This window comes from Artibeus jamaicensis, unplaced genomic scaffold (assembly GCF_021234435.1).
Source record: "Artibeus jamaicensis isolate MK-2021 breed Jamaican fruit bat unplaced genomic scaffold, CSHL_Jam_final contig_1526, whole genome shotgun sequence".
NCBI classification, from domain to species: Eukaryota; Metazoa; Chordata; class Mammalia; order Chiroptera; family Phyllostomidae; genus Artibeus; species Artibeus jamaicensis.
In genome coordinates this window covers 1262759-1316477 of record NW_026521297.1, presented here as the reverse complement: position 1 = coordinate 1316477, position 53719 = coordinate 1262759, and the positions used below count along the sequence as shown (strand labels likewise).

Here is a 53719-nt window from a genome sequence, read left to right as displayed (position 1 = left end):
GCCCAAGGACGGGACACCCAGTCCCCCCAGTGCCCCGACCTGGGGCATCCTCCATCACACCTGGTGTCTAATGGTGGTTTCCCCATCCACATGGCAAGGTGAGATGACTCATGTCCTTCAGTACTTCTATGGTTCGACTGGATGGGGTCCAATTACTTAGGTGAAAAATGTTAAATCTTCCCACTTGGACAGCGTCATACTCAGGCAGGTCTGGACTCTCATCATGGAGCAGGTCCAGCCGTGCCAGAGAATTTATCAGCCCCTCATCCCCTGTACTTTCAAAGCTCCCTCTACTGATACCGGGCTGAGTGGTTACCGCTTGCTGCCACTGGGAACTGGAAGTAGGGAAAGGACCTGGTGTGCACACCCAGGCGGCGATCCCATTAAGCTGTCACAGGCAGCTGGAAACAGGCCTGTGACACCTGAAGAATGCAGGTGGAGCAAAGAGCAGCCGACCCATCTAGCCAGCCAGCAGAGGGCAGGGCCCGGGGCACTGGGGAGTGCCCGACCTGCATACCTGACATTTTTGGAGCTCAGCTGAAATTCCTCTACAATCTTGCCTGTCCCAGGGAGGGGTTTCCTGCAGCCAGGTGGAAATCACACCCTGCCAGCAGGGAGAGTCAGCCTATTTAGCTGCTGGGCCACAGGAAGGCCAGTGGGGAAGCCTATGACAGGTGGAAATCCCAGTTTCCTTCTCTGTTTCACATTCCAGAAGCACAGATCTGCCAGCACCACCTGGGGGAATGTCTTCCTTGGGGTTTGTCCAGCAGTGCCTAACCCTGGGGCCTGCTCTCCCTTTGGGGGGGGGGCTGGGCCTGGGACTGATGGAGACCCCATGCCTGAGACCTGTAGAGGGGCCTCATGCCAGAGTCTTCCTCACACCCAGGGAACTGGGTAGAGAGAGTACAACCAAAGGGGTTTCAATATCTCTTATTTCCCATGAGAACCTGAGTGTCCCCTGATCTTTGGAAGATACAGCATCCCCAACTAGGCACCTGTCTGTGGCCCTGCCAGCACTGGTCTTAATATCACAGAGCTGCAAGTCCAGGAGAGGTGGCCGCCTGGCCCCTGACAGTGACCACTGAGACTGGGCAGTGCAAAAGAAGCTGCTCTAGGACTTTTATTGTTGTTAGTGGTGGTTTTGGGGGCCTAGAGACCCTGGCTGGATACAGGACAGCCCCTCAGGCAGGAATTTATAGGAATGTCAGGAGGAATGACACACGGCACAAATGTATATAAAATAAAGTTTACAATGCACACAGGAGAGAAGAATAGGGCCCCCCAAGGGGAAGGGCTCAGGGTTCACCCAGGGCGAAGTCAGGGGGAAGTGGGAGAGTCACAGCTTTCATTTAGGCCCAGAGCTGGAGCAGGTCTTGCTCTTTGTGGTTTGACCTTCCCTTAGGGGTGAGGGATGGAGCCCCAGGACTTTCCTAAGGGCTGGACAGCTGTAGTGCTGGACAGTTGTAGTGCTGAAGAGGCATGGGACCTGAAAGATGTCAATCAAACATCAGAAAGGTAGTCTTCCTCTTCATTACAGGATGTGGAAATGGGCTCTGTAACAGGTGTTTGTTTCCTTGGTTTCACGTCTCCATGGGTGAAATTCTGGCAGGTGCTCCCACTGTGACATCACTGCGTGAATCTTCAGCAGCCCTCATGATGGTCTGAGTAGTGATGCGTAGACTCGGTGGGCGTGGTCTTCGAATTGTTGGCATTTCTTCTGCGTGGCAATGATTTGTCTCTCAAGAGTTGATTCCTCATTATTTTTTACAAGAGTTTATTTGAGCCAAACTGACAACATAGGCCAGGGAGCAAAATCTCAAGTGTTTCCTGATTTCCTATTTTGACACACACACACCACTGCCAGGAAGAAAGAGGCCCTCATCCTCCTGGGGGGTGCAGAGTGAACCCACCCTTCCCACAGAGGCAACCAGTTCTCGAGTACAATTCACAAAATAAATTCAGTTCTTCGTGCGGTGTTCCTGGGAATCTACGCACATTTTGACCCTGTCCAAATATTCTGTACTTCTCAATGAAGTCTTTTTGGATTTGTTAAGTCCTTTTTAATGCCCTCCTTTTATTTTTATCCTTTATTAACAGCAATATTGCCTTAAGGCCTATTAGTAATGGGGCAAGAATATCTGTGGCAGAAAAGCTTGCAGCAAGATGTCTGTGGTGAAAATACCAGGCACGTTTTCTGGAACTTTGGGAAGAGGCAAAGGTGGGAGTGAAGCTGGCCCGTCTGTCCCCAAAGCCTCAAGTGGTCCAGTTAGAGGTTCTCAGTGTTCACACCTGTGGGGACCAGCCACTGCCCTCCAACCATCACAGCCTCCCAGAACCCCCTCGCTGTCCCCATCTGTCCTGATTTCCCTTTACTCTCCTGCCCAGAATCTGACTCAGCTGCTCTGGGAGAGCAGCAACAGGCTCAGGAGGATGGGCTGGGCCCGGGCTAGAAACTCCAAGTCTACTTGGCAAGGGAACTTGCTCCTCTCTCTCATCCTGACTCCCTGCTCTCACCCTCTTGGGGAAGAGACAGCCAGGCCAGGTGCCAAGTCGGTCCTCAGCCTCCCTAGAGGAGCTGGCAGGCTGTTTGAGAGCCTGGTGTTTCCAGCATCCTCATTCGTTGTCGATTCTCAACAACTGGAGGTCTGCATGTACTCTGATGACTGTGAAACGGTGTGAATATCTCTCTGTGTTTGGGATCTCTCTTTTTAGTTCTGCTGATGTTGCTGTGTGTACATTATTTTAAAGCTTTGTCATTGGAGCGTCGTGATTCAGGATGGGGGTATCTGCCTGTGGCCTGGGCCTCTCTTCATCCCTAATAAAGCCTTTGTCTGAAAGCCCCTCTGAGAGCAACAGAGCTCTGCCAGCCGTCTCTGGTTGGAGTCTGCATTTCTGTCGTTTTTTCATCTTTTCTATTTCAGTCTAAGTCTTTTGTTAAAAATGTGACTCTTATAAGAAGCATAATTTGTTTCCATATATTTAAAAACATATTTGATAACTTTTTAAGATTTATTTCTCTTTAGAGGTGAAGGGAAGGAGAGGGGGAGAGAAATATCAATGTATAGTTGCCTCTCATGTGTCCCCTGCTGGGAACTGGCCTGCAACCCAGGCATGTGCCCTGACTGGGAATCGAACCACGATCTGTTTGTTCATAGACCTGCACTCAATCCACCGAGCTACACCAGCTAGGGTGTTATTTGATAACATTTTTAGTCCACTCACGTTAATATAATACTGATATGTTTGGGTTTATATCTACCACCTCACTTTATCTTTTTTATTTAGCCCATCTGTTTCTTCCCTTATTTCTCCTTTCTTTCCTTCTTTGGGAATATCTAGCTTTCTCAACACTCCACTTTTGTCTTCTATTTAATTTCTTAATTATTCATCTCTTATTCTTTTCATGGTGGTCCTTTTAGAGATTACACCATGTAGCAGTATTTTAGCCAAGAACTAATTGTTACTTTGAACAGTTCCCAAGTATTGCTAGACCTTTAAAGTCCATTCACCACTTCCAGTTCTCACATTATTAGAGTTGTCATTCATTTGGTTGGACATAGACTTCACATTCCCCAGTCCATTAAAACTGCTACTCCGTGCCTTCGATGTTCACTGTGTCTGCTCCTGATGCTGTTCTGTGATGCTGTCTTCCCTCCCACCTGCGTTTCCTGTTTCATTCTCAGATTGCTTTTCCTTTGCCTGAAGACCCTCAGTTGGTTTTGCTGCAGTGCACATGTGCTAGGGCAGACCAGGCAGGGACCATGCACATCAATTATTTTGTTGTTTTTTAGGCCATGTTTATTTTGCCCTTTTTTGGAAGTATTTCTGCAGGTTATTTCTTCTATTTCAGCACACGAAAGGTGCCATTTCATTGTGTTTGGCCTTCCATCATTTCTTTTGAGAAGTAGGCACAACAATAAGGAAATAGAGTAGAGAAAGGGAATCCAAAGCCCTGGGTGGGAGCAGGAGGCTGTGCTGGGCACTGCTGGCTGGTTGTGTGGTGTCATCTCATGTGGGATAGGGTTGGTGCCAGACTCACCAAAATACCATGGGTCATGGAGTCTTCCCACATCCACAGGGTACCTGCCAGAACCCCTGAGGGCAGGAACTGGAGAAACTGAGATTCTGGAGAGGGCCCCCTGAGAGGCTCTGGGACTGGATCCCAGAGCAGTGAGTGACCTCCCTCTGCCTAGTTTCCTGATCTATAAAGCAGGGATCATGTGGTACCTACCTCTCGGGACTGATGTGAAACTCATAGGATTCAAGGTGCTTTGAATGGTACTTAGTGCATCATCAGTGACTAAATGTGTGATAAAGTCTCCACTCCCAGGAGAGGACAGAGAATGACAGGCCCCTCGAGTTTTATGAGGACTGTCACCCTGAAACTGGACCCCAGCCAAGAACCTCCCACCATTGTCGGGTGGAAGGGCACTTTCGCAGTTGGAAGTCAGATCTTGACAGTGACCACAATGGAGCCACGGTGCATGCCAGGCCCTTGGGATCAGCGGGAGGAAAGAGCCATGAACAGAGACATCACCCTCACCCTGATGTCAAAATAGTAGCTCGATGGTGTCTGAGTTGCTCCTGCTGGAGAACACACCCTGGCCTTTGGTGCTGACAAACAACCTCCTTATACGTTTCCCAGTATCACCGCCGAATGGTTAGAGAACTCAGGAATAGCAACGGCACTGGGCCAGGACTCATCAGCTCATTTGCTAGGAACCACTGACTTAAAGTCAAGTGTTCCTCCCAAAACAGACCAGTTCTTAATGACCTCAGTCACAGGTAATTCCCAGAGAGGCTGGAGGTGGGCTGGACTCTGGGGTCTAGTTGTCTTTATCAAAAAGTGGGGTGAGGCCAGGGTGCAACTGGGAAGGACAGTGCTCAGGGCAGGGTTGGGGCTGGAGTCTCTGAGGCAGAAGGAGCCTGGCTGGCCCTCCGGGGCCGGGAACTGGTCTCTCAGGTCAGCTGAGTCAGGCCGTGGGGCAGCATAGAGGAGGAAGATGAAGACGGGGTAGTGGACAGGGAATGGGGTTTCTCAGAGGCTGTGCTGGTGGGACAGGGGGGTCAGGACAGGGCTCCCTCGAACACTGAGTCATTAATCTAACACGATGTGGCTTTGAAGTCAGACAGCCCTGAATTTGAATCCTGTCCCTGTTCAAATCCCATCCTCCAGGCATGAAAAAGGCATTTACAGGCAGTGCCATCCACCTCTGAACAGTAAAGAGAACAACTGCTCATGATATGAGACACAAATGGCTTCAGCCCCATGACTCCCATTTCTCTCCAAATAGGCTGGCCTATCAGAGTCAACATGCTCCCTCCCTTGGCACCAGCAGGAAGTTCCAACCATGTAACCCATCTCAGCTCCAGGACCCTTCACCTTCATTCCAAGTTCTAGCCCAGAGCAAGGCCCCTCCCTGCACTTGGATCCCTGCAGATGGAGGGCGGGCCCTGCTGCTTGGGATTCCTGTGCCAACTCCTCTGTGCGTGACCAGCGTTTTTTCCATCTTGGTGCTGCCTGTTTGTCGCCCATCCCTCAGCTGTAATGACTCCTTGCCAGGGGCTGCCCAGCCTCCAGCAGATGCGAGACACCCAAACAAGAAGTTCCAATAACCAGCTGCCTCTTCACCCCCACTTCAGCTCTGCCCACTCTGGTTGTCACTGTCCAGGGACAAGTTGGCCATCTGTACTGGTCCTAGAGCTCTGTGAGGACCAGGACCAGCGCTGCCATGGCCATTGTCATGTGCCCTGGAATTGGGGACACTAGCTCTTCACCAAGAGGGTGTTCAGAATCTCAGGAAATGAGTATTCCCCCCAAACCCCATTTGCTGTATTCCCTTCCCTGGGTCCTAGGATTCAAGACCCTGGCAGGAGGCCCCAATGAAGGCTACACACCTGTCACAGATGACCTCTCTCCCAGCCCACCTCCTTCAGTCCCTGGCCCACCCATCAGAACATGCAGGGAGGCCCCGAACTCAGACACCCTGGAGGAGCCCTGCTGCAATGTCCCCACAGCTCCTACCCGGTGTCCACAGACCTACGCCTCCAGCACATGAAGCAGGACAGGAAATTGGCATTTCTTCCTGTCACCTGCTGCTTCACTGGCTTCCCCTTTTGTCCCAGGAGCAATAGACTGAATCTCTCTCCTGGCAGCAGGAAGTGGTGATTTCCATTGTCCATGTGTCCCCAGAAGGCCATGCCAGGTGAAAAGTAGGAACCTTGGGGAGCACCAACTGGGAGTGGAGAGGGTCAGGTATGCAGGGTGTCACTGAGGAGCAGGGCCTGGGACTCCCAGAGCCAGAGGGCCTGTCTGCATGGGCTGACGGGGGGAGGTCCCCAGTTACACTTCAGGGTTTCAGGCCTGGTCTCTTCTCCCTGCAACATTGGGACACCTAACCACTCCTTGCTTTTTCAAAGGAAGAGATGACAAGTTTTCTGACAGAGCTGGCCGTGTGACCTCACGCAGGGACTCCAGAGGGGCCTACAACAGGGTTGCAGACCTGGAAACTTAAAGCTTTAAAAGTCAGAGTGTATGCAGCAAGACCATAAATAAGTACCCAAGGACCAGAGTCAATCCACCTTCCCTGTGGATGGGGCCACCACAGTTAGAACCCAGGAAGGATGAACCAGGCAGGGACATTAGAATGACATGGTGTCCCATCCTTGGGCATGTGTCTTGGAAGTGGCCACATTATGTTCAAGTTCAGATGATCTCTGCTGTCATCACAACCAGAACTCAGCTCAGGTTTATGCAAAGAGAGCCTCGAACTCCTTCCTCCCACAGGGACATGGGGAGATAGATACAAGGCAGAGGCAGTGACACAGAAGAAAACAGGTGGGTGATGGCCTCGATCATTTCACCCCAAACCCTCTCAAGCCTATAGGTAGGATCGGAGTGGGGTGCAGAGCTGCCTGGACAAGAAAGAGGGGCCACAGACACACAGACAAATTGGAATTCATCAAAATTAAAAACTTTTACTTTATAAACAACCATCATGAAAGTGAAAAGACAACTCCCAGTATGAAAGAAAATACTAGCAAATCATATGCCTAATAAGAAAATTGTACTCAGAATACAAAAAACACTCTTACCAGTCAACAATAAAAAGCCAAAGAACCAAATAAAAAGTTGACAAAGGACTTCCGGCCAAGATGGAGACATACATAGGTAGACATACTGAGCCTCCTGGCACAACTAAAATAAAAACAACAATTTAGAAACAAAATAACAATCAGAACTGACAGAAAACTGAACTGTATGAAAGTCTGACAACCAAGGAGTTAACTCCTCTGTACACATTCATCCAGACCCGCAGGAGAGGCTGAGTGGCGAGGCGGAGAGGGGTCATAGCAAAAAGAGTGACGTCACGGGGCATGCAAGGGGCATGCAAGGCAGCAGCACATGGACCTTGGGCATGCAGGTGGCAGCTGGCAGACCCCGGGTGCAGGATGGCAAGCGGAGCATTTTGCATGGCCAGGTCCATGAAACCTTTTAAACACATTCAATGACAATGACAGAATCAACAGAGACGAATATTCCTGCAGATCCTGCAATCTGTGTACACACCAATCCTACAGTCTTTTTCTCAGAAATGTTTCTGGATGCACGCTGAGAAAATTCACATTCTGTCTAGTTGCCTCAGTGTCCTCCACCACCAGTCACAGCAGTGTTTCTCTTGCAATCAGTTTCCCTCACCTCTATGGTGCTACCACTTGACCATCCCCCATGGAATTGAAGACATTATGACCCATGACCTTTTGCAAGGCCTGGGCTAGGGACCCCTGCAAAAATATTGCCATCCTTTACAAGAAAAAAAATTCATGCTGCTCCCTGACATATTGAGGTTGTCATACCTACCCCTTCTTTGCAGTGATGTCAATGTCTCCTGAAACTCACAGCACTGAGGCTTCTCAGAACTAGAAAGACCAGTCTTGCCTAGGGGGATATGAGCAGGAATGCAAGTCTGATAAAAATCACTGAGTGGATTTCTGCACTAAAGTGTCCCCAAAGAGGCAGAGAAAGTTGAGACACATAAAAGTTCTTCACATCTGATGCTTGTGGGGCACGAAACTGCTTATAAACTTCACCACACAATAAATACAGCCCTCAAGATTAAAAAAGACTTGGGGAAAAGTCTCCTGTTATTTTACCAAGCCAAGGGAGATCATCTTGGCAGTTCCTACACTGGTGATTTGGACATTCAAAAATGATCACTGGTTATGTAAAAAAGTATGTCCTGCGAAAATGTAGTCCTCCTATAAGCTGACATCTGAATTCAGATGATATTTTGTGGGCCAAAATTGAGTCACGTCAATGCGCCAAGTACTGTGAGTGCAAAGAAAAAAAGACCTAAAAAGCTAGGCTACTCCTAATTTTCTCCAACAAATCACAGGGAAGTTACTTTTTCTGAGCACATCAACCATGATGAGTCGTGGAATCTCTTGGAACCTTATAGCTGGTATATGGGAAATAGAAATATACAGTGACACAGATGTAGAAAAACACCTAGGTAAATAAAGTGCAACATGGATACACATGCTTCACAAACGAAAGCTTGTCATGGGAACCACTTTACTGTTGATGTTTGGCTGTATGACATTTGACTCAGCCAAGGCTTCACAGAATTCCGTTATTCTTAACATGAAAGAAAAATCCTGTACGTGTCCTAACATCTACAACCTTCTGCACATTCACCATACTAATTAAGCCTTTCTCCTGTGTGAAATCTCTCATGATAGCGCAGGTGAACTTTACTGCAATAAGTATTCCCACATTGACTGCACTCATAAGGCTTTTCTCCTGTTTGAATACTCCGATGGTAACGTAGGCTAGCATGACTGCGGTAACATATCCCACATTTACTGCACTTATAAGGCTTTTCTCCTGTGTGAAATTTCTGATGATAAAGTAGGCCAGAGCTACTGCAGTAAGATTTCCCACATTCATTGCACTCATAAGGCCTTTCTCCAGTGTGAAGTCTCTGATGACAATTAAGGGAATTTTCGTGGGAGAAAAATTTCCCGCATTCACTGCACTCATAAGGCCTTTCCCCAGTGTGAAGTCTCTGATGACAATTGAGGGCATTCTTTCGGAAGAAAGATTTCCCACATTCACTGCACTCATAAGGCCTTTCTCCAGTGTGAAGTCTCTTATGACAATTGAGGGCATTCTTTCGGAAAAAAGACTTCCCACATTCGCTGCACTCATAAGGCCTTTCTCCAGTGTGAAGTCTCTGATGAGAACGAAGGTGATCACCTCTGGTAAAAGATTTCCCACATTCACTGCACGCATGAGGCCTGTCCCCTGTGTGAATTCTCTGATGATAATTGAGAAGAGTGCTATTCATAAAAGATTTCCCACATTCACTACATTTGTAAGACCTCTCTCCAGTGTGAATTTTCTCATGTAAATAAAGGTTACTTTTTGTTTTGAAAGACTTCCCACATACACTGCAAGGATGGGGCCTTTCTCCAGTGTGAACTGTCCGATGATCACGAAGATGAGCCAATATTTTAAATGATTTCCCACACTCACTACACTGCTTTGGCTTTTTTCCTGTGTGAACGGTCTGATGATAATGGAGACGAGTGCTGTTGATAAAAGATTTCCCACATTCACTACATTCATAAGACCTTTCTCTAGTGTGAGCTTGCTTGTGACGATAAAGGGTATATCTTCTTTTAAAAGACTTCCCACATACACTGCACTGATGGGGCCTTTCTACAGTGTGAACTGTCTGATGACGATGAAGTTGAGATAGTTTTGTAAAAGATTTTCCACATTCACTGCACTGACATGAATGTGGGAACTTCACATCATTTTCTGCACTGGGAACTCTCTGACAATAACAAAACCTACAAATTCTGGAGACATTTTTTCCATCATCATGGCACACAAAACACTGTCTTCCACTATGGACGCTCTTCTTTTGAACATACGCATGGTTGCAGCCAATGAATTTTGTACAGTCACTCAAAGTGAAATAATTTTCTCCTCTTTGAATAGTGTCTTCAGATGGTGAGATTTCATTTGGCCAGTCCCTGGTGAGAATAACCTCTTGTTGGAGATGGTCTGACTCAGTAAGGATGACCTGGCCATCCTCCCCACAGGTAAAAAGCTTCTGGGACACACTGACATTGCAGCCCCGTGCAAGGAGAAGCCTGTCCACACCTCTTCTCAAAGGCTTCTCTCTCACGTGGTACTCTTGGTGCTGGTGACACTTTGTACTGAAGTAAAATTGTTTTGCACATGCCCCACACTGCAATGATTTCTGGCTGGGTTGTGTTTCCTGCTCTTCGGTCAAGTGGAAAATGTATCTCAGCACTGGCCCACAACTCTCACATGGGTGGCTCTCCTGGGAAGACAAAGCCACCTTGGGATTCTCTGCCTGTACCACTCTTACAGAAACGTTTTGTTCAGTCAGTTTGTCCACATCCTCTGCTCCACAGCAGCAACCTGAACAAAAGGAAACACTGGTCAAGTATATGTTGACATTATAAGGAAGGAATATCCTCATCATAAATGGCCAGCTCTCACAGCTAGACATGATTCTATGAAGTCATTTTCAAGAGATGTGAGTTACACACTGAAGAAATGGCTGTTATACATTATTTGGCCAAAAGGCATGGCAGTGTTGGTGACCTCACTGAGGAAGAGACATGAGTGTAGGATGAAACACGAAGTACATAGTCAAGGTCTACTATTATTCTTCCACACATGGCTTGCTGTAGGATCTTTCCTGCTGGTGAGGTGAGGCTGTGTAGAACAATTTGAATGAGCTCAACCTAATCAAGATCAATTACACTAGAGCCTATGATGTTTAAGGTCAATGTAATGATATGTGTGCTCTCCAAAGGTCTATAAGCATAGACCAAAGTTAGAGTGAAGTAAAAAAATAAAATAAAACCTGTAATAGAAAGAATTGACGCCCTGGCTGGTGTGGGTCAATTCAATGAGTGCCACCTTGCAAACTGAAAGGTCACTCGTTCGATTCCTAGTCAGGGGACATGACTGCATTGCAGGCCAAGCCCCCAGTTAGGGGTATATGAGAGGCAACCGATCAATTTATCTCTCACATGTCCCATGTTCCCCCCTCTCTTTCTCCCTCCTTTCCCCTATATAAAAATAAATACAATCTTTAAGAAAAAAGAAATGGTTGTGGAACAAAGTTTACATAGGTGAAGATTACCTGTGGGCTGAAAATCTGAGTAGAAATGATAACTCAGAACTGATTCTTTGACACTTTGTCAACAATAAACAAGCATAGGTAGAATAGGGTGAGGAATGAGCAATGGTAACAAAATACTAATCAACAAAGTGGCTTCCTAGTTATGACTTTAGCAAAGCCCATGTGCCAAACCCTCTCCAACAGCCCTTCACCAAAATGTGACAGCCTCTGTGTCCACTCTGTGGATAGAACTGTGTTTCTCCTGGAATGCACAAATGCAATGTCCCCTTAAATCCCAGTGGAGCCATTACATGGAATACACATGATATAAATTCAAAGAGAAGAACTGAAGAGGTGGATGGGCAACATTGTGGTAGAACAACAAAGCACAAAAGACCACAGAGAAAAGGTCTATGTGAGTGACTTCAATAAGATGGACGAATATGAAATAAGAGAATTCTCCCTTCTTTCATAGCAAGTAAATGGTTATCCACAAAAATACATAAACAAACAAATGAATCATGGAGGAGGTGAATATAAATATAATTAAGACAAATAGAATATCAACCTTGAACAGATGGGTCAGTGGTTAGAACAGTGGTCCCCACCCGGGCCATGGAACTGTACCGGTGTGCAGACTATTAGGAAATGGACTGCAAGAGAAGCTCCACTGAACTAGGCCTCCTGTCTCCTCCTGGCCCCTTCTATAGTGGGTGAACAAGAAACTCACCTAAACTGCACCTCCCAGTTCTCCTCCCCTCAACCCCCTACACTCCCATGCCACCCACACCCATCTCCTGGCAAATAGGTTTCTGGTGCCAAAAAGATTGGAGACTGCTAAGTTAGTGCATCAACCCGCTAACCTAGGTTGTGAGATCGATCCTTGGTCAAGGCACATACAAGCAGCCACCAATGATTGCATAAGTAATTGGAAAAACAAAGTGATAATTTTTCCTCTTTCTTCCTTTCTTTTGTCTCTCTAAATTCAATAAACAAGCATTTATACATACAAACAAACACAAAAGACAAGCAGGAAAGCCATATGCAGGAAACATTGAAGAGCACAGAAAAGAAGACAGGGTAGATGGGTGACCAAACAAGTTTGAAAACAGCAAGGTCAAAATAAGGGTCAGAGTTCTATCAACTGCTGTGACTGTACTCAGGTTGGCCTTAGTGGACTGTTCTGTGAAAAACAAGAGAAATTTTTGTTTTAAAGAACCAGAGAAGGCCCTGTAACATCTACGAACTCCATATGGTTTACAAATCAGAGGACCCTATTGAGTTTCTCAGCTCGAAACCCAAAACACATCCCTTTGTCCACAACCTAGTCCAGGAAGAACCAAAAATTCAATGCCACCCAAAGACGTCAAAACCTTGACTGTCATTGAAAAGAAACGCTGCCAAAGCAACAGCTGACCTGCACATTTTTTTGTTATTCTGCCCTCAGCTCATGTAGCATCACAGAGACTAGGTTGGTGGTGTAGTGGCCTGCCCAGGAGGGGAGCTAGCCGGTATGTAATGGCAAATAGCCTGCCCAGGAGGGGTGCTAGCTGGTGAGTCAACAGGATTAGGGAGAGCAAGTAACTAAGTAACTGAGGAGTAAGAACAAAGAAATCCATATTAACTCCTATCAGCAGTTGCACTTTCTTGCTTCTGTAAGCTGCTTCGTGCTTTCGTGCCAGAAGTAAGGGTCCGAGTGAAAGACTGCCCCCCTCACTCTATATAAGCCATTACTCCCCACTGATTGGGGCCCAGAATTTGGAGACTGACTCCTCTGGGTCCTCACGCGTGAAAATAAACTTCCACTCTGTACCCCCGAAAGCGGCTGAGTTGTTTTCTGTAACAGTGGGACTTGTCTAAGACTGAGACACAACACCAACTCAGCCACCCTGCAATCTACATGAAAATGAATCTATCTGTCCAGCCAGAATTAGTCCATAAAATGGAAAGGAGTTACTGCTTCATCAAGTGCATAGAAATTAATAGAGGATTAAAAGAAATACTAAAAACAAGGACATGACCAACAGAACATAATAATTTCCCAATAATTGATAACACATGGCTTTCAATGTATAGCCTGATAAGGAATCCAAAATATTTACTTTAAAAAAGATCCATGAGCCACCAGAGAATACAAAGGGAACCAACTTAAAGAAACTGGCATGAGAACAATAGCAGAATACGGGGTATAAAGGAAAATTTAAATAATAAAATAGCACTGATTGGTGGGGTTCAGTGGATTGAGTGCTGGCCCGTGGACCAAAAGGTTGTCAGTTCAATTCCCAGTCAGGGCACATGCCTGGGTTGAGGGCCAGGTCCCCAGTGGGCGCCATGTGAGAAACATCTACACATTGATGTTTCTCTTCCTCTTTCTCTCTCCTGTGCCCTCTCTGAAAACAAATAAATATTTAATTGAAAAAAAGATAAAAAGAAATGAAGAGTCCTAACCAAGTGGCTCAGTCAGTTGGAGCACCATCCCGAACATCTAAAAGGTTGTGGGTTTGATTCCAGGTCAGAGTACACAAATAGGTTGCTGGTAGGGTCCCAGTTTGGGGTGTATATAATAGAAGGCAACCTAGCTATTTTCCTCTCACATCTATGATTCTCTCTCTCCCCCCCTTTTCCCCTCTCTCTCTAAAATCAATATAAATATCCTCAGGTCGGGATTAGAGAGGAAATAAAGAAATGAAGAAGGCAGTCAACTTTATAATAGGATCAAAAACAAAATATGCAGGATGAATTCAACGGCAAGGTGAAATGTCTGCACACTATAAGACAGTGATAAAAGAAAAGGAAGAAAAGTCAAATAAGTGCAAAGACAGCCACTGTTCTTGGATTTAAAATGTAATATTCTTAACATGTCTATATGACACAAATCAATCTACAGATAAAATGCAATTCTGGTGATAATTCCAATGGTATTTTACACACAAATAACAAAAGAATCTCGCGATGTATACGACTATCAAAAGACTGACTTCAGATAACAAAAGCAAATTTTGATCGCATCGCACTTCCTGACTTCAAAGTACAAGGCCACAGCAAACAAACTGTTATTAAAATGAACACAGACAAAAACAACACAACAGAAAACACAGAAATAAACACAGGCAGTGGTGTTCAACTAATCTGTGACAAAAAAACACAAGACATATGAGAAAGAAAAAATAGTATGCTTAGTAAATAGTGTTGGGGAAAATAGACATTCACATGTAAAACAAGAAAACGACACCACTGATAGAAATGAGCTCAATTTCATTAAAAATTCAGTGTTACTCCTAAAAATTAAAACTCCTTCACACCACCTAGAGAGGTTTTAGAGACTTGCTTTTGAAAAAAACCTATATAATTATTTTTAAAAGATTTTTACTTACTTTTATTCTCAAAAGAAGGGAAGACAGAAAGAAAGAGAGGGAGAGAAACACCAATTTGAGAAAGAAAAATCCATCTGCTGCCTCCCACACCCAAACAACTGGGACCCCGAATTGCAACCCAGGCATGTACCCTGACATCAAATCCAACAGGTGACCTTCCAGCTTGAAGGACTTAGCACCAGCAATCAGAGTGAAGATTTGTTTTTGAAACAGTCTTCTGAATGTGACAACCACCACCAGGCAAAAAAGCAAAGATAAACAATCTGGACTAAGACAAATGAAAAAGCTTCTTCACAGAACAGCACTTAACATAATGAAATGAAAAGGCAGCTCTGACCAGTGTGGCTCAGAGGGTTGGGCATCGTCCCTCGAAGCGAAAGGTGGACTGTTGGATTCTCTGTCAGGGTCTACAACGGGAGTGAGGGTTCAGTCCCTGATGGAGTCAGGAGAGGAGAAGGATCAGTATTTCTCTCTCACATCATTGTTTTTCTCCCTCCCTTCTCCTCTATCTAAAAATAAAAGTCAATATAATGTATTACTGCTACTACTACTAGTAATAACAAGAAAGAAAAAAGGTAAGTAGAACCTTTTTTCAGGATGGTAAAACATACTTGGACACCATATAAAAATATGGCTTGGAAATATTGGTGGTTCACATCAGAAAAAGTCACATAAATTTATGAAAGATGTTAACAAAGTAACACCTTGCTCTAAAAAACCACTCTACACAACTTAAATAAAAATAATTTATGCCCAAACAATGGTACCCGGCATTTCAGCCTGATGAAAAATGGGCAACAAAACACTTGCTGAATGCAGGCTTGCCATATTGAAATTATGAACATACTCTCTCTCTCTCTCTCTCTCTCTCTCTCTCTCTCTCTCACACACACACACACACACACACACACACACACAAAGCAATACCTGCAAAGCAAAATTAAACAAATGAGAAAACCTGTGTACTAGCAGGGGGAAAGTAATTAATATATAAAATGTACAAGGGATTGAAAAGACTCATTACCCAAAATTGTAGAGACAATTTTCCAAAATATGTACACACAAATGACAAACAAGATAGAACACACACTTTTTCTAACAACTCAAGGTGGTATTTATTAGTCTCCACGCAACACTACAAACCCCAGATCCTTCCCTGTGAGTTCTCTACAACAGGGACTGCTATTGCAGGGGCAGAAAAGAGTAGTGCAAACAAACCAGCCCTACCAAAGAAAGGAGCTGCTCAGAAAACCAGGAAATCGAGCAGTGCTTATAGTCCACGAATGAAAAGGGAGTACCCCCTAGAGAACAAGGGGCATAAGGAAATGCAATGCCTGGCCCACACCACTGGCAGAGTAAAGACATTACCCAGTGACGATTTAAGTTCAAAGTTCTCCAGCATCACATCCAGGTACAGGCATCTCTGACCTTCACTGAGGAGACGCCATTCTTCCCTGGAGAAGTACAGGGCAATGTCTGCAAAGGTCACACCAACCTGTCACAACGGAAACAAATGAATAAAGAGCTGTCTATCTGAGAATACCCGCCGCTCCCCGCCCCACCCCCACCCCAGCCAGGATATTACTTCTTACAAATCTTCCCCTCCCTGTATTTCGTTCAGGGCTCCCCAGGTCAGTGTGGACATCAGGCCCTAATGCCAATGCTCTCTCATCACGGTCCCATTAACTACTGTTAGCACGGTCAGCAACAGCAATGTGGTGAACCGCACACAAAGGTCATCGAAGCACTGGGCCACAAATACAGGCTCCCATCCTTCCTGCCACAGCCTCTCAGATCATGCCTATAAGAAACAGCCAAACATGAGCTTAGGATTCAGCCCCATATCCTCCCACCAGGGCCCACGATCTACAGCACGCACTTCCTCTAGGTGTGCACACCATTGTGCAAGGTCTGCCTCCTGCACGTCTTCACACCCCAGGTCCACGCCCTCAGTTCTGCCACCTTCCTGCTGCACACACCACGGGCATTTCTCCGGACTCATCCACGAACTAGGCTTACGGCAGCCAAAGAGTCCTTGAAATGTTCCAGCAGGATCCTGCACAACCCCAGTTTTCTGTTGGATCTCACAGCCCAGTAAAGACCCGAATTATTGGCTCTGAAGTCCACCCTGCCTCCTCTTTGCTTCAATAATCCTCACCGAGATCGGCGCGGGAGTCTCAGATACAAATAAGCCCTGTCCACTCTGCACTGTACTTGCTGTGTCCTCAGAAACCACAACCCTCCTCTCTCCGATGAGCCTTCGTCTCCGACCCACCCGCCAAGCTTGGGCTGCAGGGCGTCCGCACACGGGATGCGGGCTTCGCTGTGGTGAGGCGCTTGAGGTGGGTGGGGGGGTGTGAGGGGACACGCACTTACCTCAGCCGGGCGTCTCAGGGAGGCCGCCGACGCACTCTGGACTCTAGGCCCGGACACAGCGGTGGGAGAGGAGGCCGCCCCCGCCATGGCGACCCCGGTCTCGGCCCTGGCGCGGACCACCCGGGCATCATCATCTGCCTTTTTCCTCTCGGATGATCTTTGTAGACCGCGACTCTGGCTCCTTCCCCGCCTGGGCATCCTACCAGCACCCAGCGAACTGAACCTTCTGAACACGTAATTGACGGGAATCCGGCTGAAAGAATTTGCCCGCCACGAGGAGGACACCGGAAGTCCCGCCCCTGCAAGTGTGTTTCAAAGGAAATGACTTTCATTGCCCCGCCCCATTGGGTAGGCGGGGCTGTATTTCCTGCCCCTTATCCTGAGAACCAGGCTGGTGACCCTGTCTTTTCCTGCATTACTACAGTAGAAATGACTAAGACCCATCGCTAAAGGGGCTGGGAAATGCCAGGTCCCCACGAAGAACTCTTCTTGTATATGACTAAAGAAAGTCAATTTTTCCTGGTGAAGGGGCTGGAGTGCATGTTATTAAAACAAATTATCTGTGAGCCCAACACAGGAACTCATAATAAAAAAGGTATGCCTGCATTGCAGAGCATATTTACACAAATGACCTACTTACACCATCATATATGTATGTGACAAGTATAACACAAGGCTGTAGGACAAGACTTTGAAAGAAAAAAGACAATACATAATATAAACAGTAAATGGAATTCTATTGTTCATTTATAACTTGGACATCAATTTATCAGTTAAGATAATTTAAGTGAGAGAACTGAATTGTGACAGTGATTGGTGTCTTTGTTGATGTGTATATGCATTTGTATTTATCATAGTGAAAGAGAATTTGTTCTTTACTGACATTTAAGACTTGAGGTGAAATGATATCTCAGGCATTCTCAATGTTTCAGATTACAAACATATGTATACATAATACTTAGGGTAAAAATGTACATATTTATAATGAGAGTTGACCCATGTATAGTTCAGACACTTCAAAAATCACATGAACCATTATAAGTAACAAGTAATTATGGGTGTGCGTAAGTGCAATAGACATTAAATTTCATTATAATTAGGTAATAAATATTTCCTATTAAAAATTTCAGCATCTCTAGCTAGTGCGGCTCACCGGCTGAGTGCCAACCTGTGAACAAAAGGGTTGCTGGTTCCATTCCTAGTCAGGGCACATGCCTGGATTGAGAGCCAGGTCCCCAGTTGGGGATGTGCAACAGATAACCAGAGGCTGATGTTTCTCTTTCTCCCTCCCTTCGCCTCTCTCTAAAAATAAATAAATAATATCTTCCTTTTTTTCTTAAAGATTTTATTTATTTATTTTTAGAGAGAGGAGAAAGAGAGCGAGAAACATCAATGTGTGGTTGCTCCTTGTGTGCCTCCAACTGGGGACCTGGCCTGTAACCCAGGCATGTGCCCTGACTGGGAATCCAACTGGTGACCCTTTGTTTGGCGGGCCCATGCTCACTCCATTGAGCTACACCAGCCAGGGTAAAATAATCTCTCTTAAAAAAAGAACATTTCAGAGCATTTATGACACTGAAATAGAAACCACAATTTGAAATAATTGAACTAAGTAATGTACCAGAGTTGAGAAAAATCTAAAAACTTACCAGAAATTATAAAAGTCACTTGTACATGAATATAATCCCCAGCACCCTGGAAATGGCACAAAAATTGCAGGAGAGGCCTGACAGTGGTGACAAACTACTGGCATGGGAAGACTCTACAGTGTTTTCTTGTACATGAAACATCTTTCCCATTAAGTTGAATCCCTTTTCCCCTCCTTTAAATGTGTGTTCTTAAATTCCTCAGGATCCACATGCTTCTCACCCCAGAGTGCTGGTCAATTTATGTTTCCACATAACAGATCAGCTAACAATGTATTATTTCATGCAATATTTTCCTTTTGAATTGTTGGCTGCTCCTTCAATAAAGCTTTGGAACAACCCTAGTTGTGATCACATTTCTTTAATCACTACTGTATAACACATTCCTAGTTCAGCCTCTGAAGCAGTGAGATAATTAGTAAATGATTATGAAAGCAATGGAACATAATGCCATGGCTGTTTTCCACAATTCCAAGTTTGTCTCGTCACACCTTACTGTATCTTTCTCACCTTGCCTTTTCCCCTTAAAATTCTAATGACTACAAAGGATTCACACCTTAGAGAAATGAGACTTTCATGCTAGCCAAATTTCCAGCATAGCTATAGTTCAAGTAAACACTCCTATCTCTTAGAAGTCACTGTCCATTAATGACCACCCACCATTAATGAGGGGTGCCTGTTCTGGGAATAATTCTGCAGGCAGAGGTGGGAGTGGCCCAAATCTGGGCAGTTGCAGTCACATTCAGCACTGCGAATGCACACCTCAGCTCTTGACCTTCTCCATCAGGTTAGAAATAAAACATACCTTATACTCATTTTACAGACGAGAAAACTGAAGCCCAGAACCAGAAAAGGGGTCATTTTGGGAAGGAACAGGGAGAAGCTAGCAAAATTTCTGGGCTGGTGGAATTAGAAAACTGAGACCAAAAAAATTAAACAAGGCCCAATAGTTTGAGCAACCTATAGCCAGCTGGTAAGTCACAAGTACTTATCTCCCCTAACCAAGGACACAGAGGAAATGGTTTATGCCTCTCCTCCTTAACCAGAGAACACATGGTTTGAGTCAACACAGTCTGGGAAATACAGAACAGAGACATAAGTAGTGTGAAGTGTGCCAGCTAAAACACAAGGACAGATAAAGTCAGGTGAACAAATAATAAAAACCCTTTAAAAGCCACACAGAGCCATGATGCAAATGAAACAGTAGAGTAGGCCAAAGAATATTCCCTAACACGCACATGTGCTCATTTTGATGGATCATCATATTAATAATGCAAGGAGAGAGCTAATAAATATCTTCTCAACCCTCCCCTAAGATTCCTACCCACAGAAGGGAGATAAACAGCCCACAGTTTAATGAAGTGCAAAGCTAGAAGTTCCCCCAAATCCCCAAGCCCCCACAGCTATTGCTTCGAGGAGGGGGCAGCAGAGAGGGCCACTGTGAGTTACTTTGCATAGCTGAAGAATGTGGCCAGTGTTTTAGAAATGTTAAAGCCTGTGCCTGCTCAGAGCCAGGGAAAGGGGCCTGACTCTAACCCCTGATAAGATGTAGCTGGAGGGGATTGCTGTGCTTGTGAGAGCGCAGGAAAGTGGTTAGCTCCAATTCCCAGGGCCTTGCATGCCAGGACTATCAATGACAGCCAAGAAAGGCAGATATGACCAGACTGCTGGCAGGTGTAACCCTTTGTGGGAGGAGTTGGAAATGGAGTTACTGAGCAAGAGCCAGGCCATGATTTAAACCCAGGTACAGTGGCAGCCAGCAGTGTGCGCTCTCCCTCTCCCTCCCTTTGCCTCCTCTCCTCCCCGAATCCCCGCACCTCCTTGCCCCACCTCGCCCATCTAGAGCTCTGGACCATGAGGAAAGGAGAGTGAGACAGCCATGAGAGGTTCTTTTGTGTGTGCTCTTAACCATGAGTCTTGGGAGCAGAGACAGGATTCTTGGCCATGAGGTTTGAAAAGATGCAGAAGGATTCCCAGGGCCTACCATGAGGATGTGGTTTTGGATTAAGAGCAAGAGCCTAGCCAAGCACCGACCACTTTACAAAGCTGGAATACAGACAGGAATCAGCCAGGCTAAGCTAGACTGTGTCTTCCTGAGAGACCATGCTTCTGACTGGCCAGATTTGCTCAGTGGGGGGTGGGTACCGAACTATGCACTTGTGGGTGTCTCTTGTGTTTCTAAAGGGTGTGGGCCCTGGCTGGTGTGGCTCAGTGGATTGAATGCTGACCTGTGAACCAAAGGGTTGCCAGTTCAGTTCCTGGTCAGGGCATATGCAAGAGGCAACCACACATAGGTGCTTCTTTCCCTCTCTCCCTCCTTTCCCCTCTCTCTAAAAATAAATAAATATAATCTTTTAAAAAATTAAGGGAGTAAGATCTAACAGCAGAATTCCAATATTACTCTGAACATGTTTAACTTTTAAATGCATAGCTCCTTTCCTTTTCATAAGACTCTGGCTTTGGGAGTAACCGTTCTTATGGGTGTCAGGCAATAGAACCCAGATGTTCTGTTACAACAGAACAGAACTCAGAGCCAGCTCACACCACAGCATGCCCATGGCCTTCCACAGGCATGAACTTTTTACTTTCTTCTAAATTCTAAGGGTCCCCACAAGCTTTGCGGCCCAGGTAGCAGCAGAGATTAGCAGCTCGACCCAGGTTTACCCACTAATCCTGTCTCCATGGCCCCATTTTCTCTGACTTCCCAGTAGCTAACAGCAGCCCCACCTTGGCTCACTCCTTTCCTATAATGTTTTTAGGGAGCCAAAGCAGAGCCTCCCCACCTGGGCTCTCTTCTGTTACTTTTTCTACCCTAAATCCTTCCTTTGTTTCACTGCAACCAGCCTCTAAAAAACGTACTCTCAAAACCACCTGGACTCCCGATGTGAAATCTTTCCTACTCAAGGTCAAGAATCCATACACTACACGCTACTTTGTTTGAGACAGACCCGCTCTGAGCCATTTCCCCTACAGTAACATTCTGATGTCCAATGTGGGGCACTGGAGTTATATTTTCTCTTTTCTTGTCTTTCTCTCCCTCTTTAATTCATCCTCATGGCTCTTGTCATCCTTGTTGTGGAGGAAACCTACCTGTCAGCTGCAGAGTAAGTCCCTTGTCAAAACATCAGTGCTGAGACTGAAGGTAAGGCTGCCCTCAGGACATGGAGTCATCTCAACACATGACTGTCCGCAGGTGATACCTGGGAGAAGGGGTCCAGAGAGCCAGGAGTTGATCACCCCTGATGTCCAAAGGGATCCCTTACCATGCCCTTTGCTGGCCTGGGTTGAGTTTAGGATGAGTAGTAGACATACATGCCCACGGGGCAGACACACTTTCTGTTTGTGTTCCTCTCTGTGCCATTCTGGAATTGACACTCCTGCCTCAGTGGGGTGAATCCATTCCTGGGGCAACTAGCCAATGTCTCAGTTGACGAGAAAACCCACTTTCAGGGCATGAGGTAGACACGTCCATGAGACGACCACACACTTTCTCTTTGTATTTCTTTATCTGCTAGTGTGGAGTTGAGACCTCTGAGTGGGGTAAATCTATCCTCAGATAATGTAGCCCAGGTCATTGGTGAGGCCACCTGAGGGCAAATGGTAACCACGTCCACAGCACATTTCTCTGCTTGTTCTATAACTCACAGTCCTCTCTCTGAAGCATCTATTACCCCAGTTTTGACAACCTCATTCCACTCACGACACATCTCATCTCTGGTTACTGGGTTTTTCTTTCTCTCACTTGAATGCTTTTGGGGATGTGACATGTGTAAGTTCCTAAATTAGGCCAAGACTTTCTTTGTTTCCACAAGGCACTCATGGCCTTTAAAACTCTCATTGAGTCTTAACAAATCTTCTAACAGGGCAAATAGAATAAAAATATACACTGAGTCTGTTTAACATCCCAAACCCTGTGTGGGCTGTGGAAGCAGCAAGAGGTGATTGTCCCTCCCTCCAATAGGAGAAAAAAAAGATCATTATTTAAAACTGAAGCAGCTGAAATCCCCCCCCAGACTGACAGTTCACCCATCTCCCTCTTCTTGAGACTCCATAAAGTTGTCAAGGACAAATAAAAAGGAGAAAAATGTTTTCTCTACAATGAATAATACTGTTTATGTGTATGGTAAAGAATAAAGAACTATCTAAAACTCTTCTCTAGGATCCTGTGATCTGGGATGATATTTGATACTGAAGCTGGTTTAAGTTTGGCTAATATCTTTAAAAGTTATTAAAATAAATACAAAAACAATAATTACTAGGCAAGTCTTAAGTTCACCTACTTTTAACTTAAAAAAAAACTTATTTATCTTTAGAGGGGAAGGGAAGGAGAGAGGGAGAGAAATATCAATGCATGGTTGACTCTCATGCATCCGCTGCTGGGAACTGGCCTGCAACCCAGGCATGTCCCCTGACTGGGAATCAAACCACAGTTGTTTGGTTTGCAGGCCTGCGCTCAATCCGCTGAGCTACACAAGCCAGGTACTTTTAACTTTGTATTACAGAGAAAGCAGAAAATAAGTTTGAGGCTGTTAATCAATGTCTCATTCTTTATTAGAAATATGTCTCTGCCCAGGCTGCTCTGGCTCAGTGGATTGAGTGCCAGCCTGGGAACCAGTGTTGCAGGCTGGATTCCCAGTCAGGGCACATGTCTGGGTTGTGGGCCAGGTCCTCAGTAGGGGGCATGTGAGAGGCAACCACACATTGATGTTTCTCTCCCTCTTTCTCCCTCCATTACCCTCTCTCTAAAAATAAAATCTTTAAAAAAACAAAATGTCTCTCAAAATTACAAATATGATTTAATAATGGAGGACCCAGAACTTCTAGAAGCTATGAAATATATTTACCAACCTAAACAATGCTTTTGTTGACACAATTACAGCACTCGCTGTAGAAGCCTGTCTGCATCACCACCTCCTGAAGTGAGACTCAATTGTTGGCTGAATGGACTTGTCACCAGATGGTTGAGTTGGACACAAAAATTCCCTATCAAGGTGATGCTGCTTTGGGGATTCCAGCCTATCCCTACTCTGGGAGAATCAGCTAACAGCCTCTCTATTCCAGGCTCAGATCCCATTCCTTTGTCTCCCTTGCATCAGGCAGGAAGACTTAGGTGCCCTAGACAGGCAGGGACCTGGTTTCTCTGTCAAAATCTTGGGCACTGTCTGGTCCAAGAAAGACAAAAGCTATGTCCTCCTTGGCATTCTCAGCCTTTGCATTCTTCTGCTCCTCTTGGGGTATAGCCAGTACTGTATTTGTAGTAGGGAGATTCAATGCACTAAAGCTCTCACCACCCAGGGACTTCTGCAAATCAACTAATGCAAAGATTGTGAGGTGGAGGAGTAATGTCTGCATGGTATGTGGAGTAGCTCAAGATATGGCCCCTTCAACTCAGAGAACAGGTGGCTGCCAGCCAGCAGCCATAAGGGGCAAGGGCAACAGCCTGGATAACCCAGCCTTCTGAAGGCCCCTGTGTTTATCACCACCCTGTAGCATTCTCACAGGCTACTGTGGCTCCCTCCCCAGGCCTATAATTAGCACCAAGACTGCATGCAGGGTTCAGTCTGTCTTGTAACAATGTGTCGCCACTGGTGAGCTCCCCTGTAATGTGAGTAATAAATGTCATGTCCACAGCGTGTGCACCTCTGCTGGTCCTCCGGGTGTTTTATTTATTTTTTTTTTTCAGAATATCACAAACACAAGAGCAGTGTAGCTGCCTGGTTTGGAACTCCTGAGTAACATATGATTTGGCAATAAAAGATACAAAATGTGAAAATATTTGTTGAAGAAAGAGAACAAATTTGTCCTAAAGTCGGTTATTTCCCAATGACCTAAGAACAAAGCAAAAGGACTATGTAAGTGGCACATGGTTTATATAAGTTAAAGAAGTTTTACGAAGAGATCTGGAAATTATACACATAACCTTAATAATGAATTTAACTAGGTAAATGAATCTAAATATGAAAAGTAAGCTAACACAGAATTTACATGGCTCTCTTTCAGTATGTTAGGTGGGAAAAAGTTATTCTTGTATCTGCCTAGAAAGGTCAGATTCTGTTTTATTAGAACATTTATGTGTCATGTTGTGGTAATAAAATACTTGATGAAATTTCAAGAAAATCGTTTCTATTCGTTATAGGTACTGAAATTCTAGAGGGTATGTAAAAATCTCCAAGAGTCTACCCAGGGCTGACACCCAACCTCTACATTCAGAAGTTGATTGGGATGAGGTGTTGTGAGCGAAAGAGCTGCATCCGAGAGAATCGCACTGGGATCAGACCTCTGAGAGGGTCACTTATTTTTTGTCGTTTAAAGACAGTTGCTGTTCTGTTCTGGAGTCAGACGCGCTACCATTGCACCACGAGGTCCTTTTGTTCTGATACATTTGCAAGTAAGTCTCATTGTTCACAAATCCATGGAAGAGCTCTGAGCTATTCCAAATCATTTTCTAAAAATAAAATTTCAGAACATACCAATGAACAGGACAAGTTTACAAAACTCTAAGGAATAACTGAACTGGCCCTGTATCTGCTGCCCCACGTCCTGGCAAACAGAGCATTAGTCATCAGCTGCCCCCACTAGGGAAAACAGAGACAAGATGGGCAGCACCAAAGCATCCCTTGACTTTCCCTCTACTCCAGGGTGTCTCCTTGACAATTGGGCCAAGTTAAGGGTGATGCTCAGGAGAAAAAATAAATCTCGTTATCCTTTGAAATGCCACTGGCCTCAACATAAACCCAAGGACAGAAAAGTCAGGCCTGTCATTGGATCTCTGAATTGTAACACTAATCTCCAACTAGATTTGTTTTGCAAAAATGGAGACAAATGGAAGAAATGCCTTATACTCAGATGTTCATGGCTCTTTACCAAGACTGGGATTAAGAAAGTCTTGTAGAATGTTTGTTGCCACAAAGAGAGATGACTTAAAGAACACTGTCCTCACAGCCCAGCTAAAAGTCTGGCCTACATTTCTAGAGGATCAAATAAAACCCGTGGCGAGTGCACGACAGCCTGCTCCCCAGCTAACTCCCCTGCTGCTTCCCAAACAGCAGCCACAGCAGCTCTTTGATTTCTGATACTGCAATGCAGAACTGTCCGCACCTGTCCAGGCTTACAGTCCTGCCACTACAAAGAGAGGAACTCAGTATCATCCAAAACCTAACATGTCACTTTTGAGGGAAGTAACAAATACAGACCCTAGTAAAAAATTATTCACGTATATGTTCCTTCTTCTATGCAGTAAGAAGCTAGGAAAATTCCAGAGCCAGTGCAATAGAAAAACTGAGACAAGAAAATTAAACAAAGTTGAACAATTTAAGCAACTTACAGCCAGCGGGTGAATCACAAGACCCTATCTCCTCTAACCAGGGACACTTGAGCACAAATGGTTCATAACTCCCCTCCCTGACAAGACGATACACAGCTTCAATCTCCCTGGTCTGGAGAATAGAGAACAGAGATCAATTGTCATTTGTGCCAGCTAACCCAAGGACACATGACACCAGGGGAGCAAATAACAAAAAGAACCATTAAAGCCAGCTACGCTCTAGATAAAAGTAAAACATCAAAGCACACCAAAAAATATTCCCAAACTATCCCCTAAGATTGTCAGGGACCAAATAGAAATAAAAAGCTCTCAGGACAAAGCCTCAGGGCTGGCTGGTTCTGGAGCATATCCAGGCCCCTTCCCTGGCATGAACTTTGTACTTTCTCCTAAACTCTACCTGTCCCCACAAGATTTACAGCCAGTGCCATCTTGATTCCAAACTACCCTTTGAATCTGTCTGCAAGGCTTCCTTTTCTCTGACTTCCCTGTGACCTGAAAGCAGCCTTGCTGAGGCTCACTCCTTTCTTACAACTTTTCTAAGGAGTCAAAGCAGAGCACCACCTAGTCTCCTGTTACTTCCTCGACCCTACATCCTTTCTTGCTTGCACTGTCTTTAGCCTTCATAAACATACTCTGAACAATCACCCGGACCTCTGTTGTGAAATCTTTCCTGCACAAAGTCAAAACCACACACACTACAGGCTGCCTGAGGATCCACTCCACGTTGGTTCCGTCCTGTAACAATTTGACTGTGGTGACCATTTGAGAATCAGGGATTCACATGCAAGGTGCCTCACCCAGGCCATGGGAAGTCTGATCATGCCCATCTATTTCACTGTGCATGAGCTGTCAGATTACAAAACACCCTGCTTATCCTGGGTCTCCTTCAGAAACCTGTTCCATCCCCAGAGCCCCCGCCCAAGATATAAAACCAGAAAAATGGGATTACATTATACTACAAAACAAGGGCTTATTGCATTATCAAAGGACTAGACTTTTTCCACTGATAAAGAATGTTAATACTGGAGGCTAAAACAAAAAATATCCAGTGCATTGTACAAAATATAAAAAAATATATTAAAACTTGATTCCAGTACAAAAAAAAATTTATTTCATGAAGCAAGGTCAGACATGAGTGAAATTCTACCATGCACCTTTGTTGTTTTGCTGTTCTTTTGTCATAGAAAATTGCCAGAACTCCTATCAGATTAGCTAGAACATAGGATCAGACACATAGCAAAGATACAGACATAGCAAACGCACATCTGAGAAAAGGCTCATTGATAACCCTTAGAGACATAATTATGAAACAGTGAGATAGCAGTATAATAATAAAAAAGGTTAATATTAAAACATGACAGACAAAACCAAGTATTCTGTAGGATGTGAAGGAACACAATCTCTCATACACTACCAGAGAATGCAAAAAGGTAAAATCAGTTTAAATCAAAAGGTGCTAATGTCTGTAACTTAGCATTCACCTGCCATATGATTCAGATTGTGCAGAGTTATAGACAAAGGTAAATGAAACTTATGTCTATATAAAGAAGTACAACAAGTATTTATACCAGCTAATTTTAAATAGTCAAAAATTAGGAAAAAAAACAAAAGCAATAGATAAATGCATAGTGCTACCTTCAAAGATGACAATATTTCTGACTTCTGGCCAAGATAGAGGCAAAGGTAGATACACTTTGCTTCCTCACACAACTAAAAAAACAACAAATTTAAAAACAAAAAAACAAAACATAACTGCCAAAAATCAAACTGTATGGAAGTCTGACAACCAAGGATGTGAAGACACATTCATCCAGAGTGGTAGGAAGGGCAGAGACAGGCAGCTGGAGTGGCGAAAACACCTGACAAGGCAGTTACAGACTATGCGGGCCAGGTTCCAACTAGCAGAAAGAAGGTTGAACATTCTTGTGTGGATAAATCAGGAGGAATGACTGCAGGGTGAAACAAACCACACAGCCAGGAATTCCAATGTGGGAAACTAAGGCCTCAGAACCTCTGGCTGTAAGAACCTGTGGGTGTTGTAGTGATGGGAGTAACTTCCAGTCTCACAGGACAGTCCAATGAAAGAATACACAAGCCCTAGAAAGTACACAAACCCACCCAACTGAGAATCAGCACCACCACAAGGCCCCAATTTCCTAGTGGGTAGCAGGGGAAGTGACTGAAAGTGCAGCAACAACTAGGCAAGCCATATTCCTCCTTCTCAGATGCCTCCATTCTATACAGCACTTACAACACGGTCAAGTGGGTTACTCTACCCTGGTGAATATCTAAAGCTCTGCTCCTTACCATGTAAGGCTGTTACCAAAACAAAGAAATATAGCCCAAATGAAAGAACACATCAAAGCTCCAGAAGAAGAGCTAAGCGATCAGGAGAGAGCTAACCAACAAGATGCAGAGTTCAAAACACAAGTAATCAGGATGCTCACAGAAAAGACTGAGTATGGTTGCAAAAGAGAGGAAGAAGTGAAGCCTTCGAAAGGTGAAATAAAGAAAGATATGCAGGGAACCAACAGTGGCAGGAAAGAAACCGGGACTCAAACTTAACTATTCGAAACTGAAGAAAAAAGTAAACATTCAACTGAATAGAAGGGAAAAACATGATTCCAAAAAATAAGGAAGAGGCTTAGGAACTCTGGGACAACTTAAACTTTCCACCGTCCATATCATAGGAGTGCCGGAAGAAGAGGAAAAGCAAGAAATTGAAAACTTATGGGAAAAAGTAATGAAGGAAAACTTCCCCAATCTAGCCAAGGAAAGAGACTTCTAAGAAGTCCAGAAAGCTCAGGGAGTCCAAAAGAAATTGGACCCAAGGACCATGCCAAGACACATCAGAATTAAATTATCCAAGATTAAAGATAAGAAGAGAACCCTAAAAGAAGCCAGAGAAAAGCAGAAACTTAACTACATGGGAGTACCCATAACCTTATTTCTGTAAACAAACCTTATAGACAGGAAGGGGCTGGAAAGAAGTATTCAAAGTCATGAAAGGCAAGGACCCGCAACCAAGATTACTCTATCCAGAAAAGTTATCATTTAGAATGGAAGGACAGACAAAGTGCTTCTCAGATAAGGTCAAGTTGAAGGAGTTCCTCATCAACAAGCCTTTATTATATGAAATATTAAAGTGAGTTATCTAAAAAAAAGATGAAAACTATGCACAGTAAAATGACAACAGACTTGCAATTATCACCAACTGAGCCTACAAACAAAAACAAACTAAGAAAACACCTAGAACAGGAACAGAATCACAGAAATGGAGATTACATGTAGGGTTACCAGTGGGGAGGCCAAGGGAGTAGTATGCGGGGAATGGTACAGGGAATAAAAAACATAATTGGTAGGTACAAATTAGACAGACAGATGGAGGCTAAGAATATTATAGGAAATGGAGAAGCAAAAGAACTTTTACGTATGACCCATGGACATGAACTAAGGGGGAGTGGGAATGCTGATGAGAGTGGGGTAGAGGACAGAGGGGGAGGAAAAATAAGACAACCGAAATAGCATAATCAAGAAAATATACTTAAAGAATTCTCAGCATAAGCAGATGAGCCAATAATATGTCATTAAAATTGCACCCTGGCTGGTGTAGCTCAGTGGATTGAGCATGGGCCTGCGAACCAGTTCCCAGCAGGGGACACACGAAAGGCAACCATACATTGATGTTTCTCTCCCTCTCTCTGTCCCTTCCCCTCTAAAGATAGATAAATAAAATCTTGAAAAGAAATTGTAAAACTACTTATAAGAATGGAACATAAATCATTGTTCACTTCCAGAGCTGCGAAGGGCAAGAGAATTAAAATGGCCACATGGTAAATTCCCAGTGACAGTAATAGTCAGTACTGTGACAATGGTGATGGTTTCAATGTCATGTATAAATGAAGACAGATCAACTATTATACTTGAAATATGTTCACTAATTGTAACATTTAAAAAGTGTGTCAAGATTTTTTAAATGCGTTCATGCAACTCTATATTCAGTCCATGTTCTCATGTGCTCTGCATGTCGCTTTGACTCAGCACCACAAATAAAACAAAATATAATTAAAAAACTCACTGAAAGAACAGCACTGCTGGCTGGGCCAAAATAGCTACATCACTGAATATAGATTCACTTTTTGTTCATTTTTCTTTCTACCAGGATACCAGTGGCTCTGACATGAACATCTCAGAGGTGACAGAAATCCACAAAGTCTTTAAATTTTTTTATTCATTTTAGAGAGAAACAGAAAGTGGGGGGAGAGAGAGGGAGGGGAACAAAGGAGAGGGCAGAGAAAGGAAGAAAGAGGAGAAAATGAAATCTGCGTTTGTAGTTCCACTTATGTGTGCATTCATTTGTTGTTTCTTGTATGTGTCCTAACCAAGAATTGAAATCAGAACCTTGACATATCAAGATGATACCCTAACCAAATGAGCAATCTGGCCAAGGCCACGAAACCTTTTCAATACATTCAATAATAATGACGGAATCAACAGAGATGAATATTCCTGCAGATCCTGCATTGTGTACACACCAATCCTACAGTCTTTTTCTCAGAAATGTTTCTGGATGCACGCTGAGAAAATACACGTTCTGTCTAGTTGCCTCAGTGTCCTCCAGCACCCGTCACAGCAGTATTTCTCTTATAATCAGTTTCCCTCACCTCTGTGATGTTACCACTTGACCATCCCCCATGAAATTGTAGAAATTATGGCACATGGTCCTTTGCAAGGACTGGGCCAGAGATTCCCTACAAAAATTTTGCCATCCTTTACTAAAATAAAATTCATGCTGCTCCCTGACATATTGAGGTTGTCATACCGACCCCTTCATTGCAGTGATGTCCATGTCTCCTGAAACTCACAGGATTGAGGCTTCTCATAAGAACTAGAAAGCCCACAGTCTTGCCTTGGGGCACATGAGCAGAAATGCAAGTCTGGCAAAAACCAGAGTTGATTTCTGCTCTAAACTGTTCCCACGAAGGCAGAGAAAAGTTGAGACACACACAGAAGTTCCTCACGTCTTGATGCTTTTGGGGCCCCAAATTGCTTATAAACTACACCACACAATAAGTAGAGCACCCAAGATTAAAGAAGACCTGGAAAAAGTCTTCCATTATTTTACCAAGCCAAGGGAGATCATCTTGGCATTTCCTGCACTGGTGATTTGGACATTCAAAAATGATCACTGGTTATGTAAAACAGCATGTCCTAAAAAATGCAGTCTTCCTACAGGCTGACATCTGAATTCAGATGATATTTTGTGGGCCAAAATTGAGTCATGTCAATGCTCCAAGTACTGAGAGTGGAAGGAAAAAAGACCCAAAAGCTAAGCTACTACTAATTTTCTCCAACAAATCACAGAAGTTACCTTTACTGACCACATGAGGCATGATGAATCATGTAATCTCTTGGACCATTATAGGTGGAACACTGGATATACCTTCAACTAATATGCAGTGACATGGACCTGGGAAACCATCTGGGTAAATCAAGAAAGTACAACATAGACACACATGCTTCATATATGAATGATAATGATGTGGAACCTCCTTACTGTTGGTGCTTGGCTGTATAAAATCTGGTTCAGCAAAGGCTTCATAGAATTCCATTATTTTTACCATGAAAGTAAAATCCTGTATATGTCCTAACATCTAAGACTTTCACATTCATTGTACTAATAAGGTCTTGCTTCTGTGTAATTTCTCATGAGAGCGCAGGCTAATTTTACTTCGATAAGATTTCCCACATTCACTGCACTCATAAGGTTTTTCTCCTGTGTGAAATCTCTCATGAGATCGCAGGCTAGTTTTACATCGGTAAGATTTTCCACATTCACTGCACTCATAAGGTTTTTCTCCTGTGTGAAATTTCTCATGAGAGCGCAGGCTAATTTTACTTCGATAAGATTTCCCACATTCACTGCACTCATAAGGTTTTTCTCCTGTGTGAAATTTCTCATGAGAGCGCAGGCTAGTTTTACACCGATAAGATTTCCCACATTCACTGCACTCATAAGGCTTTTCTCCTGTGTGAAATCTCTCATGAGAGCGCAGGCTAGTTTTACTGCGATAAGATTTCCCACATTCACTGCACTCATAAGGCTTTTCTCCTGTGTGAATATTCTGATGATAACGAAGGCCAGAGTGACTGTGGTAAGATTTCCCACAATCACTGCACTCATAAGTCCTTTTTCCTGTGTGAATATACTGATGACAACGAAGGCCAGTTTTACTGGGATAAGATTTGCCACATTCACTGCACACATAAGGCTTTTCTCCTGTGTGAATATTCTGATGACAACGAAATTCATGCTTTCGGAAGAAAGATTTCCCACACTCACTGCATTCATATGGCCTTTCTCCAGTGTGAAGCCTCTGATGACAACGAAGTGCACTCTTTTGGAAGAAGGATTTGCCACATTCACTGCACCCATAAGGCCTTTCTCCAGTATGACCTCTCAGATGACAACGAAGTACACTCTTCTGGAAAAAACATTTCCCACATTCACTGCACTCATAAGGCCTTTCTCCTGTGTGAAGACTCTTATGAGACCAAAGGCCAATTTTACTCTGATAAGATTTCCCACATTCACTACATTCATAAGCCCGTTCTCCAGTGTGAAGTCTCTGATGACAACGAAGTGCGTTCTTTCGGAAGAAGGATTTTCCACATTCACTACACTCATAAGGCCTTTCTCCAGTGTGAAATCTCTGATGAGAACGAAGACTACCTTTACTGCTATAACATTTTCCACATTCACTGCATTGATAAGGCCTTTCTCCAGTGTGAACTCTCTGATGACAATGAAGTGAATTCCGTCGGAAAAAAGATTTCCCACATTCACTGCACTGATAAGGCCTTTCTCCAGTGTGAAGTCTCTGATGAGAAACAAGGTGATCACTTCTGGTAAAAGATTTCCCACATTCACTGCACACATAAGGCCTTTCTCCTGTGTGAACTCTCTGATGACAATGGAAACGAGTGCTTTCAGTGAAAGATTTCCCACATTCACTACATTCATAAGACCTTTCTCCAGTGTGAATTTTCTCATGTAAATACAGGCTACTTCTTCTTTTAAAAGACTTCCCACATATGACGCACTGATAGGGCCTTTCTCCAGTGTGAACTCTATGATGACAGCGAAGTTGAGACAATTTTTTAAAAGATTTCCCACATTCACTGCACTGATGTGGCTTTTGTCCACTGGGAACTCTCCGACAAAACCTAGAAATTCCTGGGAAACAGTTTGTACCGTCATGGCACACAAAACACTGTCTTCCAGTATGGACACCCTTCTTTTGAATATCTGCATGGTTGCAGCCAAGGGCTTTTGTACACTCACTCAGGGTGAAATAATTTTCTCTGCCTTGAGTAGTGTTTCTAGATGCCCAGATTCCATTTGGCCAGTCCCTGGTGCAAGCAGCCTCTTGTTGGAGATGTTTTGACTCAGTAAGGATGTCCTGTCCAACCTCCCCACAGGTAAAAAGCTTCTGGGACACACTGACATTGCAGCCCTCTGCAAGGAGGAGCCTGTCCACACCTCTTCTCAAAGGCTTCTCTCTCACATGGTGCTCTTGGTGCTGGTGACACTTTGTACTGAAGTAAAATTGTTTTGCACATGCCCCACACTGCAATGATTTCTGGCTGGGTTGTGTTTCCTGCTCTTCAGTCAAGTGGAAAATGTATCTCAGCACTGGCCCACAACTCTCACAGGGGTGGCTCTTCTGGGAAGACAAAGACACCTTGGGTTTCTCTGCCTGTACCACTCTTACAGAAACGTTTTGTTCAGTCAGTTCATCCACGTCCTCTGCACCACAGCAGCAACCTGAACAAAAGAGAACACTGGTCAAATATATATTGACCTTGTGAGGAATGAATGTCCTCATCGTAAATGGCCAGCTCTCACATCTAGGCATGATTCTATAAAGTCATTTTCAAGAGATGTGAGTTACACGCTGAAGAAATGGCTGTTATACATTACTTAGCCAAAAAGTATGGCAGTGTTGGTGACCTCACTGAGGAAGAGACATGAGTGTAGGATGAAAGAAAAAGTAGATAGCTGGGGTGTACTACTATTCTTCACATACGGCTTCCTATACCATCTTTCCCACTGGTGAGGTGAGGCTGTGTAGAATAATTTCAATGATCTCAACCTCATCTAGATCAATTGTAGTAGAGCTTATGATGTTCAACATTAATGTAATGATATGTGTGTACTCTGAGGGTCTGTAAGCACAGACCAAAGTTAGAGTGAAGTAACTAAATACAACAAAACAAAACCTGTATTAGAAAGAGTTGAGGCCCTGGCTGGTATAGCCCAATGCATTGAGTGCCAGCTTGCAAACTGAAAGGTTGCTGGTTCGATTCCTAGTCAGGGCACATGCCTGCATTGCAGGCAAGACCCCCAGTTGGTGGTGCTTAGAAGGCAATTGATCGATGTACCTCTCACACATCACATGTTTCTCTTACTCTTATTGTCCCTCCTTTCTCCTATGTCTAAAACCATTTTTTTTTAAATGGCTGAGGAGCAAAGTTTACATAGGTGAAGATTACCTGTAGGCTGAAAATCTGAGTAGAAATGATAACTCAGAACTGATTCTTTAACACTCTGTCAACAATAAACAAGCATAGGTAGAATAGGGTGAGGAATTAGCAATGGTAACAAATACTAATCGACAAAATGGGTTCCTAGTTATGACTTTAGCAAAACCCATGTGCCAAACCCTCTCCAACAGCACTTCGCTAAAAGGGGACAGCCTCTGTGTCCACTCTGCATGGAGAGAGTTGTGTTTCTCCTGGAACGCACAAAAAAAAAAATGTCTCCTTAAATCCCAGTGGAGCCATTACATGGAATACACATGATATAAATTCAAAGAGAAGAACTGAAGAGGTGGATGGGCAACATTGTGGTAGAACAACAAAGCACAAGAGACCACAGAGGAAAGGTCTATGTGAGTGACTTCAACAAGATGGACAAATAAGAAATAGGAGAATTCTCCCTTCTTCCATAGCAGCAAGTAGATGGCTATCCACAAAAAGACTCAATCATGGAGGAGGGGAATATAAATCTAATTATAAAAATAGGAAATCAGCCTTGACCAGGTAGCTCAATTGGTTAGAACAGTGGTCCCCAACCCAGACCACTGACCCATACCACTCCACAGCCTCTTAGGAACTGGGCTCCCCCGAAGGACAGGTGTCCTCCTGTATCCTCCTGGCCCCCTCCACAGTCGGTGAGCAAGAACCTGACCTGAGGTGCACCTCCAGTTTCCCTCCCCTCAACCGGGTACACTCCCATGCCACCCATCCCACCTTCTGGTATAAAGGTTCTGAATGCCAAAAAGGTTGGAGACTGCTGGGCTAGTGCATCGGCCCAATAAGCCAAGATTATGGGTTTGATCCTTGGTCAAGACACATACAAGAAGCAACCAATGAATGCATAAATAATTGGAAAAAACAAAGTGATGATTTTTCCTCTTTCTCCCTTTCCCTTGTCTCTCTAAATTCAATAGACAAGCATACATACATAAAAACAAACACAAAAGACAAGCAGCAAACTATGTGCAAAAAACACGGAAGAGCACAGAAAAGAAGACAGGGAAGATGGGTAAACAAACAAATTTGAATATAGCAAGGGTCAAAAACAAGGGTCACAGTTACTTCGATCAACTACTGTGATTGCACTCAGGTTGGCCTTAGTGCACTGTTCTGTGAAAAACACAGGAAATTTTTGTTTTCAAGAACCAAAGAAGCCTCTGAAACATCCATGAACTCCCCATCGTTTACAAATCAGAGGACCCTACGGAGTTTCTCAGCATGAATCCCAAAACACATCCCTTTGTCCACAACATAATCCAGAAAGAACCAAAAATTCAGTGCCACCAAATATGTCAAAACCCTTTAATGTCATTGAAAAGAAACGCTGCCAAGGCAACGGCTAACCTGCACATTTTTTTGTTATTCTGCCCTCAGCTCATGTAGCATCATGGAGACAAGGTTGGTGGGAACTGTCTCAAGATTGAGACACAACACTAACTCAGCCAACCTTGAAATCCACATGAAAATGAATCTATCTCTCCAACCAGAACTAGTCCATAAAATTGAAAGGAGTTACTGCTTCATCAAATGCATAGACATTAATAGAGGATTAAAAAAAATACTAAAAACAAGGAAACCACCAAGAGAACATAATAATTTCCCAATAATTGATAACAAACACATAGATTTCAATGTACAACCTGATAAGGAATCCAAAATATTTACTTTCAAAAATATCCATGAGCTGCCAGGGAATACCAAGGGAAGCAACTTCAAGTAGAAACCAGCATGAGAACAAGAGGAGAATATCAGGTACACAGAAAAATGTAAATAATTAAACAGGACTGCTTGGTGTGGATTTTACCACACCAATTGAGTGCTGGCCTGTGGACCAAAAGGTTGTCAATTCAATTCCTAATCAGGGCACATGCCTGGGTTGAGGGCCAGGTCCTCGGTGGTGGTCACCTGACAGGAAAGAGAAAATTTTGGTGGCATCACACTTTCTGACTTCAACCTACAACAAAGTCACACCAACCAAACTGTGTGTCATTAAAGTAAACACAGACCACTAGAACACAATAGACAATACAGAAATAAACATAGGCAGTGACATTCAATTAATCTTTGATGGAAAAAAAGGCAAGACATATGAGAAAGAAAAAATAGTTTGCTTAGTAAATAGTGTTGAACATTCACATGTAAAACAAAAAACTGGACAACACTGATAAAAACGAGCTCAACTTTCATTAAAAATTCAATGTCAGTACTGAACTTAAAGCTTCTTCAGACAACCTAGGGCAGTATTAGACATTTGCTTTTTTTAAAATCATACAATTATTTTTTAAAAGATTTTTACTTACTTTTCTTCTCAAAAGAAGGGGAGAGAGAGAGAGAGAGAGAGAAACACCAATGTGAGAAGAAAAGGTGATCAGTTGCCTTACACACGCAACCAACTGGGCCCCTGCTCTGCAATCCAGGCACGTGCCCTGACTTCGAATACAACAGGTGCCTTCCGGTCTGCAGGACTTAGCCACAGCAGCCAGGGCTGAAGGTTTGTTTTTCAAATAATCTTCTGAATGTGACAACCACCACCAGGGGAAAAAGCAAATATAAACAGACTGGATTAGGACAAATAAAAAATTTCTCCACAGGTCAGCACTTAACAATGTAATGAGAAGGAAGCCCTGACCACTGCGGCTCAGAGGGTTGGGCATCATCACTCAAAGCGAAAGGTGGCCTGTTGGATTCCCTGTCACAGGGAACAGGAGTGGACTTGGGGTTCAGTCCCTGATGGGGGCAGGAGAGAGAGGGGAAGGAGCAATGTTTCTCTCTCACATCATTTTTCCCCTCCCTTCTCCTCTATCTAAAAATAAAAGTAAATATAATATAAAAATAATAATAATAACAAGAAAAAAGGTAAACCCAGCATGGGAGAACATACTGGGACACCCTATAAAAATATGGCTTGAAGATATTGTGGGTTCAGGTTAGAAAAAGTCACATAAATTTATGAGGGCTATTAACAAAGTAACACCTTAGTCTAAAAAAAAAAAAAAAACTCTACATAGCTTAAATAAAAATAATTTATCCCTAAACACTGGTACCCAGCATTTCAGCATGATGAAGAATTACAGCACTACACTTGCTGAATACAGGGTTGCCATATTAAAATTCTAAAACAATAAATTAAAAAAGCAATATCTGCAAAGCAAAATTGAACAAATGAGAAAAGCTATGTGCCAGTAGATGAAAAGGAATTAAGATATAAAATACACAAGGGATTGAAAAAGACTCATTAGCCAAAATTGTCAAAAGAGACATTTGTCAAAAATATGTATATACAATGACCAACAAGAATAGAAAAAATACTTTTTGTCATGAACCAAGGTGGTATTTATTAGTCTCCATAGACAATACCAACCACAAATCATTCCCTGTGAGTTCTCTACAACAGGGACTGGTACTGCAGGGGCAGAAAAGAGTGGTGCAAGCAAACCAGCCCTACCAAAAAAAGGAACTGCTAAGAAAAGTGGAAAATTGAGCAGTGCTTATAGTCCACGAATGAAAAGGGAGTACTCCCTAGAGAACAAGGGGCATAAGGAAATGCAATGCCTGGCCCACACCACTGGCAGAGTGAAGGCATTACCCAGTGAAGATATAAGTTCAAAGTTCTCCAGCATCACATCCAGGTACAGGTGTCTCTGAGCTTCATCGAGGAGACGCCATTCTTCCCTGGAGAAGTACAGGGCAATGTCCGCAAAGGTCACGCCAACCTGTCACAATGGAGACAAATGAATGAAGAGCTGTCTGTCTGAGAACCCTGGTATTACTTCTTACAAATCTTCCCCTCCCTATATTTCTCCCCAGGTCAGTGTGGACATCAGGCCCTAACGCCAACGCTGGCTACTCTCTCATCACAGTCCCATTAACTACTGTTAGCATGGTCAGCAACAGCAATGTGGTGAACCTCACACAAAGGTCATCGAAGCCCTGGGCCACAAATACAGGCTCCCATCCTTCCTGCCAAGTCTCCCAGATCATGCCTCCAAGGTATGGCCAAACATGAGCTTAGGATTCAGCCCAATATCCTCCCACCAGGGCCCACGATCTACAGCACACACTTCCTCTAGGTGTGCACACCATTGTGCAAGGTCTGCCTCCTGCACATCTTCACACCCCAGGTCCACGCCCTCAGTTCTGCCACCTTCCTGCTGCGCACACCACGGGCATCTCTCTGGACTCACCTATGAACTAAGTGGGCTTACGGCAGCCAAAGAGTCCTTGAAATGTTCCAGCAGGATCCAGCACAACCCCAGTTTTCTGTTGGATCTAACAGCCCAGTAAAGTCCCAAATTATTGGCTCTTTAGTTCACCCTGCCTCCTCTTTGCTTCAATAATCCTCACCGAGATCCGCGCGGGAGTCCCAGATACGAATAAGCCCTGTCCACTCTGCACTGTACTTGCTGTGTCCTCAGAAACCACAACCCTCCTCTCCCCGATGAGCCTTCGTTTCCGACCCACCCGCCAAGCTTGGGCTGCAGGGCGTCCGCACCCGGGATGCAAGATTCGCTGTGGTGAGGCAGTTAGGTGGATGGAGGTATGAGGGGACGCGCACTTACCTCGGCCGTGCGTCTCAGGGAGGCCGCCAGTGCACTCTGAGCTCGAGGCTGGGCGGTAGCTGCGGGAGAGGCGGCCACTCTCGCCATGGCTACCCCTGTCTCAGCCCTGACGCGAGACGCCTGGGAATCGTCGTCCAGCTTCTTCCTCTCAGGTGAGCTTTGTGAACCCCGATTCTGGTGCCTTCTCCGCCCCGGCATCTCCACCAGCACCCAGCGAACTGGACCTTCTGTGCACGTAATTAAGCGGATTCTGGCTGAAGGAATTTGCCCGCCACGAAGAGGACGCCGGAAGTCCCGCCCCTGTAAGTGAGTCCCAGGGAAATGACTTTTTAGACCCTCCCCCCCACTGGGTAGGCGTGGCGTTATTACCTGCACGGTATCCTGAGAATCCAAGGCGGCGACTGGGAGGTCCCACATCACTACAGTAGAAATGACCAAGACCCATGGCTAAATGCGCTGGGAAATACCAGGTCCCCACAAAGAACTTCATCTTTTCCTGGTGAAAGGGCTTCAGCCCATCATAATGAAAACAAATGACCTGTGAGCCCAATATAGGAAATCATAATATAAAAGGTATGCCTGCATTGCAGAGTCCTGAAAATATTTATACAAATGAACTGGTTAAACCATCATATATGTATGTGACAAGTATAACACAAGACTGTAGGACAAGCCTTTAAAAGAGAAAGAACTAAATGCATAATATAAACAGTACATGGAACTCTATTCATTTATAACTTGAACATCAATTTATCAATTAAGATAAATAATTTAAATGACAGAACTGAATTCTGACAGTGATTGGTGTCTTTGTTAATGTGTAGATGCATCTGTATTTATCATAGTGAAAGAGAATTTGTTCTTTACTGACATATTTAAGACATGAGTTGAAATGTTATCTTGGGCATTCTCAATGATTGACATTATGAACATATTTGACCTTATAGTTAGTGTAAAACAAGCATATATTTATAATGATACTTGACTTATGTATAGCTCAGACACTTTAAAAACCATATGAACCATTATAAGTAACAAGTAATTATGGGTATGCATATGTGCAATAAACATTAAATTTCATTATAATTAGGTGAGAAGCATTTCCTATTGAAAATTTCAGAGCAGCCCTAGCCAGTGTGGCTCAGTGGATGAGTGCCAGCCTGCGAACCAAAGGGTTGCCAGCTTGGTTCCTAGTCAGGGCATATGCCTGGGTTGAGAGCTAGGTCTCCACTTGGGGATGTGCAAGAGGCAACCACAGGTTGATGTTTCTCTCCCTCTCCTTCTCCCTCCCTTAGCCTCTCTCTAAATATAAATAAATAATATCTCTTTAAAAAAAAGAAAATTTCAGAGCATTTATGACACTGAAATAGAAACCACAATTTGAAATAATTAAACTAAGTAATGTACCAGAGTTGAGAAAAATCTAAATCTTACCAGAAATTCTAAAAGTCACTTGTACATGAACATAATCCCCAGCACCCTGGAAATGACACAGAGATCACAGTAGTGGCCTGACAGTAGTGGCGACCTAATGGCATGGGAAGACTCTACAGTGTTTTCTTGTACATGAAACATCTTTCCCATGAAATCAAATCCCTCTTCCCTTCTTTTAAATGTGAGCTCTTAGCATTATGCTAAGTAAAACAAGCCAGGCAATGAAAGACAAATACCATATGATCTCACGATTAACAGAAACTTAATCAACAAAACAAACAAGCAAGCAAAGTATAGCAAAAGACATTGAAATTGAGAATAGGCTGACAGTGATCAGAAGGGAGAGGGAAGGGAACTATGGGGGAAAAGGCTGAAGGGTTTGCAGGATCAATTATAAAGGACATATGGACAATAATAAGGAATGGTGGAAATGAGGGAGGGAGGTGAGGAGGGCTAAGGTGGCGCGGAGGGGTGGAGCGAAAAAGCACAAAACTGTACTTGAACAACAATAAAAAAATTAAAAATTAAGAAAAAACATTTTATATGTACTGAGGAAAAAATAAAGTAATATGATTATCTAAAAAAAAATAATGTGTGCTCTTAAACTCCTCAGGATCCACATGTTTTCACTCCAGAGTGCTGGTCAATTTATGTTTTCACATAATTGATCGGCTAACAATGTATTATATCATGGAATATTTACTTTTTGAATTGTTGGCTGCTCCTTCAATAAAGCCTTGGAATATTTTGGTTGTGATCACATTTCTTCAATCACTACTATAGAACACACACCTAATTCAGCCTCTGAAGCAGTGAGATCATTATTAAATCATTATGAAAGCAATGAAACGTAATGGCTATTTTGCACAATTCCAAGTTTGTCTTCTCACACCTTACCATATCTTCCTCACCTCACTTTTCCCCATCAAATTCTAATGAATAAAAAGGACTCATACTTTGTAAAAACAAGACTTTCATGCTAGCCTAGTTTCAAGCATAGCTATAGTTGAAGTAAATACTCCTACCTCTTAGAATTCACTGTCCAATAATGACCACCCACTGAGATTTACCTGTTCTCAGGCTTCAGAGCCTGTTGTCTTCTAGCTATTTAAAAATGCTCATTTAGGGGGCGGTAATTATAAGGAGGTTAATGATAATGCAAAAAAGTCAATAAAATTTGAACAAAAATTTTAAAGAGAAAAGAAAAATCTCTAGAGATTTGGCATAAATTCATCAAAACCTTTCAGAAAAGGAAAAAATAAAGATTACTGAAAAGTGAAAAAAATTAAAAATGAAAAATGCTGAATTTATACTCTACTAATCATCATTCATACATTTCTGCAGTGTTTTTACCCTAACTTTTATGCCAGAAAGAATCTCCAGTCCCATGGAGACACTGTCACTGCACTATCCAGTGTAATTGTCATCATTTACTGGCAACGGGATGAAATCCTGAAGTGAAAAACTTTTCGCCTAGATTCAGATGCCCATATTCCCAAACCACACTGAAGCCAACACTGCAGCCATCCTGGCACCAAATGTAAATTTGGTACATTGTCCTTGATTCCAAGTCTATGTCATACTCTTAGATTTTTGGAATAGACCTTGTCTAGAAAATTCAAGAAGAAATGTCATATGCAAATACAGGTGAAATGATCATTGTTTCCTGGGAAGGATATGAGATCTTTGGATCCAAACCCTTTTTTCAGAGTCAGATGCCCACTCGCAAAACCTTCATGGATGACCACCTTTGTAGACATCTTGGTAGCAAAATCCCAAAGCCCCCCCCATATCCGCCAAATCCCAAACACCCACAGCTATAGCTTGTGGCAGTGGGGAAGCAGAGAGAGCCATAGAGAATGACTTTGCATAGCAGAAGAATTTGGCCAGTGTTTTAGTCATGTTAAAGGTTATGCCTGCTCAGAGCCAGGGAGATGGGCCTGACTCGAACCCCTGATAAGTTGTAGCTGGAGGGCCTTCTGCACTCGTGAGAGTGCAGGAAGGTGATTGGCTCTAAGTCTCAGGGACTCGCCTGGCCAGGCTAACAAGGGCAGCCAGAAAAGGCAGAAGAGAACAGGCTGCTGACAGGTATAACCCTTTGTGGGAGGATTTGGAAATGTAATTACTGAGCGAGATACTTATCTGAATATAAACCCAGGTGCAGGCACAGCCATGAGCACCCATTTTCTCTCTCTCCCTCCCCCCTCCCATGCTACAGCACTGGACCATGTGGAAAGGAGAGTGAGACAGCCACAAGAGGCTCTCTTTCACGCGTGCTCTTAACCATGAGTCTTGGGAGCAGAGACAAAAGTCTTGGCCATGTGGTTTGAAAGGATGCAAAAGGATTCCCAGGGCCTACCATGAGGATGTGGTTTTGGATTAAGAGCAGGAGCACAGATCACTCTTCGAAGCTTGAATAAAGACAGGAATCTGCCGAACTAAGCTACAGACTCTTTCTTTTCTTGAGAGACTGCATCTCTGACTGGCCACATTTGGCTGGGGTGGGGAGGTGGGGCAGGTCTACGCATTTGTGGGTGTTTCTTTATTTCTAAAGGAAGTGAGCCCTAGCTGCTGTGGCTCTGTGGATTGAGCACCAGCCTGTGAACCAAAGGATGGCCAGTTCAATATCTGGTCAGGGTATATGGCGGGAACGCAGACCCAGTCCCCTGTGAGGGATGCAATGAGAGGCAACCACACATTGGTGTTTCTTTCACTCTCTTTCTCCCTCCCTTCCCCTCTCTCTAAAAATAAATTAATTAATTAAAAAAAAAGAAAATGAGATACAATGGCAGAATTCTGCTATTATTCTAAACCTGTTTAACTTTTGAATAAATAGCTCCTTTCCTTTTCATAAAATTATGGAACTGGGAATCACCAATATTATGGTCAGTTAGCAACAGAACTCAGAGCACACTACAACCCGGTGGTTCTGCTACAACAGAACAGAACTCAGAGCCAGCTCACACCACAGCATGCCCACGGCCCTCCCCAGGCATGAACTTTTTACTTCCTCCTAAATCTAAGGGTCCCCACAAGCTTTGCAGCCCAGGTAGCAACAGAGATTAGCAGCTCGACCCAGGTTTACCCACTAATCCTGTCTCCATGGCCCCATTTTCTCTGACTTCCCAGTAGCTAACAGCAGCCCCACCTTGGCTCACTCCTTTCCTATAATGTTTCTAGGGAGCCAAAGCAGAGCCCCCCCCCCCCACCTGGGCTCTCTTCTGTTACTTTTTCTACCCTAAATCCTTCCTTTGTTTCACTGCAACCAGCCTCTAAAAAACGTACTCTCAAAACCACCTGGACTCCCGATGTGAAATCTTTCCTACTCAAGGTCAAGCATCCACACACTACATGCTAGTTTGTTTGAAACAGGCCTGCTCTGGGCTGTTTTCCCTATAGTAACATTCTGGTGTCCAATGTGGGGCACTGGAGTTATTTTCTTTCTCTTTTCTTGTCTTTCTCTCCCTCTTTAATTCATCCTTGTGGCTCTTGTCATTCTTGTTGTGGAGGAAACCTACCTGTCAGCTGCAGAGTAAGTCTCTTGTCAAAATGTCAAAGCTGAGACTGAAGGTAAGGCTACCCTCAGGACATGGAGTCATCTCAACACATGACTGTCCTCAGGTAATACCTGGGAGATGGAGTCTGGTGAGCCTGAAGCTAATCATCCTTGATGTCGAATGGGACTCCTTACCATGCCTTTTGCTGGCCTGTGTGGAGTTTAGAGTGTGTGGTACACATGCCCACAGGGCAAACTTGCTTCATATTTGTGTTCCCCTCTGGGCCATACTGGAATTGACACTCCCACCTGAGTGGGGTGAATCCATCCCTGGGACATCTAGCCAATGTCCCGGTTGATGGGAAAACCAACTTCAGGTCATGAGGTAGACACATCCATGAGACTACAACACACTTTCTCTTTGCATTTTTAAAAATATTTTATTTATTTATTTTTAGAAACAGGGGAATGGAAGGAGAGTGGAAGAGAAGCATCAATGTGTGGTTGCCTTTCACGTGTTCTCCACTGGGGACCCAGCCTGCAACCCAGGCATGTACCCTGACTGGGAATCAAACCAGCAACCCTTTGCTTCACAGGCCCATGCTCAATCCACTGAACTACACAGGCCAGGGCTCTTTGCATTTTTTTATCTGCCTTTTTGAAGTTGAGACTTCCGTCTGAGTGGGGTAAATCTATCCTCAGATAATGTAGTCCAGGTCATTGGTGAGGCCACCTGAGGGCAAATGGTAACCATGTCCATAGCACATTTCTCTGCTTGTTCTATAACTCACAGTCCTCTCTCTGAAGCATTTATTACCCCAGTTTTGACAACCTCATTCCACTCACGACACTTCTCATCTCTAGTTACTGGGTTTTTCTTTTTCCCACATGAATGGTTTTGGGGATGTGATGTGTATAGTTTCTTAAATTAGGCCAAGACTTTCTTTGTTTCCACAGGGCACTCATGGCCTTTAAAACTTTCATTGAGAGTCTTAACAAATCTACTAACAGGGCAAATAGAATAAAAATATACACTGAGTCTGTTTAACATCCCAAACCCTGTGTGGGCTGTGGAAGCAGCAGAGGTAATCTGCCCCTCCCTCTAATGTGAGAGGAAAAAAATGGTAATTTTTAAAACTGAAGCAGCTGAAATCCCCCCAACCTGATAGCTCCCCGAACTCTCTCTTCTCCAGCCTCTTTAAAGTTGTCAAAGACAAATAAAAAAGAAAAAAAGCCTCTTGTTTTCTACAATCATCAATAATACTGTTTATGTGTATGGTAAAGAATAAAGACTATTGCAACGTCTCCTTCATGATCCTGTGTCTGATATAATATTTGATACTAAAGATGACTTAAATTGGCTAATATCTTTCAAAGTTATTAACATAAATACTGAAACATTAATTACTAGGTAAGTCTTCAATTCACCTACTTTTAACTTATTACAGAGAAGGCAGAAAATGAGTTTGAGGCTGTTAATCAATGTCTTACTCTTTATTACAAATATGTCTCTGCCCTGGCTGGTGTGGCTCAGTGGACTGAGTGCCAGCCTGGGAACCAAAGGGCCGCTGGTTTGATTTCCAGTCAGGGCACATGCCTGAGTTGCAGGCCAGGTCCCCAGTAAGGAGCGTATGAGTGGCAACCACATACAGATGTTTCTCTTCCTCTCTTTCTCCCTCCCTTCCCCTCACTCTAAAAATAAATAAATAAAATATTTTAAAAAGTGAAATATCTCTCTTAAAATTATAAGTATGCTTTTAACCAGTGGAGGACCCTGAGTTTCTAGAAGTTATAAAATATATTTGCCAATCTGAAGAATGCTTTTTGTTTTAAAGATTTTACTTATTTATTTGTAGACAGAGGAGAAGGGAGGAGGAAGGAGAGGGAGAGAAACATCAATGTGTGGCTGTCTCTCACGTGGCCCCTACTGGGGACCTGGCCCAAGCCCAGGAATATGCCCTGACACGGAATCAAACCAGTGACCCTTTGATTCACAGGCCGTGGCCAATGCACTAGCTACACCAGCTTTGGCCAGAATGCTTTTCTTTATAAAATAAAGCACTCACCTCAGAAGCATGACTGTAGTACCATCTACTGAAATGAGACTGAATTGTTTGGCTAAAGGCACTTGTCACAGATGGCTGAGTTGGACACAAAAATTCCCTGTCAAGGTGATGATGCTTTGGGGATTCCAACCTATCCCTACTTTGGGAGAATCAGCTAACAGCCTCTCCATTCCAGGCTCAGATCACCATTCCCTTGTCTCCCTTTCATCAGTCAGGGAGAGACTTCAGTAAGAGGCAGGGACCTGGTTTCTCTGTCAAAATCTTGGGCACTGTCTGGTCCGAGAAAGACAAAATCCAAGTCCTGCTTGGCATTCTCAGCTTCTGCCTTCTGTTCTTCTTGGGGTATAGCCAGTACTGTATTTGTAGTAGGGAGATTCAATGCACTAAAGCTCTCACCACCCAGGGACTTCTCCAAAACAACTAATGCAAAGATTGTGAGGTGGAGGGGTAATGTCTGTGTGGTGTGTGGGGTAGCTCAAGATATGGCCCCTTCAACTCAGAGAACAGGTGGCTGCCTGGCCAGCAGCCTTAAGGAGCAAGAACAACAGCCTGGATAACCCAGCCTTCTGAAGGCTCCTGTGTTTATCACCACCCTGTAGCATTCTCACAGGCTACCACCGTGGCTCCCTTCTGGCTACCACTGCTCCCTCTCTAGACCTACAAGTAGAAGCAAGGCTGCATGCAGGGTTCAGTCTGTCTTGCAACAATCTGCCACCATTGGTGAGCTTCCCTGTAATGTGAGTAATAAATGTCATGTCCACAGCATGGGCACCTCTGCTGGTCCTCCAGGTGTTTTTTTGTTTGTTTGTTTGTTTGTTTCAGAATATCATAAACACAAGAGCAGTGTAGCTGCCTGGTTTGGAATTTCTGAGTAACAACATACAGTTTGGCAATAAGAGATACAAAATGTGAAAATATTTGTTGAAGAAAGAGAACAAATTTTTCTAAAGTTGGTTATTTCTTGATGATTTAAGAAGAAAAAAGCAAAAGAACTATTTAAGTGGCACACGGTTTATATAAGTTAAAGAAGCTTTATAAAGAAATCTGGAAATTATATAGGTAAGCTTACTAATGAATTTAACTAGACAAATGAATCTAAATATGAAAAGTAAGCTAACACAGAATTTACGTGGCTCTCTTTCAGTATGGGAAGTGGGAAGAAGTTCTTGTATCTGCCTAGAAAGGTCAGATTCTGTTTTATTAGAACATTTAGGTGTCATAGTGTGGTAATCAGATACTTGGTCAAATTTCAAGAAAATTATTTCTCTCCACCCTAGGAACTGAAATTTTGCCAGCACATATTAATGTTTCATACATTTTATTATCACCTTAACTAAATAAAAAACAGTATTTCAAAAATATATACGATCCTTAGGTAAATAAGATTGAGAAGCATCTCAAAACAGAAATTTTAAAAGACTTCTTCTTAACCTAGATATGTCTTGGAGTTGTTTCAGTGAGTCCCTGAAATATCTCAAGGATTGTTTCTCTTTACAAAAGAGAAATTTTGGATGAATTAGGCCTATTTCCTATGCTTAAAGCATATGGGAAGCTTTGCTAATTAAAGACTAAGTAACGAGATTCTACTTCTATGCACATATTTTTATTAGTAAAGTGAACATTCTGGAGGGTGTGCAAAAGTCTCCAAGAGTCTACATAGCACCGACACAAATTCATCTACATTTGGAAGGTGACTGTGATGCAGTGTCGTGTGCGAAGGAGGGGGATCCATGAGAATCACTTTGGGGTCAGAATTCGTCATCACCTAAAGCCTAACATGTCACCTCTGAGGGAATTAGCAAATACAGACCCTAGTAAAAAAATTATTCATGTATATGTTCCTTCTTCTATGCAGTAAGAAGCTAGGAAAATTCCAGAGCCAGTGCAATAGGAAAACTGAGACAAGAAAATTAAACAAAGTTGAACAATTTAAGCAACTTACAGCCAGCGAGTGAATCACAAGACCCTATCTCCTCTAACCAGGGACACTTGAGCACAAATGGTTCATAACTCCCCTCCCTGACAAGACAATACACAGCTTCAATCTCCCTGGTCTGGAGAATAGAGAACAGAGATCAATTGTCATTTGTGCCAGCTAACCCAAGGACACATGAAGCCAAGGAGAGCAAATAATAATAATAAATAAATAAAACATTAAAGCTAGCCACACACAAGATAAAAGTAAAGTACCACAGCACATCAAAAAATATTCCCAAAATTTCCCCCAAGATTGTCAGGAACCAAATAGAAATAAAAAGCTCTCAGGACAAAGCCTCAGGGCTGGCTGGTTCTGGAGCACATCCAGGCCCCTTCCCTGGCATGAACTTTGTACTTTCTCCTAAACTCTACCTGTCCCCACCAGACTTGCAGCCAGTGGCATCTTGATTCCAAACTACCCTTTGAATCTGTCTGCAAGGCTTCCTTTTCTCTGACTTCCCTGCCACCTAAAAGCAGCCTTGCCATGGCTCACTCCTTTTTTACAACTTTTCTAAGGAGCCAAAGCAGAGCACCACCTAGTCTCCTGTTACTTCCTCGACCCTACATCCTTTCTTGCTTGCACTGTCTTTAGCCTTCACCTTCATAAACACACTCTGAACAATCACCTGGACCTCTGTTGTGAAATCTTTCCTGCACAAAGTCAAAACCCCACACGCTACAGGGTGCCTGAGAAGGATCTTCTCCACATTGCTTCCTTCCTATAACAATTTGACTGTAGGTACCATTTGAGAATCAGGGATTCAAATACAAGGTGCCTCACCCAGGCCATGGGAAGTCTGATCAATGCCTACCTATTTCACTGTGCATGAGCTTTCGGATTCCAAAACGCCCTGCCCATCCTGATGCCATTGGGTTTCCTTCAGAAACCTGTTCCATCCCAAGGGACCCCATGGTATAAGACCAGAAAAATGGGATTACATTACACTACAGAACAAGAGCTTATTGCATTATCAAAGGACTGGACTTTTTCCACTGATAAAGAATGTTAATACTGGAAGCTAAAACAAAAAGTGTCCAGTGAATTCTGCAAAATATAGAGAAAAAAACATTAAAACTTGATTCCAATATAAAAAATTATTTTATAAAACAAAAAAGGTCAGAAATGAGTGAAATTCTAACATGCATCTTTGTTGTTTCACTGTCCTTTTATACAAAACTGCCAGAACTCCTATCAGATTAGCTAGAACATAGGATCAGACATTTAGCAGAGATACAGACATAGCAAATGCACATGTGAGAAAAGGCTCATCATAAATCCTTAGAAACTTAATTACGAAACAACTGTGCAATAGAAGTACAATTTAAAAAAATGTTTACATAAAAACATGACTGGCCAAACCAAATATTCTCTAAGATATGGAGGAACAAAATCTCTCACACACTGCTTGAAGAATACAAAAAGGTACAGTTTAGCTCAAAAATTGCTAATCTAAAGGGACTTATCTAAGAAAAATAAGTTAAAAAAAACATGAACAGTGAAAGGACAACAAACTCACAGTTTATTAACACCCACACCTAAAACAAAAGCAAACTAAAAGGACAGCTAGATCAGGAGTGGAAACATAGAAATGAAGATCTCAAGGAGGGTTAGCAACAGGGGAGTGGGAGGAGGAGAAGGGGGGAGAAGGTACAGAAAATAAGTAGCATAGACGGTAGATAGAAAATAGATGGGGGGGCAAGAATAGTATGGGAAATATAGAATCTAAAGAACTTGAGACACATGGTCATAAACTAAAGGGGGGTAATGGTGGGGATGGGGGGTAGGGTGGAGGGGAATGAAGGGGGGAATAGAACAACTGTAACAGCATAATCAATAAAAAAATAAATTTAAAAAAAATTGCTAATCTCTGTAACTTAAACATTCAGCTGCCCTATGACTCAGACTGTACACTGAGGTATGGACAAAGTTAAATGAAACATAAGTCTATATAAAGAATTATAACAAATATTTATGCCAGCTTAATTTTAAATAGTGAAAAGGAATAGATAAATGTATAGTGCTACCTTCAAAGATGAGAATATTTTTGACTTCTGGCCAAGACAGATGCAAAAGTAGATACCCTTTGCTTTCTCACGCAACTGAAAATACAAGTTTAAAAACAACAAAAAAAATAAAACGAACTGCCAAAAATCGAACTGTATGGAAGTCTGACAACCAAGGATGTGAAGACACATTCATCCAGAGTGGTAGGAGGGGCAGAGACAGGGAGTTGGAGTGGCAAGGACACCTGGCAAGGCAGTTGCAGACTGTGGGCCAACATTCATGTGCAGATAAACCATGAAGAACAACTGGAGGGTGACACTGACCACACAATCAAGGGTTCTAATGTGGGAAACTAAAGCTTCAAAACCTCTGGCTAAGCCCTGGCTGGTGTAGCTCAGTGGATTGAGCGCAGGCCTGCGAACCAGACAATCGCTGTTCAATTCCAAGTCAGGGCACATACCGGGGTTGCAGGCCAGTTCCCTGCAGGCCAGTTCCCAGCAGGGGACGCATGAAAGGCAACCATACATTAATGTTTCTCTCCCTCTCTCCTTCCCTTCCCCTCTAAAGATAAATAAAATCTTTTTTTAAAAAAAGTATAATTTGTGGGGATACAAGAAACTTTAAAAAAACAAACAAACAAAAAACCCTCTGGCTGTAAGAACTTGTGGGTGTTACAGTGGTGGGAGTAACTCCCAGTCTCACAGGACAGTCCAATGGAGGGACATATGAGGCCCTAGAAAGTACACAAACCCACCCAACTGGGAATCAGCACCACAAAGCCCCAATTCTCTGGTGGGGAGCAGGAGAAGTGACTGAAAGTGAAGACAGAGCCAAGAAGCCACATTTCTCCCTCTCAGACCCCTCCCTCATATACAGCACTTACAACATTGTGAAGTGAGTTACTCCGCCCTGGTGAATACCTAAGGCCCTGCCCTATACCAGGTAAGACCAGCACCAACCAAGACACACAAATATAGCCCAAATGAAAGATCACATCAAAGCTGAAGAAAATCAACTAAGTCATGAGCACACAGTTAACCCACAAGATGCAGAGTTCAAAACACTGGTAATCAGGATGCTCACAGAAAAGCCTAGTATGGTTGCAAAAGAGAAGAAGTGAAGCCTGTGAAAAGTGAAATACAGAAAGATATGCAGGGAACCAACAGTGAGGGGAAGGAAACCAGGACTCAGACTTAACGATTTGAAGCAGAAGGGAAAAATAAACATTCAATTGGAATAGGAGGAAAAACCAGGATTCAAAAAAAATGAGGAAGCGGCTTAGGAACTTCTGGGACAACTTAAGTGTTCCACTGTCCATATCATAGGGGTGCCAGAAGAAGAGGAAGATCAGAAATTGAAAACTTATTGAAAAAAGTAATGAAGAAAAACTTCCCCGATCTGGCCCTGGAAATAGACTTCTGCAAAGCCCAGGAAGTCCCAAAGAAATTGGACCCAAAGAGGAATACACCATGACACATCAGAATTAAATTATTCAAGATTAAAAAAGAGAATCCTAAAAGCAGCAAGAAAAAAGCAGAAACTTATCTAGAAAGGAGTTCCCACAACGCTGCCAGCTGTTTTCTCAAAACAAATCTTACAGGAAACAAGGGGCTGGAGAGGAGTATTTGAAGTCATGAAAGGCAAGGACCTATATCCAAGATTACTCCATCCAGCAAAGTTATCATTTAGAATGGAAAGGAAGACAAAGTGCTTCTCAAATAAGGTAAAGGCAAAAGAGCTCATCATCACCAAGCCCTTACTATATGAAAAATTAAGGTGACTTATTTAAGAAAAAATATAAAAACATAAATGGTAGGTACAAAATAGACAGAGGGAGGCTAAGAATAATATAGGAAATGGAGAAGCTAAAGAACTTATATGTACAACCCATGGACATGACCTAAGGGGGAGGTGGAATGCTGGTGAGAGTGGGGTACAGGGCAGAAGGGAAAAAAGGGGAGGAAAAAAACGGGACAACTGTAATGCCGTACTCAATAAAATATACTTTCAAAAATGACAACAGACTCACAGGTATCACCAACTGAACCTAAAATCAAATACAAACTAAGCAAACACCCAGAACAGGAACAGAATCACAGAAATGGAGCATACGTGGAGGGTTACCAGTAGGGAGGGGAGCAGAGTAGAATGGGGGAAAAGGTATAGGGAATAAGAAGCATAAATGGTAGGTACATAATAAGAGAAAGAGGGAGGATAAGAATAATATAGGAAATGGAGACGCCAAAAACTTACATGTACAATCCATGGACATGACATAAGTAAGGAGGATGAGAAATACTGATGAAAGTGGGGTACAGGGAAAAGGGGGAGAAAGGGGAGAAAAAAGTGGGACAACTGTAATACCATAATCAATAAAATATTCTTAAAAAAATAATTTCTACTTCTAGCCAAGATGGAGGTGTAGGTAGATACACTGTACCTCCTCACACAACCAAAAGGACAACAACAAATTTAAAAACAAAAAACAAACAGAAGTGACAGAAAATTGAACAGCATGGAAGTCGTACAAACAAGGAGTTAAAGAAGAAACATTTGTCCAGACTGGCAGGAGGGTTGGAGACAGGCAGCTGGCATAGAGGACTGAGGACTGAGGACTGAGGGCAAGGCAGTGGTGGCTGGAAGACAGGAGCTAGAAGGTGGTGGCTGGCAGACCCTGCAAGGCAGTGGAATGCATAATGTACCATGCCACATTCACATGCAGATAAATGTGGGGGCAAATTCTTCTTGAGTCCAACCGAGTGCCATGGACGAAAATGAATATGGCGGAAACATGCTGAGATCTGTTTGGGGAGAAGGAGTGGGCTGTGGCCAGTTTCTCAGGGGAGAAAAAGGCCAGCAGCGGCCAGTTTCTCCGAGGAGAAAAAGGGCCCGAGCACCTTCCTCCATAGCCTTTTTAAAAAAATTTTTTTTATTGATTATGCTGTTACAGTTGTCCTATTCTCCCCTTCATTCCCCTCCACCCTACCCACCGTCCCCACAATTACCCCCTCTTTAGTTTATGACCATGTGTCTCAAGTTCTTTAGATTCTATATTTCCCATGCTATTCTTGCCCCCCATCTATTTTCTATCTACTGTCTATGCTACTTATTTTCTGTACCTTCTCCCCCTCCCACTCCCCTGTTGCTAACCCTCCTTGAGATCTTCATTTCTATGTTTCCACTCCTGATCTAGCTGTCCTTTTAGTTTGCTTTTGTTTTAGGTGTGGTTGTTAATATCTGTGAGTTTGTTGTGTCCTCAAAGAAATGAGGAGAGTCTTAGGAACCTCCAGGACATCTTTAAACGCTCCAACATCCGAATTATAGGGGTGCCAGAAGGGGGAAACGCACAGCCACCAGTGGAAAACTTATTTGAACAAATCATAAAGGAGAATTTCCCCAATCTGGCAAAGGAAATAGACTTTCAGGAAATCCAGGAAGCTCAGAGAGTACCAAAGAAGTTGGACCCAAGAAGGAACACACCAAGGCACATCATAATTATATTAGCCAAAATTAAAATGGAGAGAATCCTAGAAGCAGCAAGAGCTAAGGGGACAGTCACCTACAAAGGAGTCCCCATCAGACTGTCAGCAGATTTCTCAAGAGACCTTACAGGCAAGAAGGGGCTGGAAAGAGGTATTCCAAGTCATGAAATCCAAAGACCTACAACCAAGATTGCTCTATCCTCCATAG

The 53719-nt window shown here is 43.4% G+C and overlaps 2 protein-coding genes across 2 annotated transcripts; both read right to left on the bottom strand.

Annotated features, from left to right (window-relative positions):
• Window positions 1-6958: 6958 nt before the first annotated feature.
• Window positions 6959-31284, bottom strand: LOC119056623 (zinc finger protein 256-like). Its single transcript, XM_037155100.2, has 4 exons — window positions 31263-31284; window positions 16922-17220; window positions 15914-16040; window positions 6959-10459 (listed from the first exon to the last, which is right to left on the bottom strand). The coding sequence occupies exons 1-4, from the start codon at window positions 31282-31284 to the stop codon at window positions 8703-8705; spliced, it is 2205 nt and encodes a 734-aa protein (XP_037010995.2). The 3' UTR covers window positions 6959-8702.
• Window positions 31285-31548: 264 nt separating this feature from the next.
• LOC119056640 (zinc finger protein 345-like) lies at window positions 31549-39341 on the bottom strand. The gene is made up of 3 exons (XM_053668757.1): window positions 39052-39341; window positions 38079-38205; window positions 31549-33719 (listed from the first exon to the last, which is right to left on the bottom strand). The coding sequence occupies exons 1-3, from the start codon at window positions 39247-39249 to the stop codon at window positions 31561-31563; spliced, it is 2484 nt and encodes an 827-aa protein (XP_053524732.1). The 5' UTR covers window positions 39250-39341; the 3' UTR covers window positions 31549-31560.
• Between the last annotated feature and the right edge of the window lie 14378 nt (window positions 39342-53719).

Coding starts and splice junctions, on each gene's coding strand:
- LOC119056623 (XM_037155100.2), bottom strand. CDS start 31,284: ATGCCTCATGTGGTCAGTAAAG. Junction 17,221..31,262: donor GCCTCATGTGGTCAGTAAAG/GTAACTTCTGTG, acceptor ACACACTTGCAG/GGGCGGGACTTCCGGTGTCC. Junction 10,460..15,913: donor TGAACTTAAATCGTCACTGG/GTAATGTCTTTA, acceptor CCTTTTGTTCAG/GTTGCTGCTGTGGAGCAGAG.
- LOC119056640 (XM_053668757.1), bottom strand. CDS start 39,249: ATGCCGGGGCGGAGAAGGCACCAGAATCGGGGTTCACAAAGCTCACCT. Junction 38,206..39,051: donor CCCTGAGACGCACGGCCGAG/GTAAGTGCGCGT, acceptor CCATTGTGACAG/GTTGGCGTGACCTTTGCGGA. Junction 33,720..38,078: donor TGAACTTATATCTTCACTGG/GTAATGCCTTCA, acceptor TCTTTTGTTCAG/GTTGCTGCTGTGGTGCAGAG.